General features: G+C 48.6%; 1 protein-coding gene and 1 pseudogene across 1 annotated transcript; one reads left to right on the top strand and one right to left on the bottom strand.

The window, feature by feature from the left end:
- Positions 1-32779: 32779 nt before the first annotated feature.
- LOC141573957 (death-inducer obliterator 1-like) lies at positions 32780-39929 on the top strand (annotated as a pseudogene).
- A 10065-nt stretch (positions 39930-49994) lies between these two features.
- On the bottom strand, positions 49995-67148 carry LOC105064768 (uncharacterized). The gene is made up of 5 exons (XM_074346333.1): positions 67018-67148; positions 52119-52247; positions 51273-52012; positions 50875-51051; positions 49995-50287 (listed from the first exon to the last, which is right to left on the bottom strand). The coding sequence occupies exons 3-5, from the start codon at positions 51817-51819 to the stop codon at positions 50229-50231; spliced, it is 783 nt and encodes a 260-aa protein (XP_074202434.1). The 5' UTR covers positions 51820-52012; positions 52119-52247; positions 67018-67148; the 3' UTR covers positions 49995-50228.
- Positions 67149-71796: the final 4648 nt, after the last annotated feature.

Below are 71796 nucleotides of genomic sequence, written 5' to 3'. Positions count from 1 at the left end.
ATTCAAAGATTTTAAAGTTAAAAAAAGGTACACAAATACAGATTACATTATACCAAGACAGTATTCTACGTGACAAAAATCAAAATAAAAAAACTAAAAAGTAAATACACAGGTACTAAACACGCATAACACCCGATACCCACTTCAGGCTGCATACATGCAAAATGCCCTGACCACATACACGCTCATGCGAGAGAAAGTTTTTCTTAGAACACAATTCCAACCATTCTGTCAACTGTCTTAGTCCCCGGTGAGTAATTTGAGAAAACTTCTATGTAATATAAAAAGAATTGGCAACGGCACATAAAGACTACAAAAAATACAATTAAAAACATATTTGTAATGCAATTCTGTTTAAAATACTGACATAAATTAAAATACATAGTAAATGTTATTAGTTAAAAAAAAAGATTAAAAAACAAAAGGCCACTCTGAATACTGGTTAAAACCTCATCACAGAAAAATGCCCATCATTTGTAACATTATGGACAGAAAATTGATGGGTTTTTTTTTTTTTTTGAGAACATATCTAACTTGAAAATGTCATTCATTCAAAATTTATTTAAAATTGTAGATGAGATAGTAACTCGCTGTCTACCCCTTTGCAAAATGTGTTATCCCGAACACTCTAGTTTCTCAAAATGAGGCCCAGGTTGGTCAGGTCCCGGTGCCCCTGTAAAACCTCCAACAAAGCAAAGGTTATTTTCTATTCTGCAACTTGTTATCTTTATAGGAGTGCAGAATGTCAATATCCTTAAAGGTCAGAGCCCTGAGACTAGGCTCTCTGGTACATTTCAGGCTAAAGGCAACATTGTTTTACACAAAGTGCAGAGCTGGCAAGACTAAGCCCAGAAAACAGGGCACAGGGTTAAAGGAAAAGAAACAGATCTCATGGAGTCAGATTTGTTCTTCTCTGCTACAGTGCCTTTTGGTGAAAGGTAAAAGGATGTTTCTGGGGAGGTCCTTCTTTGCCCCAGGCTGGGGTTCAGGCAGGAGCCCTGCCAGGTTCACCATGACTGTGGACCTGAGCTCCCACAGAGAAAGTACTAATTACTGGTGATTAAAATTACCTGTCAAATCCGTTCAATTGCCTGTAAACTATACCAACGTTGGGGGGGGGGGTACAAAACGTCTCATTGGCTGGTCAATGATCAGTCTCCCCATATGCAAAGGACCAGTGTCATGGCAGGCTCCAAGGTGGCCTGGCCAGCACAGCTGCCTGCTTTGCTCTCCAGACTTGGCTTCCTAATGTGGACACTTTCAAAGCTCCAGTCCCTCTTCCTCTGCCCTGGCGTTAATGGACAGGGACCCCGTACCAACCTGGGCTGAGTCCAGGCCATGCGCACAGCCTACCTGCCTGCTTGTCCATACCCCAAGCTCAGCGGCACCCCACCCCACCCCGCCACCAGTCCACAAGCCCAGCGCCTCCACCCTAGGGGTCCCGATCACCATCAGGGATATCAACAACGGATGGCCCACAGGCCAGTGGCGGGCAGCCCTGAACGACCCTGACCCGCTGGCTCAGACGAGGCACAGAGCAGAGTGCAGGAATTGGAACCGCCTCCAGCCCCACCCGCCGCACCCTGTAGCCTTGGACACTAGCTGTGTGGCCAGACACTAGACCAGGCCAGATCCCCAGCTCCTGGCAGTCGCCATGGAGACCGGAGCACAGACTTCCCCGCCCCACCCAGGGCGTGATGGGTGAGGGGGTCAGCTGGGGGTAGTGGTGCACTTGGAGTGAGGGGGGATCACGCGGTGAGGGGCCGCTCCCAGTGGAACAGACCCGGCTGAGGGGTGAGGGGGACCATTTCGGGATGTTGCGGTGGGGGTCCTGCGGTGAGGCATGAGGGGTGAGCGGTGTGAGGGCGGGAACCTCGGTGTGAGGAGGAGCCCCATTTTGGAGGTCCTGTCAGAGACTGGGCCTGGCTGGGGCTAGAGGGACAGCAACGGGGTGGGAAGGGGAGGCGAGCTGGGGGAGCGGGGCTAGAGGATGTTGCCTGGCCCAGGGCCGGCGGTGGTGCTGGTTGGGTGCCAGGACCAGTCAGTGGCGGGATGCAGACTTTGCGGTGCGTGGGGTGAGCCCGCCCCGCCCCCCACCTCGCCGCTCCGTGCCGCTCCGCCCCGCCCCGCCGCCCCGCCGCCCCGCCGGGCCTCAGTCGACGGGCCGCACACAGCAGGAGCCCCAGCCCGAGCGTCCGCGCTGCGGGCGGGAGGAGGAGAGGCGCGGACGCCGGAACCCGCCCAGAGCGTGTGGAAGCTGGGCCTGAGCCAGGTGCTCCTGGACCAGGTCCCTGAGGAGGAACGCGGCCTGGGGTCTGCGCCGCTGCTTGCCGTCGCCTCTGCTGCTGTCGCCGGGCAGGTAAGGGGGCGCTGGTGGGGCGCGCAGGTCGGGGAGCCGGCGGGTGAGGCCCGGGCCGCGCAGCTCCTTAGGGCCCTGAGGCGGGTGCCGGGTGCCGCCCTGGTTCGCGGTGCCCCTGCCCCACATTGGTAGTCCCTGAACCCCGTGTCTTCGCTGCCGGTTATACCCGGCTTTGAGAAAGCGCGTGCAGCTCCGGGAGGTGGGAGGGCGCTGGACGTCCAGGGAGCAGCTCCGACCGGCCTTCAGGCCATGGACAGCTCTTGGGAGGCAGATGCGTTGCGGTCACGGGGCCGCAGGGGGCGCCGCGGTGGGATGGGGGCTGCCCCGTGCAAGCCCCTGGATTTGTTCCCTATTCACCCGTGGCCTGGACTAGGGCGGCCTCTGCTTCCGCATATTCGCGGGGCGCACGTCTGGCGGTCAGCCTGCCCCTGGGAGGCAGACGCGGTGCTGTCAGGGTGCGGGGCCCGCGGCATCAGAGGCGGCGGTGGGGAGAGGGGTCTGCCTCTGTGATCCTGTGGGTTTGCTCCCATCTCCCCTGCGTCCTGTCCTGGGTGCGGCCTCTGCTTCCCCAGGTTCGCGGGACGCAGGTGACAGGTCAGTCTGCTCCTGGGAGGCGGGCGCGGTGCGGCCAGTGTGCGGGGGCGGGGGCGGCGACAGCGGGAAATGGGAGCAAATCCCCGCGCTCGCTCAGGGCAGCCCCAATCCCGCCAATGCTTCCGCAGCCCCCTGACGGCGCAGCGCCCGCCTTCCAGGAGCAGGATGACCTGTCACCTGAGTCCTGAGAACCTGGGTAGCACAGGACGAGCCCAGGGCAGGCTGCGGAGGAGTTAGAAGCAAATCCACAGGCTCGCATAGGTAGATCCCTAAACCCGCCGCTGCCGCCTCTGACCGCATGGCGTCCGCGTCCTGGGAGCAGGCTGACCTGGGGACCGCCTGGTCCGCCCCCAGGCCCTGCCGCGGGGATGACGGGGAGAAATCGACCAGCTCACCAGGGGCAGCTCCCCTCTTCTCGCCGCTGCCCCAGGTTCGCAGGACACTTGTTTCCAGGTCAGTGGGCTCCCGGGAGGCAGGCGCGGTGTGTTCAGGGGGCGGCTGCGGGGAGGGGTGCTGCCCCAGGAGGAGCAGGTGGCCTTGCTCCCGTCTTCCCCCAGGCCTATCTTGGGAGCGGCCTCGCCTCTGCCTCGCAGGACCCACGTCTTCATGGTAGGCTGCTCCTGGGAGGAGGGCGCAGCGCGGTCAGGGGGCAGCGTCAGCGGCAGACAGGGACTTTAGGAGGACTGGGCTCTGGCCTAGGGTAACAGCTCTCCTTTCTAATCTTGCTTCTGTCAGTTGATGGCTGTAGCCGCTTTTCCTTTAGAGGTTATGACCAGATACTGAACATAGATTTCTATGCTATACAGAAACCACTATATGTAAATTCTGTTGTTACAGTGGCTAGCATTTGTAAATCTCAAACTCCCAAATTTATCCCTTCTCACCCGGTTTCCCTGGTAACCATAAGATTGTTTACTAAGTCTGCAAGTATGTTTCTGTTTTGTAGATGAGTTCATAGTGTCTTTCTTTTAGATTGCACATATGAGTGATATCGTATGGTATTTGTCTTCCTGTTTCTGGCTCACTTCACTTAGAATAACAATCTCTTGGTCAAACCATGTTGCTGCAAATGGCATTATTTTATCCTTTTTTATGGCAGAGTAGTATTCCATTGTATAAATATACCACCTCTTCTTTATCCAGTCATCTGTTGATGGACATTTAGGCTGTTTCCATGTCTTGGCTATTGTAAATAGTGCTGCTATGAACATTGGGATGCAGGTGTGTTTTTGAATTCGGGTTCCTTGTGGATATCTGCCCAGGAGTGGGATTAGTGAGTCATATGGTAAGTCTATTCCTAGTCTTTTGAGGAATCTCCATACTGTTTTCCACAGTGGCTGCACCAAACTGCAACCCCACCAGCAGTGTAGGAGGGTTCCCTTTTCTCCGTAGCCTCTCCAGCATTTGTCATTTGTGGACTCTGAATGATGGCCATTCTGGCTGGTGTGAGGTGATACCTCTGTACTTTTGGTTTGCGTTTCTCTGATAATTAGTGATACTGAGCATTTTTTCATGTGCCTATTGGTCATTTGTATTTCTTCCTTTGAGAATTGCTTGTGAGTCTTCTGCCCGTTTTTGGATTGATTGTTTATTTTTTCTTATTAAGTCATATGAGCTGTTTATATATTCCAGAGATCAAGCCCTTGTCAGTTTCATCTTTCACAAATATTTTCTCCCATTCCATAGGTTGTCATTTTGTTTTGCTTATGGTTTCCTTTGATGTGCTGAAGCTTGTAAGTTTAATTAGGTCCCATTTGTTTATTTTTGCTTTTAGTCCATTGCTTAGATGGACTGCCCAAGGAGAACATTGCTGAGATATATGTGACATGGTTTTGCCTATGTTTTCTTCTAGGAGGTTAATTGTGTCTTGCCTTATGTTTAAGTCCTGAATTCATTTTGAGTTTATTTTTGTGTATGGTGTAAGGGAGTGTTCTAGCTCCATTGATTTACATGCTGCTGTCCAGTTTTCCCAACACCATTTGCTGAAGAGGCCGTCTTTACTGCATTGTATGTTCTTGTCCCCTTTGTCAAAGATTAGTTGACCAAAAGTTTGTGGGTTCATTTCTGGGCTCTCTACTCTGTCCCATTGGTCCATATGTCTGTTTTTGTACCAATGCCGTGCTGTCTTGATTCCTGTAGCTCTGTAGTATTGTATGAAGTCTGGGAGGTTTATTCCTCCAGCCTCATTCTTTTTCTTCAGTAATGCTTTGGCAATTCTAGTTCTTTTGTGATTGCATATAAATTTTATTATGATTTGTTCTAGTTCTGTGAAATATGTGCTGGGTAACTTGATAGGGATTGCATTACATCTGTAGGTTGCCTCGGGCAGTGTGAACATTTCAATAATACTGGTTCTTCCAATCCAGGAGCATGCGTATCTTTCCATTTTTTAAAGTCTTCTTTAATTTTCTTAATGTTTTGTAGTCCTCCATGTGTAAGCCTTTCACGTCCTTGGTTAGATTTATTCCTAGGTATTTTATTACTTTGGGTGCTATTTTAAAAGGGATTGTGTTTTTACTTTCTTTTCCTGTTGATTCATCGTTAGTGTAAAGAAATGCAACTGATTTTTGTGCATTAATCTTGTCAGTACCGTCCTTTTTATATAAACAGCTCTGCAGTGAAAGTACCTCAGAGTAACCCGCAAAAGCCTCTTTAACCTGCGATGTAAGTGTAATGCTAGTGAGGAGAGGGAAACAATTTTTTCCTCCTGCCCTTCTGGCTTCTGGGTAGAGTAAGAAGAAGGAAGCGTGCCAACAACTTTTACATGACACGGGAGCCTTCATAAAGAAGTGAAGACTGGAAGGAGCAGTTAAACCTGAGTGTTTTCTGCTAGGTTTGATGAAGAGGGGGAAGCCATGGGCAGGTGTAATAGGACTGAAGGATACGAGCTAAGGACGAGAAACTGGGGAAACTTAGCAAGACCTGTGTGTTTGGATGCTTCTCTGTGTCCCTCCGTCTTTGGAGATGAGGGTGCCCCTCTCCTCTGGGAATAGAGGGAGCACCTCTCCTAAGGTGGTCTTAGGATCTGCTTCATGGGAAGAGGGAGGGCAGAGTCCTTGCACCTGCTATTTCTCAAATTCCTTTAGCTTAAGGTACTCAGTATGCCAAGATACCATATTTCGGAGCAGCACGTCACTAATCGCGCTGAATTCTGGGTTGCGGGAGAGGAGCAGGCTTAGATGGCTGAGTGCACAGGGAGTTAGGAGGAGTTGCTGCCTGAGCCTGCCTTGGACAAAGCTTCACATTATAGAACGTGTGTCTTTGGTGCCCTTTGAACTCGGCCACCTCCCCCTCTGTCCTCTTCTTTCAAGGAGGACAGGGTGCACACACTCCTCAAGCTCTCCACTTTGCAAGCACACTCAGGTGTATAGTGTTGTTCCTAGGTAGATTTTTAAAATCCAAAATTACCTTCTTCCAGGCTGCAGTGAAAATTCTTTCTACTTGTCAATTTCTGTCACGTGACGCTTTTACAGGTGAGAACATTCAAGTAACGTGAGCACAGGGAAGCACACACGAGGCAGACAAGCCCTTTCCCAGTACCGGCTGGGCAGGAAGAGAGCAGCTGGTGGGGGCTACTTTACATCAGTCTCTGAATGAGTTCCCATGACACCTCATGGATGTGCTTGCTGACTCATCTGAAGAAAAGGATTAGAGTCATTTCAGGACCTGGGAAGACTGAAATGGGAAACAAGGGGAGACCCCCCTTACATGCCAGGGGGATGTTACGGACAGGAGCTCGGAGGTGAGAAAGGGCGGTAGAGGTGGGGAGACCTCCCACTCTTGGACACCGTTTTCCCGACTTCGGGTGTTTCATATAAAGATGCGATGCGCACCCTTGGGAACGTCCACTTCTGTGTGTTTCAGGTTTTTCCTGTCTCTGGGTATCTGGGAATGCAGTTTCTTGGCGAAAGGATAGGAGTGTTTTTAAGGGGCTTGAATTAAGATTCAAATATCATGTTGTTGACTAAACTAAAAATCTAATTTACCAAAAAATGTCATTTGCATGATCTTTAAAAGAGTAATTCCTTATGTATAACACAGCTTTGGAGTAATTTATAGATTACAGCAAATCCATCAGTCTCTGTCTCTCTCGCTTTAAAAACAAAAAAAAGGATCACTTGCAGCTCCAGCACACGGTGACTTAAGCTGTGTCCACTGTCTTGACGTGTGTTTGATGGGTGATGGGGCTTTGGCTGTGCGGAAGCAGAATCATGCTGTGAACTTTTCTCCGTGTGTGTGACTATCTTGTCTTCGTGATAAAATGATGATGATGGTGATGAGGAGCGAGGCTTCCATTTCTTGACTGCTACAATGTCATGAGACGTATGTTTCATCATCTCACTGGAACTTTATACACCTGGGAGGTGGTGAGAATGACCTCTTTTTATAGACTAGGACACAGAACCCCAGAGAGGTCAGGTCGCAAGACCACATGGTGTATCATGGTTACTATTTCTACGTAACAAACTGCTCAAAATTCAGTGACCTAAGACAACAGCTGTTTTGTTACGTCCCCTGGATTCTGTGGGTGAGAAATTTGGGCAAACCTGTCGTTCGTGGCAGCTGCTAGGTCTCCTTTCTAAGCTGATGGGTGAGCTGGTCTGGAGGGTCCAAGATGGTTTTACTTGCATGTTTTGTGTGTGGTGGGGCTGACTGGGAGGCTGGGCTCCCCAGGGACTGTCGATGTGACCTCTCCAGCATGGCAGTCTCAGAGCACGGGGACTCCTTGGGTGGCAGCTGTCTTTTCCAAATCAAGCACCCCAGGGACCAGGTGGGGCACCTGACCTGCTGACCTCCTCAGAGTCTCACATCACCAGTTGTGTGACTTGTGTTCAGTCAAGTCGCAGGCCAGCCCAGGTTGGAGGGGTGTTAGATTCCAACTTTGAATTCGGGAAAGGCCGGGTCACACTGTGGAGAGCAAATGGGATGGGAGACGGTGCTGTGACCCCCTCTGAGGAGCGTGGTCTGCTGCAGACAGCCGGCTGAGCCAAGGTCTGCCCGCGGCTGTGTCTGACCTTGGAGCTGCTGCATCTCCCGTGTCCTCCTGTCCAGTCAGGGGAAGCAGAGGACTTGTCCTCCTGACCATTTCTCTTTTCAGAAATACGAAAGGCATCCTGTACCATTATTTCAAGACAGAGTTTGCGACAGTGTGAATGAAACTTGAAAGCACTGTGCTAAGTGAAGTCAGACAGAGAAAGACGAATACCATACGATCTCCCTTACATGTGGCATCTCAAAAAGCCAAACTCAGAAAAACAAGGGCTAGAATGGTAGTTTCCAGGGGCTGAGAGTAGGGGAAACCGAGAGATGTTGGTCAGAGTATCCAGTTATAAGATGAATAAATTCTGGGGAAACAATGTATGATCTATGCATCATACAATACAATCTATAATGTATAGCATAATCGAAAGCATGGTGACTGTAGTTAGTAACACTGCATTATGTGTTTTATATATATAATTATATAGGTCTGATTATTTTGATAATTTTAATTCAAACAAAAATTTTATTGAAGTGAAGTCAGTCATAATGTGTCAGTTTCTGGTGTTCAGCACAATGTCCCAGTCATGCATATCCACAGTATGTTCATTTTCATATTTTTATTTTGATAATTTTAATTATCAAAAATTACATACTTGATTATATAGTTACTAAGGAAAGTAGATCTTAAAAATTTGCGCCACAAAAAAAGAAATGGTAAGAATCTGATGGAAGGGAAGCGGTAGCTATGGTGGTCATCATTTTGCAACAGTGGAAGTGTGTCAGATCAACACACTGTGTACCTTCAACTTCCCCAGTGGTCTGTGTCAATTACATCTTGATGAAACTGAAAAAAATAAATACGGAAAACGAGATGCGTAAATGTTTCTTTTAGGAGGCAGACAAGATTTCCCGTAGACCTGCCTCCATGTATGTGCACCAGGTGGAAGTTACTAGTACAAATGGTGGTCGGGTTGGGGGTACAGCCTGTCAGTCACCCCTTCCCAGCCCTCCCCCGCTGCATGTGGCAGTGCGATGCCCACATCTGGGATGATGGCCTTGGGTGGGACTGGACTTGCTTTCTTGGCAGCTCCCTGCGGTGGGGGGAAGACTGTAGAAGGCAACAGGTGAGCAGGCTGGTTTTTACTGCTCAGTTTGTCACTAAGGACACGCCGACCTCCCAGATCATCTTATTTGCGCAGCCTCGAGGAAGCAGTTTTACTGGAAACCATCACAGTATGGTGGCCTGGTCCCAGACACGGTCCATGTGTCATCTATCCACTGGGTGACGGGTACTATTCTCTGGGTGAATGTGATGGAAGGGAAGAGAGCCACCCTGCCTTTTGGCAAGAGTGCACATGTGCCTGCCTTGGGCTGGGTGGGCAATGTCTAGGCATTGTCCCTGGGACAGAATGTTGTCCCAATTCAACAGATGGGGAGGCAGGAGCTCAGAGTAGGGGCATGCCAAGTCTCACAGCGAGGGAGGGCTCTCTTCCTGTCTTGTTCTGACCGAGAGGTGGGCCTTAGGATCACCTAAAATCATTGCTGTGAGTCCCAGGCAACGACCTCTCCCTTCCAGGCCCTTCTCTTCTGCCGGTAGGGAGGGGGCTTTGGGCCACATTAGAGGCTCCCCCCAGGCTCCAGGCCTCAGAGTAAGTGTGGGGGTCCCCCTTTCCTCTGCAAAGGTCTGCAAAGCTAAGGGAAAGAGTCTGTCCACCAGGGTGCAGGTCACAGGACAGGCAGGCACCTTGGTTTGGCCACTGTGGATGGGCTCAACCCGCCCCTTCAGATCCTGGTCAATCAGAGGCCCCAGAAGCCAGGATTCACACCTTCAGTTTTAAAAAAAGTAGCTTTATTAAGATATAATTCATATACCATGCGATTCACTCATTTAAAGTGTACAATTCAGTGGGTTTTTTATTTTTGCATATTACTCAATTTTTTTTAAATTGTGGTAAGATATATATAACATGAAATTTACCATTCTAATCATTTCATTTATTTTTCATTCTAGCCATTTTGAAGTGTACAATTCAGTGGCATTAATTGCATTCATAATGTCAAACCATCACCACTAACCAGCTCCAAGATGCTTTTATACTTGGACTGAAGCTCTGTCCCCACTAAACAGTAACGCCCCTCACTCCGCTCCTGGAAACCTCCAACCTGTTCCCTGTCCCTGTGAATGTGCATATTCAGGGACCTCGTCTAAGTGCAATCATACACTATTTGTCCTTTGTGTCTGGCTTGTTTCACTGAGCATAATATCTTCTAGATTCATCCATGTTGTGCAGCTGGAGAGGTTAGATCTTTGAAAGCCTGAGGTTCGCTGGGGAGAAGACGAAACCACAAGGATGACTTGTGCAAGAGGGAGTGGTGGGGAAGAACCCCGCCCTGCGCCTCCTCACACACTGCATGCTCCTGACTGGATGGCTTCCCAAAGGCCCTCCTCTGCCCCACCTGGGAGCGTGGCATGGGCAGATCCACCACCCACTCCTGCCAACCAGGGCATAATGTTTTTTGTGCCTCATCTCACTGAGTTGTGAACAGCCCTAGAGGTGATGATGGTTCACTCCATTTTATAGATGAGGAAACTGAGGGTCCTAGAGGTTAACACCTCCCCTGGCCAGGAGGAGGCAGAGCTGGGGTGCACTGGGGCCTTTCCGATGACTTCTAATTCCCACTCCTTCCCTTCGAGGCTCCTCCCTCCATGCTTTGTCCCTGGTGCTTTACATCTGCAGAGTGGAAGGTCACAGAGAAGGATTGGGTCACCCTGGGGCCAGCCTTCCTCTGCGTCCACTGCCCATGTGCAGTTGACCTGCCGTGGCCCCTCTTGTGCCTCCATACCTTCCGCTGTAGATCAGGGCCAGAGGACTCTTGGGGGTCTCCTCAAAGGTGGGCTGAGGTGACATGTTAGGTGCACCTGAGACTCAGAAAGGTCCCATCCAATGTTCATCTTTCTACTGAGCAGTGGAACCCCAAGTGAAGGGAGCCACACTCAACCCGTCCACACTTGTCAGCATCCCAGGGGAGGAAGCTCCAGGATGGGTGGCTCTGAGGTCCTTGACCTTCAGCTCTGACCCACCCCAATCCCAGCCCTGCCCTTTAACCACCAAGGGCATCCTGTAGTGCAGCCACAAGGAGCTGGAGCCGGGCATGGGCGGCAGCACAGCCAGCTCAGCCCTGCGGTCTCCTGCAGTCCTGAGATGTTCCAAGAGGGTTGTGATCAGCGCTGGGCCAGAGGGTGAACTGCGTCTCCAGGAGACCATCAGGCCAGGACATCTGGCAGGACAGCGGGGCCCCCAGGGTCCATGTGGCCTCATGCCAAGGGCTCGGTTGATGACTTTGCTTCCAGGAAACTCCTGGGCCCCAGGCTTGGGAGCCTTTGTTGGAGCTGGGAGCCCCTGTGATCCACCGTGTGAACCGCAGGCAAACCTTGTTCTGTCACCTTCCCTACCAGTGACCCAATTTTCATCACTCTAAACTGGGGCCCTTTACTGGCTACGTATGTGTGTCCATATGGGGACAGTTGGACAGCAGGTCCAAGATAAATTGGGGCAGTGGCTTAAAGCTCAGGGGTTGGAGTGGCATCGTTGTAAGGGGCTGTGCGTGATGACAGGTGATGGCACTGGGCCTGGAGACGACTGTGCGTGGCCAGGCCTCACGGGTGACTGGCTGTGTGATCCTGGGGAAGCTGCATGGCCTCCCTGGGCCTCAGTTTTCTCATTTGTAGAATGAAGATTCTGCCTTGAGGCACGGACGCCAGTGTGTTCTCTGAAGTGAAGGCATCTGTAGGCAGAGGTGGCCTGTGGGTATGAGGCCCACACCCCCAGAGCCGGGTCCCATGAAGACACAGGGGGACGATCCAGAAGGACTGAGATGGGACGAGAGTGAAACTGGGAAGTGAGGAGAGCCAGCTGTGCCCTGAGAATTAAAGCCCCACGTTCACACGCTGGGGATCTGACTGGAGGACGTGCAAGTCATTCTGAAGGGACAGATGGCCCCCCGGGAGGAGGAGGTGGCTGGATCCATTTATACATGTAAGGGAGGCACAGGTCTGTTTTTTTCAACAATGTTGGACGAGCAGTGGGACCCGGTCCCTCCCATCACGCGTGCAGGTTGCTGGGGGCCCTCGTTCCGGGGGAGGGCTCTTCCTGACCCCCTCTACCCTCACTGTCACAGGCTCCTCCTGGGCGGGGGCTGGGGGCCGGGGGCCCTCTGGTTTGTGGGTCTGGGACACGTTGTGACAAGTACAGGCCTGGGTTGGGTTGGTGCTGCCTGCGCCATGTGTGAGGCCGTTTCTGGGTTCCGGGATAGCGAGTCCCACGCGCGTCAGGGCTTCCATCCTCCCCCGGGAGGGCCTTTCCCTGGATCCAGGGTTCTGCTGAGCTTGACTTTACACGCCTGACTCCTCTCCCCTTCGGGGGAATCTCACACTTGGACAGGATCAGGGGTACCGTTGCTCAGGCCCCTAAAGCAACCCTAATCCCTCGGCAGACTGGGGCCGGGGGGGGCAGGGCGAAGGGCACTTAGTGTATTTGGGGGTGGGGGGACACAAAGGAGACAGCATCCTTCCTCCTCCCTCCGCCTGGCCACCCCAACCTGGTGGCGGGCGTGGGACCGCTGAGGCCCCGGGAGGCGGCTGAGGAGTCTTTATGCTTCGGCTTTGTAACCGGGCAGCTGTAAAAACCTATCAGCTGTGCAGCACCTTCTCCTTAAACCACGCTTGGCTGGATTTACAACCCGAGGCCCCTTCTCCAGGGCTGCTCACAGAAAAGGAACAAAGGGGCCCCCACCCCAGCTGGCCTGCCCATTCCCACCCTCTCAACAGAGGCGATATCCGTGCATTGCAGAGAACACGGAAAACCCAGGAAACGGACGAGAAGCCACCTTCAGTGTTTGCGTTGTAGATGGAATTCGTCACAGTGTGAAGGTGGGTTTAGCTGGGGAGCATGGAGTGTTCAGGAGAGGAAACATCCCGAAGAGGAGAACTTAGGACGGGGAGACCCCGGCGGGTTTGAGAGAATGTACGTTAGATGTGCAGGCATCTTTGTGCATTGGTTCACCCAGACAGCCCGCAGTTTACTGAGGACATACTGTGTGTCACGTGCTTCTCTGGGAGTGGGGAATATGGCCCTGGGTATGACAGACAAGGTCTGTGCCCCAAGGAGTCCCCAGAACAGACAAGATGACAAGGGGTCAGTCCTGGGACGGTGAGAAGCCTAGGGGCTGGACGGGCTGCCCAGTGTGGCTGGGGTGGTGGGAAGTCAGGGAAGGCTTCCTGGAAAAAGTGACATCATTCAGCATGTTATCTGTCAGTGCCTGCTTTGTGCAGAAATTGAGATTAGTGTTGGGGATATGGGAGAGACAGGACCCTGAACAATTCTAAGATCTAAGAGAGGAGCTGGAGTTGAGGGAGATGGAAAGTGGGTTCCAAGGGTCAGCAGGGATGAGTCAACATGAAGGGTAGGCAGGAGCAGGCCCAGTTCAAGGCCTCCTAACACCCTGCCCCGTGGAATGTGGAATTGTTATCTCCAATTGACACACAAGGTAATGGAGGCGGGGGCTTCACAGCTCCTAAGTGAGCAGGCTGGGATTCAAACCCAGGCCTGCAGATGCCCGTTCAGCCCTCGCTCAGGTCTGCCTGGATCTCCTTACACCCGGGGCTCCGGGATGGGTACCGTGTCCAGGATGACAGGTGGGTTTGTTGGCCAGCTCTGCCATCAGCCTTCCGTCTTTATTGGCTGGGATGCCGAAGGGCCAGAATCCCCCAGCCTGACCCACTATGCGAATCATCTGGCATTTTCCTTCAGGCACTTGCCCAGCTTTGAGAGTGCAGCTGAGCCATTGCTTGATCTTTCTCTGACCCAAATGAACTGGGTAGCCATTTGCCCAATAAAGTGAGAGATAAAGCCTTTGTTCAGATTTAAAATGGGAGTGTTGATGCAAGCATGGGAAAGCCATTGTTTCTGGAATAGAGCGGGGTACTAGTCCGAGGCACCTCCATCCTTATCTCGACAGCCTCTGCAGTTAGTGCTGGTACCACCCACTCCATCCTGTAGATAAGAAAGCTGAGGCTCAGAGAGGTCAGGCTTCTTGCCCAGGGTTGCACAGCCAGCAGGGAGGTGGAAACGGTATTCAGCCCCAGCTTTGCGTGATTCTAAAGCAAGTGCCGCGTCCACCACACCCTGCATCTCCTGGAGCTGATTTTGCTGCTGCAGGAAACTCCACCCCCCAGAGCCATCTCGATGAAAGAAAATGAAGGGGGATCCTGCAGAAACTCAGCTCAGAAGCTCTGCTGGCAGCCTGTGTGCAGGTTGGGATCAGCCTCTTTTCATTCCTCACTGGCCCTGGGGGCCCCATTCCCGCTATCAGGACCCGCCGTTTCTCTAGAAATTGTAGCCCCCCAGCATCTGATGTCTGCTGAAAGTGGAAGAGGAGATTCCGGTCTCTCAGAACAGGCCCTGTGGGAGACATCGCCCATTTTCCAGAACTCTCGGGCAGGGGCTCAGGTGACCTGGAGCTCCAGGACTTAGAGATTCGCTTCCCTGCCGAATCTGTCGTCCTCCTGTCTGCGCTGTGCACCTCGCCCTGCCGTGCGCGGGGGCTGGATGTCCTGATGGGGGAGCCCCTCCCCGTGGAGGCCCGGGGTAGGGCAGCGGAGGGGCAGGGGGCCAGCTGGGGGCAGGGGGCCGCAGGGTCGAACGCCCCCTGTCTGTACAGCTCTGTATTTTTGTTCCTCTCCAGTACACACTTAGTGAAATTTCATTAGCAGTGGCTTGTTACATTCAAGATCAAACATCATTTATTATTAAAAATCGAAGCCATATATTCTTATGGTAATTAATATTAGAGCAGGGCAGTGGTGTAATTGTTTCTGAATTGGCACATGGAGCTTGCCCTGTTTTTTTTTCTCTCTCTTTTTTTTAATTATTGAAGTACAGTCAGTTTAGTGTTGTGTTAGTTTCTGGTGTATAACATAGTGATTCAGTCATACACGTGTATGTGTGTGTATATATATATATATATATTCCTTTTCATATTCTTTTCCATTACAGGCTGTTACAAGGTGTTGAACAGAGTTCCCTGTGCTCTGCAGTAGGACCTCGTGGTGCCTTGCCCTGCTGTCTTTCATGGCCGCAGAGACCTCACTGCAGGAATGGGGGACAGTTGATTAAACAGTCACCTATTGAGAGACTTTAAGTTGTGTCTAGTTTTTATTTTTCCTCCATTTCACGTGATCCTACAAGTGAATGCTCGTGCCATGTATCTGAGGATTCATTCCTACAAGTGGGTATTGGAGGGTCAAAGGGTGTGTGTGCTTTTTTTCCGATTAATGTAGCCAAGCATGTGGTGTGGGTCTCTGCAGTCCTCACCGGCATCAGGGTGTAGGGCTCTCTACCCCGCTCAGAGTCTTTGCTTTGGAAGCGTTCTCGGGGCCTACTCTGCGCTCCCGGCTGCCCGTGTGGGAAGACGCTGTGCAGAGGGCTGTGTCCTGTCCCCGCCCTAAGGTGTGCTTGGTCACTAGAGCCTGGTCAGGGTTCTGCAGGGACAACTCTTAGGGATGGAGGTTGGCTGGTTGGTTACTAAGGCCAAGTGCAGGGAGGTCAGCGGGGGCTACAAGGGGCTCTGTGCTGGAGGGGTCATCATCGGGGACATTTCCATCATCTGCTGGGGTCCCCCCTGGCCCATTATCCCGGGCTAACCGAGATTTTCTGGGTTAACCAGTGAATGGCCTTCCCCTGCTTCATGCAGGTGTCTCTTGCTGCAACATGTCCCTTTGGTGTCACAACCATTGCCTTGTGGTCCCTTTGCTTGTATGTGGCTCTGAGGGGCCAGCCAGACACAGAGGAAAGGGGCTTGGAAGTGGCAGTTTCCATCTGTGGCTCTGCTCCAGGAGTCCCAGCTAAAGGCCCTGGGGAGGGTCACTTGGCTTCCATGGCCCCGCCTTGCTGCCCTGTGGGTCACCAGGAGCCAGGTGGTGTGATGGGAGGGCTGAGTAGCCATGGGACTGTGGGAGGGGCAGAGTAATCAGACCCAAAAGGACAGGGACATGGAACAGCAGCCTTGGAGGGCCCCACCCCGAGGTCCTGGTGGGTCCTGAGCCTGAGCTTTCAGCTCTGAAGCTTGGAGCTCAGCAGGGTGGGTCGGCCCAGGCAGGGCTGTGGTGTCCCAGGGTGACTGTTATGAGGACTACCTGCTATCCTTGGGAGACCAGGGCCTGGGTTCTAGCTGGCCACCCCTCTCCAGGTGACCTCTGGGGCCTCAGTGTTCCCATCTGCGAAGCAGGGATAACATGTCTTAAATTGGAGGGTGGCTGTGAGAACTAAGTGGAAAACGGGTGCAGAGGACTGCAAATGGGTCTGGCGCAGTGCCCAGTAAACACTTGTGGGAATGACCCCTCTTGGGAGCTGGTAGCCTTTGGAGACCCCGCTGAGCTGTGCATGCTCTCCTTCTCCATCTGTGTGTGACAGCCACCACGTCCCAGGAGGGCATGCAGGGAGCCAGCCACCCTCCTGCCCCCAGGGGGGCTCAGCGGATATTTGCTTCAGGAACCAGAGAACTTCTTCTGGGCTGTTTTAGGGTGATGACGCAGTGCATCCCCATTGCACTTGGGGTGAGGGAGCCAGTGACGTAGGATGTGCAGGGCTGCTGTATCCTGTTGCTCTCACCGCAGGCACTTGAGAAGAGGAGAAAAGGGGGGCTCTAAGGTCAGGGGCTCATCTGGGTCACGCTGCAGGATTTGACCCCAGGCTGTATCCCTGCACACCCAGCCTTCTTGGCCGGCAGGGAGTCTTCTGCAAGAGAGATGGATGCTGTTTTACGTGCGATTGCCAATTTCCTCCTTGTTCATTTGCCACAGAAACAGTCGTGGTGCCCCCACAGAGGCGGGAGTGAAGGCAAAGCCTGCCCCCGGGCCCTGGTCATCTCTGCTGGTGAGAGGGGGTCATGTGGGGCTGGGTTTTGAAATTTCCATGGCATCCTGGTGTCAGTGAGTGCCCGCCTCCCTCCATCACATTTACCCTGAGCTCTTCCTCCGCAGAGAAGAACAGCCGTTGGAGGGGTATTTCAAGGGGATTCCCGTGGAAATGGAGAGTAGGCGGCTCCTCTGTGCTCTTGTGTAGTGGGAGTTGCCGGGGCTGCATGTCCCCCACTGAAGGGTGAGGGGGGCCTCTGCCAGGACCTTTTCTGCACCTCGTGGGCCTCGGGCTGGGGGTCACGGGCTCCCCGCTCCACGTTCTCCTTGGCCAGCGAGTGTAAGCCTGACAGCACTGCCCACCCAAGCCCCCAAGGCTCCTGCATATGAGACCCAGGCTGGCTCCCGGGGACCTCTGGAACCAGCCCTTGCCTGCAGCTCCATTTCCTCCGGCAGGTCTTGAGCTGCAGCCAGCGCAGTTTTCCAGCATTCTCTTGGCAGGGCCTCGGTGCTTTGAGCCCGTTAATCAGCCATTGCCTGAATAAATCCACGCACCCCTTAGTTTTCTCCTGCAGCCCTGGTGCATCCGTCCACTCACTCCTTTATCCAGCAGGTTTGTTTTCTCACCTGCAGAGCCTTTTGCTCAATGAGAGAGGGCTGACGTGGACTGTATAACCTCTCTGGGCCTCAACTTTCTCATCTGATAAATGGGAACATGAGCGCCTGCTTTGCCTGCCTCACAGACGGCTGGTGAGGGCCAGTGAAAAGGTGGGGGTGCTGTGCAGGTGTCATCAGTATTTCCATGGCCACGGGGCTCATGGCTGGTGGACAAGTTTTCATTGATCCTTACATCAGTTCCACAAGATGGGTGGTGTTAATTTCCATTTTACAAATGAGGAAACTGAGGCTCAGGAAGGTGGCATGATCTTTGTTTACAACTGGGAAGAGGTAGAGCTGGAATTGAAGCCCAGGTCTGACTCCAACTCCAGTGCTCTTTGCAAAGGTCCAGTTGCCTCCCTGTGGGCTGGTTGCCAGGCCTGGCAGTGGGGGTGGGTTAAGACCGCATTGAGGGGAAAATTAGTCTCAACTCGGGGGTGGGGGTGGGGAAGGAATGTCCCCTGCTCTTCCAAGTCAAGTGCTTGGTGGGGGTGGGGGTGGGGTAGGGGAACTCTGTCCTTTTGGCCCGGGGAAGGGGCGGGGTTGGGTTTGGAGATGGGGCAGGGACTCCTCAGGATAGTAACCAACGTTTTCTGGGCAATCCTCTGGGTCAAGTACTGTTCCGAGCAGTTTACCTCAATCTTCAACATGTCCCTGTAAGGTAGGTCCGTTGTCACTGACTTGTCACAGGTGAGGAAGCTGAGGTGCAGAGAGGTCAGGGAATGTGCCCGGAGCTCTGCAGCCAGAGGTGGCAGAACCCACGCCCAGGAAACATTGGCTCTCGGGGTCGGGGTGTGGTCCTCGGGGAGCATCTGGTGCCGTCCCCCCCGCTGGGCTTGAGCCCTCGTGGCCACTCAGGGGTGGCAGGTCTGCTACTCCTGCTTCAGGTTCTGGGACACATGAGGGCTTCCCTGGGAACATCGCGTCAAGGTGAGAATGTCTGGAGCAAGCAGGAGCCTTCGTGCTCAGAAAGGCCCGCTGAGCCGCTTGGGTTGGTGACAGTTGTACATTTAGAACTTTGTTTTTCTAAAACTTTACAATCTCACCAGTCTACTTACAAAGCTGTGCTTTTGTAGGAGATGAGCCGTCACCTCACTTGTTCTTTGAATATTTGGTTAACAGGTGAGCAGGCTGAACTTCCTCTGCCATGCTGTCTTTTTGCAAATTTAATTAAATCCCTCTAAATTGGTTCCAGTCAGATTAAAGTGCATGGTTGCTGGTGCAGACGTGCAAATGATCCCAATGTGTCATATCTCATCTAGGCAACGAACACTGGAATATTCTGGAATTTTCTTAGGTGTTGCAGAGATTACTGGGAGTCACCCTGAAGAGGCCTGAGGAGAGGTTTTTGAAGCTACCAGGCCGTGGATGTGAAGGTACTGCGCAGGAGTGCTCCTTGCAGCCTAGCTGTCAGCCTAGTGGACATTCTCTGGCTTATGCAGGGTCATCAGAATATGTCACAGCAGAAACTGCTGGGTGCAGACATCTGCCCGGCTAGTCCTCGCTCAGAAGCACAGAGACGTTTCTGTCTTTTTGCACCATGATTCTCCTTCCGTATGCAGCTTCCTTGCACTCAAAGAAGTGAAGAAACGAAGCCCTCACCCCACCCCCAGTTAGTAAAACCTCTGAAATGCACAATCCCTGTCTTTTTATGGTCAGGTGTTTGGGTCCCAAACTCGATCATTGGCAAAGGGCTGCAGGCAGCTCACATACGTGACCGGGGACTGTGGCTTGCGCTGCTGTCGTGTTGGGCTGAAGCAACCCCGGCCTCGTCACACTGCCTTCCAGCCTGCGTGGGCCGAGCGAGGCAGCCGGGCGCGATGCAGCCAGGAGCCATCTGTTTGCAGCCCTTGGGCCAGGTGGTCTGCAAGGACTGCTAGGGGTGGAGTGGGGAGGGAATACGCTTGCCCAGCCCCCAGCATCTTCCAGAGTCTCTTTACAGCGCTACGCGCCGGGCGTCGCCGTGGTGTTTATACAGACCAGGAACAAGAGGCCCGGAGTGGCGGAGTCACCGGGGAAGGTCACGCAGCCAGGAAGTGGCAGGGTGGGGTTTGAACTCAGGACTTCCTGACCTTTTAGCTCCTGTTCTTGCCACCAGGCTGCTGAGGGTCACAGTCACTGTTCCAGCTACGCGTTGGGGTGACTTGCGGGAAATATCCACAAACGGGGGATGACTCACGCAGGAGCAAGCTGGCTCCCCTCACCGTGCCTGACGACCCCGGGGCCCCTGGGTGTCCCTGGGCTCTTGCATGCCAGTTTGGACTGCTTACTGCTGCAGTGTCGGACAGCGGGGAGGGACGGTTTGGTCTGGAGGGCAACCTGTGTATGTCAGAGATACCTTTGCCCATAAAAACCTTTGCAATAAAATCAGTAGAAGATGGAGAAGCCAAATTCAGTTTTGAGAGATGGCACTGATCCTGTTAAGGCTGATCAGGCAGGAGCAGGCACAGAATTAGTCCTGCAAGTGGCTGCTGGTGGGGGGGACCTCATATCTCCTGGAAGTTTAGAAAGTTGGGGATGCTGTAGGGCTTTGTTCTCCAGGATACCGGAGGTCACGGTGTGTGGAAATGGTTGAGGGATGGTGGTAACCACGCAGGAAGGCCGACAAGCATAGGGATTCAGGGCGTGGACTTCGGAGCTGAGCAGACTCAAGGCCAAGTCCTCCGAGCACATTGCGGGGAGCGCTGGGCCCAGCCATGCGGCCGGCAGCCGCTGCGCGCTCGGGGCAGCAGTGGGAGCTGGACTCTGGAGTCAGACAGAGCATGTGCATCCACACGCCACTGCTCTCACAGCTTGTGGCCTGGGGTGAGCTGCTTAATCTCTCTGTGTTTCCATTTCTTCATCTGTAAAATGGAGACGATAAAACTGACTCAGGCCCTGGGGTTGTGTGAAGCTTCAATAAGTTAATTCACATAAAACACTTAGTGCTCGGGCCACAGCCAGTGGCGGCTCTGGTCATCGCCGTGGTGATGGTCATAGTCACCGTGTCCTCTCTCCAGCCGACCCGGGAGCTCCCATCATCTCAACGAGCGCGGGTCATCTCCCTGAGCCCGCGTCATCTCCCTGAGCCAACATCTCCCCAAGTCTGAATCATCTCTCCAAGCCCACATCTTTCCAGACCCACATTTTTCCAAGCCCACACCAGCTCTCCAAGTCCACGTCATCTCCCTGAACCTGTGTTGTGTCCCTGAGCAGGCGTCATGTCCCAGAGCCCATGTCATGTCAGTCAGTCCACATCATGTCCACAAGCCCGAAAAATGTCTGCGAGCCCACGTATCTACTGAGCCTGTGTCATGTCCCCAAGCCCACATCTCCCCAAGCCCGCATCATGTCCCCAAGCCCACATCATCTCCCCAAGACCACATCTCCCAAAAGGCACATCGTTTCCCCAAACCTGCATCATTTCCCAAGTACGCATCATCTAGCTGAGCCCGCATCATGTTCCCAAGTCGGTGCAGTATCTGCGAGCCTGCATCATTTAAGCATACCCGTGTCATCTCCCAGAGCTGCATTATCTCCCCAAGCCCACATTATCTCCCCAAGCAAACAACTCCCCAAGCCATATATTCTCCCCAAGCACACATAATCTACCCAACCCGCGTCAACTCCCGAAGCCCAATCATCTCCCCACGCCCACATCATCTCCGCAAGACTGCATCATCTCACCAAGCCTGCATCATCTCCACAAGCCCGAATCATCTCCCCAAGCCCACACTATCTGCAAGCCCACACTATCTGCGCAAGACCGCATCATCTCCCCAAGACTGCATTATCTCCCTAAGCAAACATCTTCCCAAGCCCACATAGTCTCCGAAGCCCACATCATTTCCCCAAGCCCAATCATCTCCCCAAGCATACATCATCTTCCCAAGTCTGCATCATCTCCACAAGCCCAATCATCTCCCCCAAAACACATCATTTCCACTAGCCCGCATCATATCCCCGAGCCCGCATCATCTCCCCAAGCCCGCATCATCTCCCCAAGCGCAATCATCTCCCCAAGCCCACGTCATCTCCCAAAGCCTGCGTCATCTCCCTAAGCCCACAGCATATCTGCAAGACTGCTTCATCACCCCAAGGCCGAGTCATCTCCCACAGTAAAATCATCTCCCCAAGCCCACATATCTCCCACCCACATCTCCCCAAGCCCACATCATCTCCCTAAGTCCGCAACATCTCCCCAAGCCCAATCATCTCCTGAAGACCAATCATATCCCCAAGCCCGCATCATCTCCCTAAGCCTGATCATCTCCCCAAGCCTGATCATCTCCCCAATTCCGCATCATCTCCCCAAAGAAGCATCATTTCAACAAGCCCACATCATCTCCCCAAGCCCGCATCATCTGCCCAAGCCCGCATCATCTCCCTAACTCCAATCATCTCCCCAAGCCACATCATGTCCGTTAGCCCAATCATCTCCCCAAGCCCGCATCAACTCCCCGAGCCCACATCATCTTTCCAGGCCCATATGTCCCCAAGTCGACCTCATCACGCTTAGCCCACATCATGTCCCCAAGCACAAATCATCTCCCACATCCCGCATGATATCCTAAGCCCACGTCGTCTACCACAGCCTGCATCATCTCCCTGAGCCCACAGCATATCTGCTAGACTGCTTCGTCACCCCAAGCCCGAGTCATCTCCCACAGTCCTATCATCTCCCCAAGCCCACAAAATGTCTCCCACCCACATCTCCACAAGCCAGCATCATCACCCCAAGCCCGATGATCTCCCCCAGCCCGCATAGTCTCGCAAAGCACACATCATCTCCCCAAGCACACATCATCTCCCCAAGCCCAGTCATCTCCCCAAGCCCACATCATCTCCCCAGCCCGCATCAACTCCCTAAACCCAATCATCTCCTGAAGCCCACATCATTTCCCAAGCCCGCATCATCTAGCCGAGCCTGTGTCATGTCCCCAAGCCGGCATAATATCTGCAAGCCCGCATCATTTACACAGGCCCACATCATCTCCCCAAGCCAACATGATCTCCCCAAGCCCACATCATCTCCCAAAGCCTGCATCATCTCCCTGAGCCCACAGCATATCTGCAAGACCGCTTCATCACCCCAAGCCCGAGTCATCTCCCACAGTAAAATCATCTCCCCAAGCCCACATCATGTCTCCCACCCACATCTCCCCAAGCCCGCATCATCTCCCCAAGCCCGCATCATGTCCCCAAGCCCACATCATCTCCCCAAGCCTACATCTCCCAAAAGGCACATCATTTCCCCAAGCCTGCATCATTTCCCAAACCCGCATCATCTAGCCGAGCCCACATTATGTTCCCAAGTCGGCGTAGTATCTGCAAGCTTGCATCAGTTACGCATGCCCATGTCATCTCCCATAGTCAAATGATCTCCCCAAGCCCGCATCATCTCCCCAAGCGCAATCATCTCCCCAAGCCCACATCATATTCCCAAGCCCACATTATCTCCCCAAGCAAACTTCTCCCCAAGCCCACATACTCTCCAAAGCCCGCATCATCTCCCCAAGCCCGCATCAACTCCCCACGCCTGCAGCATGTTTCCAGCCCCACATGTCCCCAAGCCGACCTCAACACCCTAAGCCAGCATCATGTCCCCAAGCACAAATCATCTCCCCAAGCCTGCATGATCTCCCACACCCTCGTCATCTCCCAAAGCCTGCATCATCTCCCTGAGTCCACAGCATATCTGCAAGACTGCTTCATGACCCCAAGCCCGAGTCATCTCCCACAGTCCAATCATGTGCCCAAGCCCGCATCATCTCCCCAAGCCCGCATCGACTCCCCGAGCCCGCAATACGTTTCCAGCCCCACATGTCCCCAAGCCGACCTCAACACCGTAAGCCCGCATCATGTCCCCAAGCACAAATCATCTCCCCAAGCCCGCATGATCTCCCACGCCCTCGTCATCTCCCAAAGCCTGCATCATCTCCCTGAGTCCACAGCATATCTGCAAGACCGCTTCATGACCCCAAGCCCGAGTCATCTCCCACAGTCCAATCATCTGCCCAAGCCCACATCATCTCCCCAAGCCCGCATCATCTCCCTAAGCCCAATCATCTCCCCAAACCCGCATCATCTCCCTAAGACCAATCATCTCCCCAAGCCCGCATCATCTCCCCAAGCCCAATCATCTCCCTAAGCCAAATCTCCCGAAAGGCACATTGTTACCTCAAGCCCGCAGAATTTCCCAAGCCCCCATCATCTAGCTGAGCTTGTATCATATCCTCAAGCTGGCGTAATATTTGCAAGCCCGCGTCATTTACACAGGCCCGCGTCTTCTCCCCAAGCCAACATGATCTCCCAAGCTCACATCATCTCCCTGAGCCTGCATTGACTCCCCAAGCCTACATCATGTTACCAGGAACACATGTCTCCAACCCGACCTGACCACCCAGAGCCTGCATCATGTCCCCAAGCACAAAAAATCTCCCCAAGCCCACGTCATCTCCCAAAGCCTGCATCATCTCCCTGAGCCCACAGCATATCTGCAAGACCGCTTCATCACCCCAAGCCCGAGTCATCTCCCACAGTAAAATCATCTCCCCAAGCCCACATCATGTCTCCCATCCACATCTCCCCAAGCCCGCATCATCTCCCCAAGCCCGCATCATGTCCCCAAGCCCACATCATCTCCCCAAGCCTACATCTCCCAAAAGGCACATCATCTCCCCAAGCCCGCATCATCTGCCCAAGCCCGCATCATCTCCCTAAGCCCAATCATCTCCCCAAGCCCGCATCATCTCCCCAACTCCAATTATCTCCCCAAGCCGCATCATCCGTTAGCCCAATCATCTCCCCAAGCCCACATCATCCCTCCAAGCCCACATCTTCCAAAAGGCACATCATTTTCCCAAGCCTGCATCATTTGCCAAGCCCGCATCATCTAGCTGAGCCCGCATCATCTTCCCAAGTTGGCATAGTATCTATGAGCCTGCAGTGTTTACGCACGCCCGTGTCATCTCCCGGAGCCGCATCATCTCCCCACGCAAACTTCTCCCCAAGCCCACATAGTCTCCCGAAGCCCACATAATCTCCCCAAGCACAAATCATCTCCCCCAGCCCGCATGATCTCCCAAGCACACACCGTCTACCAAAGCCTGCATCATCTCGCTGAGCCCACAGCATATCTGCAAGACTGCTTCATCACCCCAAGCCGGAGTCACCTCCCACAGTCCAATCATTTCCCTAAGCCCACATCATGTCTCCAACCGACATCTCCCCAAGCCCGCAAATCTACCCAAGCCCACATCATCTCCCCAAGCCCAATCTTCTCCACAAGGCCACATCATCTCACCAAGCCCGCATCATCTGTCCGAGCCCGCATCACCTCCATTAGCCCAATCATCTCCCCAAGCCCGCATCATCTCCCCAAGCCGCATCATCTCCCTAAGCCCAATCATCTCCCCAAGCCCACATATCTCCCCAAGTCCACATCATATCCCAAAGCCGACATCATCTCCCCATGCCCGCATCATCTCCCTAAGCCCATTCATCTCCCCAAGCCCACATCATGTCCCCAAGCCCAATCATCTCCCCAAGAACAATCATCTCCCCAAGCCTGCATCATCTCCCTAAGCCCAATCATCTCCTGAAGCTCGCATCATCTCCCCCATGCAAAATCTCCCAAAAGGCACATTATCTCCCCAAGCACGGATCATTTCCCAAGCCCGCATCATCTAGCCAAGCCCACGTCATCTCCCTGAACCCGTATTGTGTCCCTGACCCAGTGTCATGTCCTCGAGCCCACGTCATATCAGTGAGCCCAATTCATGTCTGCGAGCATGAAAAATGTCTGCAAGCCCAAGTCATCTCCCTGAGCCGGTGTCATGTACTTGAGTCCGCGGCATGTCCCCGAGCAAACACCATATCAGGGAGCCCACATCATCTCCACGAGTCCAGGTCATCTCCCTGATCCCGTGTCATCTCCCCAAGCCAACATCTCCCCAAGCCAACATCATCTCCCCAAGTCTGACTCATCTCTCCAAGCCCACATCTTTCCAAACCCACATCTTCCCAAGCCCACATCAGCTCTCCAAGTCCATGTCATCTCCCTGAACCTCTGTTGTGTCTCTGAGCCGGCGTCATGTCCCAGAGCCCTTGTCGTGTCAGTCAGCCCACATCATGTCCACAAGCCCGAAAAATGTCTGCGAGCCTGCATCATCTTCCCGAGCCTGTGTCATGTCCCCAAGCCCACATCTCCTCAAGCCCGCATCATCTCCCCAAGCCAACGTGATCTCCCCAACCTCACATCATCTCCCCAAGCCAACATTGTCTCCCCAAGCCTGCAACATCTCCCCAAGCCCACATCGACTTGCCGAGCCCACATCATGTTTCCAGGTCCACATGTCCCTAAGCCAACTTCACCTCCCTAAGCCCGCATCATGTCCCCAAGCATAAATCGTCTCCCTAAGCCCAATCATCTTCCCAAGACCGCATCATCTCCCCAAGGCCAATAATTTCCCCAAGCCCACATCATCTCCCCAAGCCTGCATCGTCTCCCCAAGCCCGCATTTTTTCCCCAAGCCAATCATCTCCCCAAGCCCGCATAATTTCCCAAGCCCCCGTCATCTAGCCGAGCCTGTATCATGTTCCCAAGCCGGCGTAGTATCTGCAAGCCCGCATCATTTGCACAGGCCCGCATCATCTCCCCAAGCCAACATGATCTCCCAAGCTCACATCATCTCCCCGAGCCCACATAGTCTCCCCAAGCCCACATAATGTCTCCCACCCACATCTCCCCAAGCCTGCATCATCTCCCGAAGACCAAAAGAGGACACAGGCTGAAAGAGGACGTGAAAATTGTCCAAACAGACAGAGCTGGTAAAGGGTAGAGATGGTCCTCCTACCTTGGCTCAGAGGTGAAGCATGATATAAGAGCAGAGTTACCCCTGACTCTACTGGCTGTTATGTTATTTCCTCAGCAAGAAAAACATCATTATCTGTCTTTCCTGTTCATCATAAAACTGAATAAAAACAACACCTCGTAGCGTGGCCATGATCACGTGACCAATTTACTGCCTCTCTGATGATTTTGATGACTAGGGAGTAACTGGCTTATAACACATCGTCCCTCCCCAAACCTTTGGCTAACGATAGGAATTTATTGCCATCAAGTCTTTACGGTCAGTGCAAGGTTCTAGTTTACTTACTTGGGCTCTGGCTTACTGTGCTGCAGTGGGCGATGTGCGTTTCCCCTCCTTGGATCGGAGATTAAGTATGAGCTGAGGGAAGGCCACTAAGCGTAAGGAGGCCTCAGGGACAGGGCAGAAGCATCGACATCATCCCTTCCTTCAGGGAACATCCATGGTAGCTGGACCCAGGGGCGCTTGAAAGAAACAAGACAATAAGAAATTAACTGCTGAATTGTGAAGAATAGGCTAGATTTGCAAAGTGTAGGAGTCTGAACAGAAATGAACTGCCTGGTGGAGGGTCACAAGTCCAGGAGACGCCAAAAGTTGGTATTTCCCTTCACGAACTCACCACTGGAAGGTGGCCTTTAGCTGATGATCCCAAATCTGGTGTGAATTAGACATTGAATAGTGAGCAGCTTCTGGATGACAGGTATTAAGTGAGCAGAACTCTCCAAATACCAACCTGTAAACCAGAATGAAATGTGTTAAATTTAAATGAAAAATGTAATTGTCCAAGGTTCTGATCTGACAAAGAGGCAAATAAATAACAATTGGCGGTTTTGTATGTGGTGCATGTGATGTGGGGACCAGTGCGTCATCACAAAGTGGCTGATAAATGAAGGCTAGTCTCACAACGTGTAGAGAAGTGAGGCGTCGCAGGAGGCGGAGAAAGATTGTGGAGTCCCGGTGGCGGCTGGAATCCTCTGGGTTATGTTAATGAGGGCCTGAAATCATGGGGTTTCAGTATGAAGAGAGGAAATAGACTGACATCTTTGGAAATGAACAACAATATTTGCACTCACAACTTATGGGCCAGGCTGGGTGTGATAAGGGAGGACTAGTCAGAGACCACTTCATAACTCATTAATCTCCTGTTTAACAAAGCAGGTGGGGAGAGCTAGAAAGCCTTAGCTACAGTTCTGCTCGTTACTTCCTTGAGAGAGGTAAAATGTTTAGTCAAAGAGAATGATTGATAGTAAAAATAAGGCTGGAGATTTACTGGAGAATATGCGAATACTGCTTTACAGTCCTTTATTCAGTCCAGTGACCACTCCTGAGGCTGAGATATATAAGTATGTCTCCTAACTTGGAGACAGATTTCAAAATGAAATAGTGAGATTCCTTAACCACAGAATTCAAACACAGCGAGTTGCATAACCAGTATTAAGCTAGTGTGCCAAGTGTCTACGGCAGATCAGAGTGCTCACTGTGGTAACGGTTAGCATGTGAGAAAATGAAGGATGATTCACATCATAATGAATTTCTAAAAAAATAGCGTCTAATTTATTACTCTGAAGAATTCAAAGTCCAGTGTCTTCATTTTTTAAAAGCCACTCGCAGTTATTTTTGAGAAAGTCAGTCATGCTTGTAGTAATGTGAATAGCCAGAATCAGAGAAAGAAGAGGAAAAAACTTTCAAGAGTATAAATATTAGTTATATAGGATTATTGCAAGACCACATGTAGAATCATGACTATTTGGTTACTTACTCTGTCTGCATATATTTGTATAGAAATATGTATGTTAGCATATATGTATCTGTAAACTCACTCACCCAGTTATCCACCCACCCACCTACCCATCCATCCATCCATCCACCCACCCATCCGTCCACCCACTTACCCATCCACCCACCCACCCATCATCCATCCACCCGCCCACCCATTCAGCCATCCATCACTCAACAGTCATTTAGTCCTTACTATGCATGAACTAAATGCCATGGGAAATAGTGGGAATAAAAAGATTATTAGATGGAGCCCTGGCCTCCATAAAGCACTGAATAGTAAGGGGGTAGGCATGCAAAAGATATAACTGAAAATTGTAATGGGTGTGGTGCAGACATGCTGGAAAAGCTTGTGCCTTTTTGCCTGTGGGACTCACAGACAGTCTGAGAAGATCCTATTCAGCTGGAATCTGCAGGATACGTGGAGTTGTGCCAAGTGAAGTGGTGGAGCAAATACTTCTGGCAACATGGAGGCAGCATCAATCAACTTTTAAATCACTGAGCGCAGGACCCATTGTTTTAGAGGAGTCATTAGGCAGGTTTTAAGTGTATCCAGTGAAACGTTCCACCACATGTGCTTGGAACCCGTTAGTCATAACTTGGAGATATAAAATGCGTTCTTGGCCTATGACAGGAATATTATTGCTGGATTGCTGCTCTGAAAGAGGTGACCATATTCGCTATCTGGTGAAATGTGCAGTCTCTCCCGGGTTAGGTCCACAGACGACTTAAGCCCTGAGTAGCCCACAATTACTCAGGTGCCCAAAGGCCCACAGGCGGACTGGAAAGTTGTCCGTGTCATGATATCCCTACAGTTTGCAGAGGGTGGGGGCAGGGAGAGGATGCACATAGCCTTCAACTCTCACTTTCTCGTGTAGTTTGAAGGACTTCAGTTCTCATGTCAACCCAATGGAATGAATGGGTCAGTGTTCCTGCCTTAGTGTCACATACCAGAGGCCAGGGACTTGGAGACTGAAAAAAAAAAAAAAAGGAAAAAAGAATAGAAATGCAGCCCCTGCCTACCAAGAGCTTATGTTCTAAGCTCGTGTCTTATGCTAATACAGTATTACAAAGACATTTCATGGGTAATTTCTTTATATTTTAAATTCTAAATAAATGAAAATATCAACAGCTGTCATTGAAACCAGGGAACATAAATTGCTCTAAGTGCCTACTTGTCAGACATCAGTTTTGCCTATATGTGGGGTGATTACCACAGCTTTTCAGATAAGTTTCTGAACTATCTGAAACTATTCTATTTGGTTCTATTAAATTTCCAAAGTCATATGAATAGGAGGTTTTTCACACTAGCACAGGATCTGGTCCTTACCTAATTTATATGATTTTCTTCTTTAAGATGAATACAATTAAGAAGTGAAATGCATGATTGATTCTTGACATTTTCAGAGAGGAAACTGAGGCTTACTGGAATAAGTAGGTAGATAAAAATCTCTGAATATATGCATGGAAGTCGGGGTGAGTGGAGGGATAAATTGGGAGTTTGGGATTTGCAGATACACACTACTGTAAGTAAAATAGGTAAACAAGTTTATACTGTATAGCACAGGGAACTACATTCAATATCTGTAATAACCCATAATGAAAAAGAATATGAAAAGGAATACATGTATATGTATAAATGAATCACTATGCTGTATGCTGGAAATTAATATATCCCTGTAAATCAACTATATTTCAATAAAAAAAGAAAACCAAAGAAATTAAGGGGGAAAAAAGCTATTCTGCCCCTTCTGTCACAGGGTGAGAAATCTAAGAGAAAACATTGGAGCAAAAGAGGAAACGGGTGGGGAGGGTATAGCTCACTGGTAGACTGTGTGCCTAGCATGCACGAGGTCCAGGGCTCAGTCCCCAATACCTCCATTAAATAAATAAGTAAATAAATAAACTAGTGACCTCCCCCTTCAAAAAATAAATAAAATAAAAACAGAATAAATCTATAAAAAACTTTTAAAAAAGCATGCAAACTAACAAAAAATAAAGTTAAAACTAAAACAATTTTTAAAAAGAAATGCAGAACCACAGTGAATGATACATTTGAAACTGCTGAGAAGGGCAGAGTCTTCTGGGAGCCCAGGAACCTCCTAAGGGCTTGGGTAGGAGTCCTGGTCATTGGAGCCCCTGGAGGGGGTCATTTTACCAGGATGAGGAAAGAAATACAGAGCAAGGGGAACATTTTAAAAGTGAGATGAGGAGAAGACAACAAACGGGGGACCTCAGCCGCCCGGCCTCAGGAGTGGTGCCCAGGGCGGTGGGTGCAGCCACATGGGTGAGGAGCCCAGGATTTCTTTCCCTTTTCATGCTGCAAAATATGAAGTCATCAACTTTGCAGGACTTACCAGACTGACCCAACCACCCAGCAATCTGAAATGTTTCCTTGAATCTGAAGATTTCTGTTTAGTTTCCTGAGAAATGACAGTCTTCTCTGGTTTTTTTATTATTATTATTATTACTTTTTTTTTTTTGCCTTTGGCCTCATTCTGTAATCAGGTTGTGAAGAAGGGATCATCCCACAGATCCCATAAATCTTTAGTCACTGGAAATAAAAGTGGTGACACTGGAAAAATTCAAAGATCGATGGTTTCAAAATTGCTAAGTAAACTTAAAAAAAGTTTATCCCATCTTTACGTAATTGAGTTTCTGGAGTTTACATTTTAAAAAGTGTTTTTATGGTATTCCAAGAGATTAATTATGTAGATTGATACCAAACATCCTTAAAGTAAATACACGTGTACTTTTATTTCACTTCAGAAAAAGGAAAGTGGTATAAGCAGAATTTTAACTATCCTACCTATACAGTAAATATTTATACCCTAAATACACACAGGTATATATGTGTATTCACATGTGTGTGGGGGCATATGCACACACATATATGCATGTTTCTATATAGTAATCACTGAGGAAAAGACAGAAAAAGCAAACAAGATCACAGTAAAATTCCATTTCTATGAGTTCAACAACAAAGGTGAGTGAAAAACTAGAAAGTCTAGAAAATGGATAGAATTTTCGTTAAATAAAAAGAAGGATAGAATTTTCATTAGATGATAAAAACTTCCATTAATTAAGCATCTTCTTTATGCCTGATTCCATCCTACTGTCACTTCCTGGAGCCCCTCTGACTGGTGTATCTGATGAGGGATGAGAATATATTTCTTAGCAGAAGAGTCAGGGTGGGGAGCTCAGCGGTAAAGCGTGCGCTCAGCGGGCTCAAGGTCCTGGGCATGATCCCTGGGTTCAACCCCCGGTACCTCCATCAAGTAAATAAAGAGGCAGGTGACATGCATGGCAAATGAGTTCCAGAATGTGCTTTTGTTGTCCAAGGAATGACTTGGCTACACGGCATGTGAGAGAGAGAAAGGGTTTGGTCCTGATGGCCCACACTGCTGTCTGCAGAGCTATGGGTCTGTCTCCACGTTTACCCGTCGGCACTTGGGAGAGCTTTGTGAAAGGAGCACAGTTAGGCGGAGGGGAGGGGGCTTCGCCTCCCCTGGGGGGCTTGCAGCTTCTCCCAGCCTGGGGCAGCCTGGTCAGAGGCGCGTGAGGGGGCTCCATTGGTCCATTTGCTCCCCTCCCATGACTGTGTGTTTTCCCTGGCTTCATGACACACTGGTATTTACTGCTTGGTTTCCGTGGACACCTCCTGTAGAAAATGATGGTATTTGCTGTTAACAGTGCCCCACAAACCTTGGAAAACAATAAAATTTTCTGGAAAATGTGGTAGTAGGTGCGTTCTAGTTATCTGTTCTGCGTTGAAGCTGTTTTTTGTTGTTTGTTTATTTTTTTCTACATGACTGTACACATCATAGGAAATATGATTTGGTTCTTAAACCAGAAAAAAAAAAAGCTAAGATTAAAAAAAAAACCTTCTGGACGATGTAGTTCAGGACTTCATTTTGCCAAAGAAGAACCTGACGTCTCGGGCTGTTTTATATTGAACAGCTTTACCCTTAAAATAAGCAGCGCACCAGTCAGGATTGAAGGGCCCTGCCCACTGTCTGTGTCTGGCAAAGTACCAGCCCACGGGTCTGTTCTTACTGATTCTGAGTAATAACTTTGAATCATGAATGATGCTGGATGAAGTGGGGAGGCTCCTTCTCTGACCCCCAGAACAGAGCAAACCCTTGTTCTCTGTGACAGGGAGGGGGAGTGGGGCTTCAGCCTCTAAGCAGGACTTAGGGAGAGGCCAGAGGTGGACCCCGGAGGAGTTTCCAAGACTCCACCTCTGTATTCACAGTGTCTCCACTTTGCCATCCCCTCCACCCTGGGGAGAAGCTCAGAGTCTGGGCTGGCGTGACCAATGGGCTAGAGGGGACCTGCTCCAAAGACATCTGTGGGTTTCAGAGTGGGCGTTTCCCCAACACCAAATTCACCTCTGTGTACACAGGGCAGCACTCACCAGTGGCAGGGGAGCAACTGCCAGGTGCTAGTAAGAGTAGCCACCCCGAGGGCGGGGCAGGGCCAGCCAGCTCTGGGAGGTAGGCGGGGCTCTAGTCCAAGTGGGACAAAGGGACTGTGTCCCCCTCACTGACCAACCAGTCAAGCTCTGCCTTGAGAGCTGGACGCTGATTGTCCGGGAAGGCCAGAGAGAAGAGGGCCTCCAGGCTCGTGCACAGAGCTGTACACATGACGCTGGCCAGCCCCCTTCTGCAGGACGCCTTCCTCGTAGCAGTGTCAGAGCGAGCGGCCCAGTTTGCCGTAATTCGCGGCGGGCCGGTTCTTCTGGACGCCCCAGAGCCTGGCGACCTCCTCAGGCTCAGTTAGTTTGAGCCCCACCCCCTGCCGGTCCCGGGAATGGAGTGGGCATCCGTCGGGATACGTGATTAACATGCAGAAATCAGTTACATGTCTCTACACTAACGATGAAGTATCAGGAAAGGAAAGGAAGGGAAAGAAACAATAGCTTTTAAAATCGCATCCAACAACTGTCGGCGGTGCCCGGAAAACAAGCCAGTACGCAGGGTACCCGGGGCTGCTGCTGCCTTGCTCTGGCCCTGCCGCCCGGCACCCAACCTCCGGCCCTCAGTGAGTCGGTGCGACAGCCGGGCCCGGGGCGTGCTCGGGACCCCCAAGGCTCCAGCACAGACACCTGGGCCTCAGAAATGGGAGCTTGCGCAAAGCGCTGATGGTCCCACAGGGGAAGCTCATGGATGGGGCTCCCTGCCGCCCCTTGACTACGAAGAAGTGAGTCTCTTATAAGAAGCATATAGATAGATCTCATTTTCTTATCCAGTCAGCCACCCTATATCTTTTGATTGTAGCATTTAGTTAATTGACATTTAAAGTGATTATTGATTCCTGAGGTAAGCTTGCATTGCCATAAACTTCCCACTTAGGACTGATTTGCTGCATTCCATAGGTTTTTGGATCCTTGTGTTTTTGCTCTCATTTGTCTCAAGTATTTTTTAAAATTTCCTCTTTGATTTATTCAGTAATCCATTGGTTGTTTAGTAGTGTATTATTAAACCCCACGTGTTTGTGCTTTTCACATTTTTTTCCCCTTGCAATTGATTTCTAGCCTCATAGCATTGTGGTCAGAGTAGATGCTTGATTTGATTTCAGTTTTCTAAAATTCACCAAGGCTTGATTTGGGGGTCAAGCATGTGATCTATTTTGGAGAATGTGCCACGCGCATTTGAAAAGAATGTGTAATCTGCTGCTTTTGGATGGAATGCCCTACACATGGCAGTTAGGTCCATCTTATAATTTAAATAATTTTAAATACCTTGCATTTGTACTCTCCTCTCCTCACAATTACTATTTTAAATATATTTTACAGCTAATTGTTTTGTGTATTCCTTAACTGCTTATTGTGGATAGAGGTGATTTTACTACTTTTGTCTTTTAACCTCCATACTAGGTCTTTTAACCTTTCTAGTTTTACTACTAGGTCTTTCAGTCTCCCTCCTTTTGGGTCCATCTCCTAGAGTAATGAAAATAAAAATAAATACATGGAACCTAATAAACTGAAAGACTTTTGCACAGTAAAGGAAACCATGAACAAAATGAAAATCGCCCCAAGGGCCATTTGGAATTATGTCGGCAAACTCAGATCTTCTGTGTCTAAGGAGCTGGGCCTGATCTGCTTTCACCCTGCGACGGAGGAGGAGGTGGCCTCTGTCCCTCTCCTCCTGTCTTAGCAGCCGTGGCCACTTCAGCTGGCGTGGTCGCTAACAATAGCAGGCATGTCAAGGACCTCTACCCAATCCTGCTAAGCACCCTTTGACTCCATTCCATCCAAACTCTTGCCCTTTGAGGGACCAGGTCTTGAGTCACCATGTCCAATCAAAATCCTTGGGTTAGTAATCTGTCAACAAAATCAAATGTCCTTCAGATACTGGAGAATCGGACAGGAGACCTCAGACTGAAGAAGAAACAGACACTCCCATCTATCCCAAGGTGCCCAAGGCCCTGTTGCCTGAAAAGAAACTCCCCAAGTATCAGCTGTGCTCTGGGGACACGGCTGTCAGCACACCCTCGGGGTCTCCTCGCTCTTCCAGAAGTATTAGGTCTTCGGTGTTAAAACCACTGTTGTCCTTCAAGCCAGGAGCCACAAACTCCGTGACAGCATCACCTGCCTCAGCAAGAGTCACCTCAGTCACTTCCTCTGTCGCGTCCTCTACTTCAAAAACAGCGTCGCCCTTGGAACATATCCTGCAGACTCTCTGGGAAGAAGCTGTCAGGCCACCCCCACCCCCAGCAAGGAGGATGCAGAGTCCGCCCCGGCCTCCCACCAAGACTCCAGGGCCAAGGCCGACAGTGAGCTGCCACCCATCGTCCAGCAGTTTGGTCAGTTCTCAAAAGACAAGGTCTAGAGGAAGAGGAAGATGACAGACCATATGACCCTGAGGGAGGGTACGGTCCCGTGAGAGCCTTCCACACTCAGCTGGGTGACTGGGGGCAAAGGCAGGACGCGGAAAAGGCCTCTGAGTTGGCAGAGCGGGAGGAGGTGGCCTATGACCCAGAGGACCAGACGATTTTAGCAGAAGCTGAAGTGACCATCCACGGTGTGCCCAACAGAATGTGTGCGGACAAGCACGGCTCGGGCATGGGGAAGCCCACCGGCTTCGCCACCAGCATTTCTGCCCTCTCCATGGCTGAGAAGCAGAAGATGACAGGGGAACTCAACAAGCAGGTCGAGGGGCAGAAGAGACAAGTGCAGGAGCAGGGGGCAGCTCTCAGTTAGCAGAGGGCCACTTCTCCCTGTCGGAGGCCCTCATGTCGTCACCCCCAAAGGCGTCGCTGCACTGGGCCCAGCTGTTTCCCCAGGAGCAGCAGCCTGTGGGCCGGCCGGCCGCGCCCCCTCCACCAGCCAGGGGCCGGCCCGACAACGCCCGGGCGCAGCAGTCAGGGCCCTCGGCAGGCCTGACGGTTGGCCCCGGAGAGCAGCGAGAGCAAGAGCGAAGCCGCCCCAGAGCCCCCCGCCACCCCGCCAGCCGGAGAAGGGCCCAGAGGGGCCGGGCTGGCCCAGGAGGAGCCAGAGTCAGCCCGTCCCCGGTGGGCTCCTGGCGGGGAGGCCCAGCCGCCCACGCGCGAGCGCTCAGACAGCCCGGGCCAGCAGCCCGCCCAGAGCGTGACGCCCGCCGCCGGCCTGCGAGGTGCTGCCGCGCACTCCCCGGAGCGCCTCCCTCCAGCCTCCCCCCCCCACCCCCGCCGGGAAGGGATCAGGAAAGGCCCCTTGGCTCCTCTCAGTACAAGGATCCAAGAAACGCTGCTTGCTGCAAAAAGTGACCTCCCAGCAGCTGACACTGAGGGAGACAGAGAGCCACAACCCAGGCCTGGCGAGCAGGCCGGCGCGTTCCCCCCACCCGCCCAGACAGGAGGGCCGCCTCCGGCCCAGTTCCAGGGCCAACGGGACCCGCACCACGCGCCCTTTCAGGATGGCAGGCCTGTGCGGCTCCGGCTTCCCAGGACCACGAGGTCCAGCCCCTCCGTTTCCGGGAAGAGAATATAATTTCCAGTAAGGACGGGCCAAGAGGAGGGCCCCGCTGGCCACCTTCAGGCCACAAAAGGGGCCCATCCCTTCCTTGTTCTCTGGGTCACACGGGCCGCCTCCCTAAGCTGACACCAGGGGCCCCTCCCTCTCTCATCTTGCGTGCCCAGAGGAGCAGCACCACCAACACTGGAAGAACACAAACAGCCCCCCAGAGCGAGGAAAGGGAATTCCAAGACCCCCGTATAGCGAGGCCGAGGCCGCAGGCCCTCCTGCTCAGTTTGAAGGCCTGAAACAAGCCCAGGTGGTGGGAAACAGGGCTATGGCCTCTTTCCAGTTTGGACTCCAAAGAAGGCCTCTGCTGTCTCAGTTTAAAAGACCCCGGGGGAGGCCCTCCTCCCTCTCAGTTCGGAGGCCAGGGAGGACCATCCCCCTCCACTTTGTGGGCCCAAGAGGGCCACATTCGAGCCAGTTTGAAACTGCCCAGGGTCCCCACCCCAACTGGTTTGAAGGGTCTAGAGGCCAAGCACCAAATTTCATGCCGGTACCCAGGGGAATGCAGCCTCCTCAGTTTGAAAAGCAGAGTCAATTCACTGCTCAGATTTGCAAAACAGAGGGCACCGGCACCCCCTGCAGTTTCGGGGTCCACCCCTTTTCCTGAGAAGAGTGAGCCGGCGCCCCGGCATTTCCACATCCAGGGCCAACCCCCCCCCCCCCGTCCCCGCCCCGCGTGAAGCCGGAGCCTGCTGGCTGCCGGAGCCACCCAGCCAAGCACCCCCGCCCCCTCCGCCCCACCCCCGCCAGCGCAGGAAGAACAGGTGGGACGAGGCCGGGCCGCCCCCCGCCCTGCTCTCTGGAGGCCGAGGGGCAGTGGGCTCCCGCGACTTTCGCGAGGGCAAGGCCCACGAGTACCGGAACCAGGCATTCGAAGGGCGGCCAAGGGAGCGGCTCGAGGCCGGGCCCAAGGAGAAGCCCTTGGAGGAGCCTGAGGCACCGCCGCCAGACAGTCGTCGGGGCCCAGCCCTCGGGGACCGCAGGCAGGAGCGCGAGCTCGGGAATGCTGGGGGCGGGAGCGGGCGGAACCTGGAGCAGGAGCGGGACTGGGACCGCGGCCGCGAGTGGGACCGACACCGCGACAAGAATGCCGGCCGCGAGTGGGACTCGGGTCGCGAGCGGAGCTACAACCGAGACCGCGGCCGCGATTGGGACCGACACCGGGACAAGGATGCCGGCCGCGAGTGGGACTCGGGTCGCGAGCGGAGCTACAACCGAGACCGCGGCCGCGATTGGGACCGACACCGGGACAAGGATGCCGGCCGCGAGTGGGACTCGGGTCGCGAGCGGAGCTACAACCGAGACCGCGGCCGCGATTGGGACCGACACCGGGACAAGGATGCCGGCCGCGAGTGGGACTCGGGTCGCGAGCGGAGCTACAACCGAGACCGCGGCCGCGATTGGGACCGACACCGGGACAAGGATGCCGGCCGCGAGTGGGACTCGGGTCGCGAGCGGAGCTGCAACCGAGACCACGACCGCAGGCGCGACCGGGAGAGGTCCCGCAGCATGGACCGCGACCGCGACCGCGACCAGGCTTGTGAGCGGGAGCGCGGCGGCGAAGAGACCACAGCTGGAGCCAGCAGCGTCCCCCGGGACCTCAAGGCTGAGGCCTGGACGCCCAGACCTAGGGCCGTGGGCTCGAGATCAGGGCTCACAAGCGGGTTCAACAGGGGGTCTTTGAAAGAGCTCTGAACTCAGGCTGAATAGAATGTTCTGAACTCCAGAAATGACTGACTCATTTTGTGTATAATGGCTTCTCACAAAATTTCACACCTTTCCAATTCTGATGCTTTAAAAAAAACACACCAAGAACTCAACATTTCCATTAAAAATTACTGAAATGAGTTATCTACAAAAGCATATTGCTTTCTCAGATTCTAAAGTTATCTTTTCTAGTAACTTGACTCGTAAATTGTTTACATTTTTTTTTAATTGCATTATAGTCAGTTTACAATGAGTGTCAATTTCTGGTGTACAGCAGAATTCCTCAGCCATACATGAATATACATATATTCATTTTCCTACTCTTGACTTGTAAATTTTAAGGGAAGTTGAGCTTTTAGGACTTGAGCTTTAAGGGAACTCCCAGAGCCATACCTTTCCTGACGTCTTGCCCGTGTTTCTGTTTCCGGAGGCTTTGTCAGTCTCCTGGCTGTGAGAGAGCCATGTTGGGTGTTAGCTCATATCTGGGAGGTTGAGAAACGCAGAACTTACAGGTAAGTCTTTCTCTTGTCATAAAGAAATTTGAATTACAAATTCAGCCAGGGAACAAAACACGTTTCCGAGCAAAAGCTCAGTTTTTTTTAATTGAGTTATAGTTGGTTTACAATGCTGTGTCAATTTCTGGTGTGGAGCACAATTTTTCAGTCATACATGAACATACATATATTCATTTTCATATTCTTTTTCCCTGTGAGCTAACACAAGATCTTGTATATCATCTTACACATTTTTTCAAAAACATGATTAAAAGCAACATCTGAGTAGAAGTTGTTAAATTTTAAAAACAGTTTATTTTAAAAAGGTTTAAATTTTACCACCCTAAAGAGAAAATAAACCAATTAAGTGTACTTTAAAGGGGGAGGTGGGTTTCTTTGATCTGAATAATCAGGAAAGTATTGTTTGTTGAACTTTACCATCTGAGCATTTCTTTCTGTATCCCAGGTAAAGTGCACTAGCTCCAAACTGTTATCAGGTTATAAACTTGCCATCAAAATCGAACAATACTTGTATAAAGGACGAAATGGAAAATAGTGATATTGGCTCAAGAACTACAAACTAGAAAGCTTTTCGCTGTGAAATACAGTACACTGTATTTTCCGAGTACTTAAGTGTGAAGTAGAGAAAACCTAATTTATTTGACTGTACAAAGACACTTTGGTAATTTTTTTTTTATATTTTTATAAACTTACTTTTGCAAATGTAAAATTAGAGAATTTCATTTGTTCCTCAGAGTCTATTCCATTGTATATCACTACAGATTTTCACTTTCTGACACAAATGTTTTACGGTATAAGAACAGAGAGAACTTACCCATTTGGGATGATTGGTTATAGACCAGAGTCAGTAGGTTAAATTGCATTAAAGTGGTGTCAGGTCCCAACATGTGACGTGATGTGAAGGTTTTTTTAACATATAAAACAAACTTTTCTAATTTAAATATGACAAATGTAAAAATCATGTGTGTTTCTTTAGGTTTACCTGACAAATTTCTGTAAATTGTATTTTATATTGCAGAGTATTATATCACTGTACATTAAAACATGGACTTCAGAACTTTGTTCCTTGAAGTAGAATAAACATCTACAGAAGGAAAAAAAAAATAGAAAGACAACACAGGTTGGGAGAAAAATATTTGCAAATGATGCAACTGATAAGAGCTTAATCTTGAAAAATATACAACCAGCTCATGCAGCTTAATACCAAAAAACCCCAAACAACCCAATCAAAAAAATGGGCAGAAGACCTAAATAGACCTTCCTCCAAAGAAGGCATTTAGATGGCTAACAGGTACATGAAGAGATACTCAGTGATGCTAATTTTTACAGAAATGCCAGTTGAAACTACAATGAGGTATCACCTCACACCGGTCAGAATGGCCATCATTCAAAAATCTATAAATAAATGCTAGAGAGGGTATGAGGAAAATGGAACCCTCCTTCACTGTTGGTTCAATGTAAATTCGTGCAGCCACTATGAAGAACAGTATGGAGAATTAAAAAAAATAAAGCTAGAGTTATCATATGAGCCTGCAATCCCACTCCTGGGCATGTATCCAGAGAAAACTCTTATTTGAAAAAATAACGTGCACCCCATGGTCATTGCAGCACTATTTACAATAGCCAAGACATGGAAGTAAATGAAATGTTCATTGACAAATGAATGGATAAAGAAGATGTGGTCTATTTATACCATGGAATACTACTCAGCCATAAAGAAGAATGAAATAATGCCATTTGCAGCAACATGGATGGACTTATAGATTATCATATTAAGTGAACTAAGTCAGAGAAAGGTAAATGTCATATGATATCACTTAAATGTAGAATCTTGAAAAATGCTAATGAACTTACTAACAAAATATAAATAGACTCATAGACATAGAAAACAAACTTACAGTTACCAAAGGGGAAAGCAAGGGTGGGGGAAGGATAAATTAGGAGTTTGGGATTAACATATACACACTACTATATATTAAATCAATAAAAAACAAGGTTCTAGTATATGGCACAGGGAACTATATTCAATATTCTGTAATAACCTATAACAGAAAAGAATGTGAAAAAGCAAATGTATATATACCTATATATACGTAAACACATCTGAATCACTTTGCTGTATACCTGAAACTAACACATTATAAATTAACTAGACTTTAATAAGAATAAATTTAAACAAATTTAAAAATAATTATTATAGGTATGTACTTATGCCATTTATTTGTTTTAAGTTTGTTGTTGTATTTCTTTTTTTCCCCCCACTGAAGTGTTTTCCCAGGTATTTTTTTTTTCTGTTTTGTGTCTGAGTTCTTTTTAAAAAAATGTTTATTGAAGTATAATCAGTTACAATGTGTCAGTTTCTGGTGTACAGCACAACGTCCCAGCCATGGATAGACATACATATGTTCATTTACATATTATTTTTCATTGATGGTTATTAGAAGATACCGAATATAGTTCCCTGTGCTATACAAATAATTGTTTTTTTAATCTATTTTTATATATAGTTGTTAACATTTGCAAATGTAAAACTCCTAAATTTATCCCTTCCCACTCCCTTTCTCCCAGTAACGGTAGGACTGTATTCTAGGTCTGCGAGTCTGTTTCTGATTTGTAGGTGAATTTATTAGTGTCCTCTTCTTTTTGTTTAAGATTCCACATATGAGAGATATCATGGTATTTTTCTTTTTCTAGTTTACTTCACTTAGAATGATGATCTCCATGTCCATATATGTTGTTGCAAATGGCATTATTTTGTTCTTTTTTATGGCAGAGTAGTATTCCATTGTATAAATATACTACAACTTCTTTATCCAGTTGTCTGTTGATGGACATTTAGATTGCTTCCATGTCTTGGCTATTGTATATAGTGCTGCTATGAACAGTGGGATACATGTATCTTTTCTAATTAGAATTCCCTTCAAATATATGCCCAAGAGTGGGATTGCTGGATCATATGGTAAGTCTATTTTTAATTTTTTGAGGACTCTCCATACTGTTTTCCATAATGGCTGCACCAAACTACATTCCTACCAGCAGTGTGTGAGGGTTCCCTTTTCTTCATACCCTCTCCAGCATTTATTGTTCATGGGCTTTTGAATAATGCCCATTCTGACTGGTGTGAGGTTATACCTCACTGTAGTTTTGATTTGAATTTCTCTGATAATTAGTGATATTGAGCATTTTTTCATATACCTATTGGCCATTTGTATGTCCTCATTGGAGAATTGCTTGCTTAGGTCTTCTGCCCATTTTTGGATTGGTTTTGTTGTTGTTCTTATTAAGTTATATAAGCTGTTTATATATTCTGGGGATTAAACCTTTATTGTCACATCATTTGCAAGTATTTTCTCCATTCTGCAGGTTGTCGTTTTTCTTTACTTATGGTTTCCTTTGCTGTGCAAAAGCTATTAAGTCTAATTATAGGTTCTATTTGTTAATTTTTGCTTTTATTTCTATTGCCTTCGTAGACTGCCCTAGGAGAACATTGCTAAGATTCACGTCAGAGAATGTTTTGCCTATGTTTTCTTTTAGGAGGTTTACTGTGTCTTGTCTTACATTTAATTCTTTAAGCCATTTTGAGTTTATTTTTGTGTGTAGTGTGAGGGAGTGTTCTAACTTCATTGATTTACATGCTGTTGTCCAGTTTTTCCAACACGACTTGCTGAAGAGACTGTCTTTTCTCCATTTTATAGTCTTGCCTTCTTTGTCGGAGATTAATTTACTGTAGATCTGTGTGTTTATTTCTGGGCTCTGTTGTGTTCCATTGGTCCTTATGTCTGTTTTTATGCCAGTGCCACACAGTTTTGATTACTATATAGCTCTGTAGTATTGTCTGAAGTCTGGGAGGGTTATTCCTTCAGCTTCGTTCTTTTTCTCCAGTATTGCTTTGGCAATTCTAGGTCCTTTATGATTCCATATAAATTTTAGGATTATTTGTTCTAGTTCTGTGAAAAATGTCATGGATAACTTGACAGGGATTGCATTAAATCTGTAGATTGCTTTGGGCAGTATGGCCATTTTAACAATACTGATTCTTCTAGTCCAAGAGCATGGGATATCTTTCCATTTCCTTAAGTCATCTTTATTTTCCTTAATCAATGTTTTATAGTTCTCCATGTGTAAGTTTTTCACCTCCTTGGTCAGATTTACTCCTTGGTCAGTATTTTATTGTTTTGGACATGATTTTAAAAGTGATTGTTTCTTTACTTTCTTTTCCTGCTAATTCACTGTTAGTGTAAAGAAATGCAGCTGATTTGTATACGTTAATGTTGTATCCTGCTACTTTGCCGACTGCTTTTGTAGTTCTTCTCTGTCCTTTTCTTCTTTCAGATTCTTGCCTTACGGTTAATTGATTTTCTTTATTGTTATACTTGTGTTTCTCTTGCTTGTTTTTCCATATCTTAATATAGTTTTTTAAACATTTTTGGTTACTGTGTGGTTCATATATGTTGCTCTGTAACGATATCTAATTGTTTTAAACTGATGGTCATTTAGGGTCATATAAGTTCTAAAAGATCTGCTGTTTTACTCCCTCCCCCGCTTGTTTTGTTTCTTATTTTATTTTTACATATGAAGATGTAAAAAATAAAATATAGCTCTGTAGTATTTACATCTTCATATGCCTCCTTGCTTGGTGCTGAGTGTTTTGCCCACTTGCTTGGTGCTGAGCTAGGAGAAATGGCCCTTGGAAGTGCTTACACACCTATTTAAAACCCCTGCTTTTGTATCTGTGGTTCCCTGGGGTACTCATGAATGCTGAGCCCCCCGAGCTCCCTGGGCTAAGTGATTTAGGGGCCAGTCCCTCAGAAGGCAACTCTGAGTGCTGGCACCATAGATGATTTGTTCTGACCCTGTGCTCCTTAGAGAGAAGGTGAGAGTTGGGGTTGCATCCTGAGTGTAAGGCTCAGTGCTGGGCCCTGGGTTTATGGCACAGGTGTATCTCAGCTTTTCCTAACGTTCAGATATTTGCCCAGCCATCCAGTGTGTAGGAGAATGCACCGTTTTTAGATTTCTCTCACAGGGAATTGACTCTTGTGTGGCTGTTTATTTAATACATCCATGGAAGGGGAGAGGATCAGGAAAACCCAGTTCCACCATTGTGTTGATGCCCCAATTGTACATTTTTAAATGGTTAACATATTGAATTTTATATAATGTGAATTATATCTACATAAAAATAGTTTTAAGAACAAAGAGAAAACAAACTTCAAACCACTGTTGCCATTAATGAGCACCAACTTACAGCTGTAAATGTAGCAAAAACACAGAAACAGTAAATTAGCGTTAAAAAGTGAAATTAAGACAGAAATTCAGCCAAGTGGTATCGGTGCTTTGGACTCACCTTGTAGAGCCAGGAAATAACTCGTCTCTGCTCCATCCATGCATGTGGTGCACTTCTCTGTCATCGAGACTTACCTGGCCCTGGTAGGTGACCCAGTGGCCAACAGTTTTCTTTAGAAAAACAAAAGTAGAACCCCAGTAACATATTGACTTTTATGTTAAGCTAAGTAACAATAACAGCTAGGCCCATTATAACAGCTGACAAAAAATATCAAGTATTGGGAATGACATGGAAAACTTGAGCTCTTAGATTGATGATGAGATGCCATAATGGTACAAACGTTTTGGAAAAAATTAATTTAACCACACTCCTTTTCTGTAAACTAGCAATTCTGCCCCTAGGTTTTTACCCAGGGGAAAAATAGATCCTCTAAAACATGTGTAACTATATGTTTATAGCATCTTTAAAATTTTTTTCTTCAAAACTGGAGACATTAAATATCTTTGGTTAAACATGGTACAGCCATTTGAAGGTTTAAACTGGGACATTCAGGATTAAAATGGGTCACAGTTTTAGAATTACAACAAATGGTTAAATCTGATAAAAAATCATGCTGAGAGCAAAGGTGAGGTAGGGGGATAGACTGTCCTGCTGAAAACAAGAGCCTTATTTGTAAATTGTAAGCTGAACCCCCGCTTCTCCTTTCCTTGTTCAGCTTCCAGGATCCTGGCAGCCACGTTCAGTGTTGCTGGACAGGAGACTGCAGGACACGCGTGAGTTTATGGAAGCTGTCCAAGGCAAAGACTTCCAGATCCATATTCATTCCCCCCGCATTTAATTCAGGAAGGAGCTCTGAGAGATCCAAGCCATCCCCCAGGCACACAGCATTCATTTTCAGCTGATTCCTACCAAGCACACAAATATGAATGGGCAGGGGAGGACTCTGGGGCATGTGAGGACATCTTCTAGTGTGAAAGGTGGAGGGAAAAAATAGTCGAGAGAGGTACCAGAGGAACAGAAAAAAATGAAAAGATCACAGGAAAACATGAACTAAGTTGTCTATTAATGTATTTCAAGTAAATAGAGAAGATAGTGTATCCGATGATCACCATTTACATATAGAACAACTACACATATTTAAATATATTCATATGTAAATATATATATTTATATGTATGTACAGGTATATGAGCATATATAATATGCGTATGTGTGTGGTTGCACAGCCACCCAGAAACTTCCACCAACAGGCTTGTTAGGCTCGTTTGCAGTTCTCCGTACCTGCATGGAATAGGAATACTCCTGACCCATTTGGAGACTTTGAACAGAACCACTTGGATTTATGCTCCCTAGAAAAAGCCCCTCAAATGCACTCCCAGTTTATTTATCACCTTCACGTACCCCCATCACACACCACCACAAATGGTTTTACTACCAACTTGACCATCAAGACAGTTTAGACAATCTGGTCCACTGGCTCCCAAGGATACATGAGGTTAACATTCACATGCAGTGTCTTCGTTGCAGAGCCCTGTGGATACCGGCCGCTTCTCACAGGAGTGGTTAACTAGGGATGAGTGAGCTGCCCTGCATCTCAGGACAAATCACAGCTTCTGGATGTTTTTATATATGAAATTATATTATCTGTTGCAGTGACTATTCTTGTAATGTCGACCATGTGAAGAGCTGGAAATAACATTTAGGCCTGACAGACTTCCTATATTGGCTTGAGATCCCACCCAGACACCTAGATCCTGGGACACAGGTAAATCGCTGTTATTCTTTATTTTCAAGCATATTGGCCTGAGTAAATTTCAAGAAAGTTTACTAAAATAGGATGACACAGGGTATTAGGATGATAACCAAATCAATTAGTGACTACACCGCTTATTTTTTACTGAAAAAGTTTCTTATATAATGTAATTTTCTAGCTATAAAAGTATAATCAGAAATGTCTTGGTCTCGGTTTTAAATCTAAGAATTATTGGTTATTGTTTGATATTGTATAAATTATTTCATGCTTTTATGTGTCAGTATCTAAAACTGAATTAACCATGTCACCTCCTTTCACATGAATGCTCTGAGTATTAAAGGAGATTTTGTAGAAATGCTAATTACAGTTCCAGTGCATTCTAGGGGCTCAGTATAGGAGGGCTAGCTCGTAGCTGTTGTAGGAACAGTGACATTAGTAGCAGCAGCGGTAACGACAGCGCTAATACCACAACAGTATTTCTCACATTGTACTTTGATAATGTGATTACATAGTCAATTGTTTGATTGTCTTGTTTCAAATGTTATTTATCTCCACATGTAATGTGGTTGGCTGAAGTCTGTGAAGTGTTTATGATGTCTGTAACATTCCATGGATAATCTTGAATAATTTAATAAAAACTTGTATTTTCATTCTTCACAAGCAGACATTTTCTTTCTCAGCCGTCTGTGTGTATTCTCTACCCTTTTTCATAAGACGTATTATCAGAGATAACCTTTAAGAGAAGCTGACCATCTGCACAAATAATTCACTCTTGGATAGCACATTATTCTTTTGGGGGCATGGTCAACTACAATTTTAGGAGGATTCAGTATGGTAGGAGGGAATGAGAATGCATGAAGAAAACCCCAAGGCATTTAACAAATCTTTATGATTTGTCTAAGTGTAATAAAGGAGAACAAATCTGACTCTATATTGGATCCGTTAGTTTTGACCACTGTGCCCTGTTTTCTAGGCTCAGTCTTGCCAGCTCTGCACCTTTTGTGAAACAATGTTGCCTTTAGCCTGAAATAGACAGGAGAGTCTGTTCTAGGGGCTCTGAAGTTTCAGGATGTTAGCTCTTCTGCACTTAGGTAGAGCCTAAAATGTTGCCTGAGAGCCTGTTCTCAGGACTCTGACCTTTAAGGATGCACTTCTGCACTTATGTAGAGATGGCAAGTTGCAAATAGAGAATAAGCTTTATTTTGTTGGAGATTTTCAGGGACACCATGGCCTGACCCACATGGATGGCTACAAGAACAAAGAATTTCTACAGCAAGAAGTTTGCAAAAATGAACTACACCCCCCCCCCCGGTTTTTGTTTATTTTTTTTGTATAAAGAGAGCCTGTATTTTGACTAGAGTAGGATGGTTCTCCAAGACAGTAGTCTTCTATTCTCTCTGTCTGCCGGCTTTCCAAATAAAGTCTATTCCTTGCCCCAACACCCTGTCTCCCGATTTATTGGCCTGTCATGCGGTGAGCAGAATGAGTTTGGACTCAGTAACAATCCCCTTCCCCCCAAAAAACACCCAAAAATAAATAAAAATACTTTCTTGCTAAAAACTGCTGACCGTCACCTGACAAGGCAGGGTTGCCAGAAACCTTCAATTTGTAAAGTAACGCAGTATCTTCGTAGTGCAATAAAGCAAAGAACAATAAAACAACATATGCCGGTAAATTATATATTAAATGCAAAAGGCAAAACTACGTGCATGTGCCCTGGGAGACTGTCACAGTCTGAGCTGTGTCCCTCCCCAAAGTTCCTTTGTTGAAGCCCCATCCCCAGTGTGGCGGTACCTGGAGACAGGGCCAAATGGAGGTTAAGTGAAGTCCTCAGGGTGGAGCCCTAATCTGATAGGACTGGTGTCCTTATTAGAAGAGACACCAGAACCTCTCCCTCTCCTGCCCCTCCATCCCTCCTCCTCTGCTCATCCAAGGCCATTTGGACCCAGAGAGAAGGCAGCCATCTGCAGACCGAGGACAGAAGTCACTCCAGAAACCACCCATAGTGGCACCTTTGAACTTGAAATTCTAATCTCCAGAACCATGAGAAAATAAATGTGTTGTTTAACTTCCCTGTCTGTGGTGTTGTCATCGTAGCCTGAGCTGATAAATACAGAAGCATACACAAGACTGTTAGTGTCATATTCGTTACACTAGCCCAAAACTGGAGACAACCCCAAAGCCCATCCGTATCAGGACAGATACATGATTTGTGATATAAATATATATACAAATATAAATACAGTGAAAGACTATACGACAAGGGACACAAGACTGTGAACCAACTATACTTCAATTAAAAATAAAAAAGACTATACAACAAGGAGATGAATGGAACACAACTACAGGTTACAAATGGATAAATCTCATAAGTCATGCTGAATAAATAATGCTGGACACAACGTCATCCAATATGTATTTTTCTACTTTTTCAGAAATAAGTTAAAACTTACACATAATGTCTAGGAGCGGATCCTTAGATGATAAAACTACAAACAAAAACAAGGAAGTGATTACTATTAGCATTTCTCTAATTGGTTTTAATGAAATGGTTACAATCTATTTTGTATTCAGTATAATGATAAAGGGGCACATGGCATGGGACCCTGGACTCCAGTCCCAACTGCCTGTGTGACCATGAGCAAGTTGCTTAGTTTCTCCATGTCTGAATTTCAAGGCCATAATCAGAGGACCTATATCATGGGGCTGTTTTGAATATTGATAATATCACATATCTAAAGCTGAACAGGACCTGGTACTTAAGCTCTGAGATGTTAGCAAATGTTATTTTTAAAATGTTATAGCTACTTTTAGCATTGAAGAGAATCTATCAGATTTGTGATTTCATTAAATTTTACAAGTTCCATTCAATATATACACTCATTTAAAAATTGGAGCAAACACATTTGTAAAAGTGTAAGTTTTGGTTTATTAGTTATGAAAGTAGTATACAGTTTTTAATGTTTCTTTCTTAGAGAAATGTTGATTAATAGCCATAGATTGAGTAATCAGAGGTCAAAGAAGATGTAAATACGAGTATTCTTTGTAGTTTGGTGCAGCCATTATGAAAAGCAGCATGGAGATTCCTCAAAAAACTAATAATAGACTTACCATATGATCAAGCAATCCCACTCCTGGGCATACATCCAGAAGAAACTCTAATTCAAAAAGATACATGCACCCCAATGTTCATAGCAGCACTATTTACAATAGCCAAGACTTTAAAGCAATCTAAATGTCCATCAACAGATGACTGGATAAAGAAATTGTGGTCTATATATACAATGGAATACTATTCAGCCATAAAAAGAATGAAATAATGCCATTTGCAGCAACACGGATAGACCTGGAGATCATCATTCTAAGTGAAGTCAGACAGAGAAAGAAAAACGCCGTATGATATCACTTATATGTATAATCTAAAAAAAAAAAAAAGACATAACGGAACTTATTTACAAAACAGAAAGGCTCATAGACAGAGGAAACAAGCTTATGGTTACTGGGGGGAAAGGGGGTGGGAAGGGATAAATTGGGAGTTTAAGATTTACAGATACCAACTACTCTATATAAAATAAATAAGCAAAGGTCCTACTGCATAGCACAGGGAACCATTTCTAATATCTTGCAGTAACCTATAATGAAAAAGAATATGAAAGGAATGTATGTATACGTATGACTGAAACATTATGCTGTACACCAGAAACTGACACAGCATTGTAAACTGACTATACTTCAATTTAAAAAAAAGATAAGTTTTTCTCCTCAGGCAAAAGGAATCTCTCCACAAGGCTTCCCGTCCTGCCCTGTGAGCCTCCTGTTACATATGCTCCCCCTTCCAGAAGCTGCTCCCTCCTCCAGGGCCCTGGGTTTGCTTTCCTCCTGCTTTCACAGGGCTTGAGGGCCGCTATCATCCCCACCTGCCTCTAGGTTGTTAGCCTCTCCCTCCCCCAGCATCACACCTGGCCCACCATCCCATCCTATTCTACTGAGGGAAATAAAAGCATTGTTGACTCAATGCCCTCTCCATCACCAGCTATTTCTCTGTTCCCCACCTCTACAAAAATACAAAAATTCTGCTTATCAAGCACATTCACCAGATATATTCCACACGTGTTTCCATTTAAGTTCTTCAATTCCCTTCAAACTGGCTTCAAAGAGCTCATAGCTGCAGCTGAATTGTTCCTGAAAAGCTAGCAGAGAGCCGGAGTACCCCAACCGAGGAACAGCTGTTGGCCTTCACCTGCCTGGACTGCTGGGCTGTACCCCGTAACAGGCATCTTGCTCCCTGAAGCTCCCTGCTCTTTCCGGTGGGGACCCAGGCAGGAAAGGTGAGCTTGATTCCAGAGCCAAGGTATTGCGGACTCCTCCAGAGATTCCATCACCCCCTTCCCTAACACTCTGAGGAGCTGAAAACACTTTTTGAAACTTTTTTTTTTTTTTTGGCCTTTTCCCATTATAACCTGGAAAGAACACTGATCAACACAAACCAATGGGTCATTCTCTCTCTTGCCTTCTGAGACCACCTGCACTCTCTATGGAGTGTGTATCTCTCTAAATAAACTTGCTTTCACTTTAAAAGAAACAAAAAAGACAAAACCAATAAAGATAATTTATTATAAAACCACTGAAACTTTCCTTAAAAGCTCAAGCTTGCAATAACTTGAAGGTGACAGAATTAAGGATGGTGGTCTCCACACCCATCGTCATCTGCATCTTTCATAGCGCCTTAGCCTCCTGGCCTCTATCCCCCAGCAATGCCGTCCCTGTGGTGAGGTCCGCCATGAGCCGACTTCTGGATAAGGATAAGGGATTCAGGACCGGTCCCAGCCTTAAACCGAGCGTCCGGAGGCCCGCGCAGAATTTAGCAGCCGTCTGGTCCGAGCTCTGGCTAAAAAGAAAGCAGCTGGTTGGGTGCAGGCTTTGAGGAGACGACCCTAGAGCGATGGTTTTCAAACTCTGGTGTGTAACAGAATTAGCTGCAGGGCGTGTTAAAACACAAATTACTTGGTCCCATCCCCAGTTTCAGATTCCGTGGGTCAGGGTGGGCACCCGAGTTTGCAGTTCTAACAAGCTCCCAGGTGATGCTGATCCTGCTGGTCCTGGGACTACGCTTGGAAATCCGCTGTCCTAGTTATCTAAGTGGTAGGGCAGGCCCACAAGAGACTCTGCGGAGGACATCCCCTAAAAGTGCTGCTCCGACATCCCTCCAGGACCCTCGCCCAGAGTGCACAGATGTGCTAGATTTTCACCTTTGGGTCCTGCCCCTGTCTCCTTCCCAAACTCTTCTCGCTCTCCCGGCTCGGGAGCTGGGACACACACCCAGGGACTTTTAAGACTTGGTGGCTGTTTTCGAAACTGTCCCAGGCCCTGAGACTAAGGAACTGGAATGAGCCGCAAAGATGCGGCAAGCAAGTCCACCTTCCCGGGCTCCTGGGCGGAGGAAGCATTCCCTGCTGGGACCCCTGGAACTCCTACCTCGGTTTTCGCGGATCCGAAGCTGGAAAGACACCGCCACGATGAGGAGCATCGTAAGATGCTGGTAGAAGGGCGGCCCAATAATGAAGATCAGGACTCCGCATCCTGGGACCGCGCTCACCACGAGTAAGACCCCGAACCACCGGTGGAGAGCCGTCATCAGTTCGCCGTCCGGGCCTGGGGAGGGGAGGAGAGGGGTGCTGAGCCTCGGGCCCCAGGGTCACGAAGGGAGGGGGCCATCGGGGTCGGAGTCCGCCCAGACTGGCCCACGGAGCGTCCAGGATTCCAGGAAACTTCGGGGGCACTGACAGAGCCCCACCCGTGAGAAGTAACGTGGGCGGCATCGGACCGGATGCCACCCGCGGACATCCAAGGGCGCTGGCTCCGGGCTCACTCACCGAACAACACGGGAAGCATCCACAGCTCCACGTAAAGGATCTCTGGGTTGTAACTGTCGTCTGGAATCTGCCTCAGACTTAGGGCACGACGAAGCCCCGGGCGCCGGTGGGGCACCGGGAGCAGCATCTGCCAGGGCGCAGGAGGGAGGGAGGGAGCTGGGGAGGGCGGCTGCTCACGGCTCCGGCTCCGGCTCCGGCCCCGCCCCTTCCGCGCGCCCAGACCCGCATCCCACCGCAGCCGCCGCGTCCCTCCGCAGCCGCCGCGTCCCTCCGCCCCGCCGCCCTTCCGAACCAGCGGTTCCGGAACAGGGTTGCTGTCCGTCACCGACTCTGCCGTCTGAGGGCCCTGGAACACCCGTAGGCCCGCTAGGCTGAGTTTGCGAGGGTCTCTGGCCGGCTGCATAGCCATGTGCGCTGGGGCAGATCCGATGGCTCCTCGGGTGCCAAGCGGAGAGAATTTGGGAAGGGGGTCAGGGGAGGAAGCCGGGCGGCTGAAGAATGGAACCCACGCGGCCTCGGAGGACTCCACCGTCCTCGAAGCCTCCATGTCTTCTAGAAGGCCCTTCTCTCCAGGCTGAGGTCTCCCGCAGCCACAGCTGTAGGAACCACACCTGCCCACCTTGGGGGAACCTGCAGCCCGCGGAGCCGGGCAGTGGGACCCTGAGCCGCGCTCACTGAGTGCCTGCACCCACCATTCAAGACCTCTTTCCAGGAAACGGAAGCTCCAACACCTGAAACAACTTGTTTGGAGAGAGGAAATTTGCATGTGATGAAAATGGTCCTTGACCTCTTTGATCTTCCTCCCCAAAACATATAATCCCACTCTAATCTTGGCGAAAACCTTACACGACTTCCAGGAGGGGCAGCCTGTGCGCCTCAAAACTGTCAAGGTGATCAAAACCTATGCAAGTCTGGGAAGACGTGACAACCAAGAGGAGCCTAAGGAGGTGGTGAGATGACAGGCAATGTGGGGTCCTGCAACACAAAAGGGATAATTGGTTAAAAATAATAATAATAATTAAGGAAATGGGAATAAGTAGGGACTGTTTCATAGTAATGTGTCACTATTGTTGATTTTAACGATGATTAACAGTGTGTATAATACACTCTATAGAGGACTGTTAATGATAGGGAAAACTGAAAAGATACAGTGTGGAACTCTACTATTGGCTCCTTTTTTCTATAAATCTAACACTACTGTAAAAAGTTAAGATCTAGTAGTAAAATTAAATACAGCTGACCCTTGAACAACACGGGTTTGGACTGCACAGGTCCCCTTGTGCGTGGATATTTTCAGTAGTAAGTAGGCTTGGGAGTTGGCTGACTCCACAAATGCTGAGTGGCAGGTGGGGAGGAACCCGGTATACGGAGGGGTGACTGTAAGTTATCAGTGGATTTTCCACTGTGTAGTGGGTCGGTTCTCCTAATCCTGGTGATGTTCAAGGGTCAACGGTGAGCAGGAAATATTTACAAATGAAATGGTACATCTTTACCTTTAAAGTTTAGACTTTACCTCTAAACAATCTCAATGTAGGTAATATAATACAAACAAGATTACTGATTATTTTGAAGCTGAACAATAGACTGGGTTCATTACACTATTTCTCTACCTCCTTTTGGTCTGTTTTTCTTAATAGAAAGTTTAATAGAAAGGAATGAGTTAAATCTATATGCCCAGATATGGGAAAGGAAAAAAGAAGTCTGAGAGTATGTTACGAAGATTAGTTAGAAAGGGGAATATTATTTGTCATGTTATCCTTCCATACTGTGTATATTTGTATGTGCATATTTAAAATGCAACATTAATTGAATAACTTCCGACAAAGGAAGTCTATTCAAACGACAATGACATTTTTAGTCAATCCTCCAATCTCAAGGTATCTTTTTTTAATCCCTTAAACAGAGTAACAGGCTTCTGTGTAATAGGCAGACCATAAATCCTGTGAGTCTCCCGCCTTCTGTTTTAGCAGCGCGGTTGGTTTACCCAGCACATGACGGGAACAGTGTGGAACGCACACCCACTGCATTAAAAAGAAAAATCACCTCTTGTTTCAGGAAAAGTTTTGTTTTAAATAAAATACATCCTTTATAGATGCAAAGGGAAAGTAAATCTTCCCACCTGCCAGTCTCCTAAAATGTGATCCATGAAGGTGATAATGAAATGTGGGGAAATATTTAATTTATTTCTATTTTTTAAAATATTTTTAACAGAGGTACTGGGGATTGAACCCAGAACCTCATGCATGCTAAGCACGTGCTCTACCACAGAGCTGTACCTTCTCCCATCTGGGGAGATATTTTAATAAATGAAAAAGTCCACCAAAGAGGGACATTTACACAGACTAAAGCTGCCCAGGAGGATGAAAGTACCAGGGAGGTAGGGGTGTTTTTGTTGTTGTTGGTAGTTGATGTTGTTCTTTTTGCTTTGCTTTTGTCTCGTAGCAGACCACCGTCCACAGTGGCTGTTGCCCTTCTGTGGAGCCAAGGTTTTAAGCAGCTGTTGTACCGGGAAGCCCTTGAACTAGCCGGAGTCCATTCCCCAGGTGACAATTCTTCCTATATACAAGAAAAAGGGTTTGATAAACACAACTAGAAGAGCGGGACATTAAGTGTGGGGCCGTGCGCTCCCTTCTAAAAGAGAATGTACTCAGCTTGCATCCCACAGGGCAGAGGGCAGAGGGATGAGGAAATGACATGTCCTTCAGAATCTTTAACTTGCTCAGGGGGAGGGTATAGCTCAGCGGTAGAGCACATGCTTAACATGTATGACGTCCTGGGTTCGATCCCCTGTACCTCCATTAAATAAATAAATAAGTACACTTAATTACCTCCGCCCCAAAAATTTCTTTTTAATCTTTCACTTGCTCTATTCGTGATCCTGTTGACCACTTTGTAATGTTCTGTTTGTTTTGGTTTGGTTTTTGGTACGGGAAGGTAATTAGGTTACTTATTCATTCATTTATTTATTATGTTTTTTAATGGCAGTACTGGGGATTGAACCCAGGATCTCAGCATGCTAAGCATGCGCTCTACCACTTGAATTATACCCTCCACTTTTCTACTTTGTGATGTTTTTATTAGCACGTAAAGAAAAGCAGCACATCAGTGCCCTGAACAAGAGATAAACTGTTCTTTGAATGTAATCCCTTTCTCAGGAATGAGATGAGAAGCAGTTTCCTCACCCCCCAGGGATCTGTAACCAGGCTATGTCCGTGGGCTTGGCCATCAACCAGCCTCTCTTCTCAATCTACTGCTAGAAAGAAGAGACAGGGCTGCGACTTTCTAAATTCTCAGACAATTCAAGTCAATAAAGAGGGGAGGGTATAGCTCGGTGGTAGAGTGTCTGCTTAGCATGCACAAGGTCCTGGATTCAGTCCCTAGTACTGCCATTAAAAATGAATAAATAATCCCACTCCTGGGCATATATCCAGAGAAAACTCTAATTTGAAAAGACACATGCACCCCAATGTTCACAGCAGCACTATTTACAATAGCCAAAACATATAAACAACCTTAAATATCTATTAACACATAAATGGATAAAGAAGTGGTATACGTATATAGTGGAATACTACTCAGCCATAAAAAAGTAAATAAAATAATGCCATTTACAGCAACATGGAGGGACCTGAAGATCATCATTCTAAGTGAAGTAAGTCAGAAAGAAAAAGAAAATCCCATATGATATCACTTGTATGTGGAATCAAAAAAAAAAAAGACACAAATGAACTTATTTACAAAACAGACAGACTCACAGACATAGAGAACGAACTTTTGGTTACCTAGGAGGAAAAGGGGTGGGAAGGGATAAACTGGGAGTTCGAGATTTATAGATACTGCTACTATATATAAAATAGATAAACAACAAGGTCCTACTGTAGAGCACAGGGAACTATATTCAGTAGCTTGTAATAACCTATAATCAAAAAGAATCTGAAAAAATATATGTATGTATATGTATGACTGAAACATGCTGTACACCAGAAACTGACACATTATAAACTGACTATACTTCAATAAAATAGAATGCAAAATAATAGAAAAGTAAATAAGCAAACAAAATTACTCCCCCCTACCAAATAAAACCTCACTAGCAGGGGACTGTGAAACCAATGTGAGTAATATCTGATTATTACCAAATATTCTGAGTGTCAAATAAAAGGATTTCATCAAATCTGGTTTTGAACAACATGTCAATAAAGTTCTCAATCTTAGACTCACAGCTATTTTAAAAGACAAATCAATCAGTTTAGGACCTGGTAAAGAAAAGGAGTTGTTCTTGACCTCTGGCTACAGAGTCTCCTAAACCATCTTGGACAACTGAGGGAAGGAGCTGCCTGCACCCAGAACCACCCCCACCCCCACCCCAGGCTCTGAGCACAGCTGTGAGATTCCTCTCAAATAATGGTAGTTGTTTATATATATATATATATATGTATATATATATATATTTTATTGAAGTCTACTCAGTTTACAATGTTGTGTAGGTTTCTGGTGTCCAGCACAATAGTTCAGTCATATAGGAACATACATATATTCATTTTCATATTCTTTTTCACTGTAAGTTACTACAAGATATTGAATATAGTTCCCTGTGCTATACAGTATGAACTTGTTATCTATTTTATATATAGTAGTTAGTATCTGCAAATCTCAAACTCCCATTTATCCCTTCCCTCCCTCTTCCTACCCCCACCCCCATAACCAGAAGTTTGTTTTCTGTGTCTGTGAGTCTGTTCCTGTTTTGTAGATAAGTTTCTTTGTCTTTTTTTTAGGTTTCACATATAAGTGATACCATATGGTATTTTTCTTTCTCTGGCTTACTTCACTTAGAATGACATTCTCCAGGTCCATCCATGTTGCTGAAAATGGCATTATTTTGTAATGGTAGTTATGCTGAAACATGATCAGTAGGTGAACTTGGAAGTTCTCTTCTTTCATTTTTCCCGTTTACCTACTTGGTCATCTGTAGGGAATGTTTTTGTTTGTTTGTTTTAACTAAAAAAAATTTTTTTATGTGGGGAATGTTAAGATGAAGACTGCTTTGGAAAAGTGTCCCCAGAATTATAAGACAAAGGCCACTGTACCTCTTAATTGTGACACCAGGAATAGGGTGCACAGGAAGCTGCAGAAATAAGATTCTAGCTCCGTCTAGTAGACAAAAATACGTTTACCTCCTGAAATTAGAAACTTGCCGAACTTTAGAAAGATGTGAACATTCTGAACAGAAGATGGGGAAGGAGGTATCTGTCCATTTGTTGGATTAAAAAGGCACTGGGAGACACATGGTAAGTGCTGGAGAGGGTGTGGAGAACAGGGAACCCTCCTGCACGGCTGGTGGAAATGCAGTGTGGTGCAGCCACTGTGGAAAATAGTATGGAGGTTCCTTAAAAAACTAATAGACTTACCATATGATGCAGCAATTCCATGCCTGTGCATATATCAGGAGGAAACTCTAATTTGAAAAGATACATGCACCCCAGTGTCCATAGAAGCACTATTTACAGTAGCCAAGAGCTGGAAGTAACCTAAATGCTCATTGACAGATGACTGGATAAAGAAGAAGTGGTATATATATACATGATGGAATACTACTCAGCCATAAAAAGTAATAAAATAATGCCATTTGCAGCAATGTGGGTGGACCTAGAGATTATCATAGCAAGTGAAGTCAGTTAGAGAAAGACAAATCCCTTATGATATCACTTATATGTAGAAAAAAATGACACAAATGAGCTTATTTATAAAACAGAAACAGACTCACAGACATAGGAAACAAAATTAAAGTTACCAGGGGAAAGAGGGGGACATAAACTGGGAGTTTGAGATTAGCAGATGTCAACTACTGCATGTAAAATAGATATTATATAAACGACTGTATGTAAAACAACAAGGTCCTACTGTACAGCACAGGGAGCTACATTAAACAGCTTATAAGAGCCTAAAATGAAAAAGGATATGAAAAGGAATGTGTATATTCATATGTGTATGTGTAACTGAATCACTGTGCCGTCCACCAGAAATTAATATGACATTGTAAATCAACTATACTTCATTTTTTTAAAAAGGGGTAGTGAGCAGAATAAGATAATCAAATGTTTAGTCTTGGGGGCTTTGGGAGATGACTCGGGCTTGCAGTGATTAAGCGGTCTTGCAGATATGCTGTGGGCTGAGGGAGATCATGCGGGCTTGGGGAGATGATGTGAGCTTGGGGAGATCATGTTGGCTTGGGGAGATGATGCGGGCTTGGGAAATGATGCAGGCTTGGGGAGATAATGTACATTTTGGGAGATTTGGGCTTGAGAAGATGATTGAGCTTAGGGAGATAATGCGGGCTTAGGGAGATGATGTGGGCTTGAGAAGATGATGCGGACTTGGGGAGGATATGTGGGCTTGGGGAGATGTTTGCTTGGGGAGATAATGCAGGCTTGGGGAGATTATGCGGCTCCGGGAGGTGACATGGGCGTGCGTAAATGGTGCAGGCTCACAGATACTACGCTGACTTGGGAACATGATGCGGGCTCGGCTAGATGATGCGGGCTTGGGGAGATGATGCGGTCTTGCGGAGATGATGTGGGCTTGGGGAGATGATTGGGTTCGGGAGATGACGCGGGCTTGGGGAGATTATGTGGGCTTGGGGAGACTATGTGTCTTGCGGAGTTGGTTGCTTGGGGAGATAATGCGGGCTTGGGGAGATGATGCAGCTCCGGGAGATGACACGGGTGTCCGTAAATGATGCAGGTTCGCAGATACTTCACCGACTTGGGAACGTGATGCGGGCTCGGCTAGATGATGCGGGCTTGGGATATGATGCAGGCTTGGGGAAATGATGTGCCTTTTGGGAGATGTGGGCTTGGGGAGATGATGTGGGCTTGGGGACATGATGCGGGCTTGGGGACATGATGCGGGCTTGGGGAGATGTGGGCTTGGGGACATGACACAGGCTCGGGGAGATGACGCGGGCTCGCAGACAGTTTTCGGGCTTGTGGACATGATGTGGGCTCACTGACATGACACGGGCTCTGGGACGTGATGCCGGCTAGGGGACACAAGACAGGTTCAGGGAAATGACGTGGACTTGGAGAGCTGATGTGGGCTTGGGAAGATGTGGGTTTGGAAAGATGTGGGCTTGGAGAGATGATTCAGACTTGGGGAGATGATGTTGGCTTGGGGATATATTGGCTCGGGGAGATGACGTGGGCTCAGGGAGATGACCCCGGCTCGTGGAGATGATGTGGGCTCCCTGATACGGCATCGGCTCGGGGATATGCCACGGGCTCGAGGACATGATACCAGCTCGGGGAGATGACGTGGGCTCAAGGAGATGATGGGTGCTTAGGGAGTTGATGCTGGCTTGCAGACATTTTTCAGACTCGCAGACATGACTTGGGCTCGCTGACATGACGTGGGCTGGAGGACATGACACCGGCTCAGGTTCACGACACGGGTTCAGGGAGATGACTTCGGCTTGGGGAGTGATGCAGGCTTGGGAGATGATTGGACTGTGGGAAATGACTCGGGCTTGGGGTGATGAAGCGGTCGTGCAGATACGCTGTGGGCTCAGGGAGATGATGCAGGCTTTGGGAGATGACGTGGGCTTAGGAGATCATGTGGGCCTGGGGAGTTGATGCGGGCTTGGGGAGATGATGTTGGCTTGGCGTGATGATGCGGGTCTGTGCAAATGATGCAGGCTTGCAGATACTACTCGGCTTGGGGACATGACACAGGCACGGCTAGATGATGTCGGCTTGGGAAATGATGCGGGCTTGGGGAGATAATGTGCCTTTTGGGAGATTTTGCCTTGGGAAGATGATGCGGGCTTGAGGAGATGATTGGGCTTGGGGAGATGATGTGGACTTGGGGAGATGATGTGGGCTTGGGGAGATGATGCGGGCTTAGGGTGATGAGGTCGGCTTGGGTACATGTGGGCCTGGAAACATGATGCGGGCTTGAGGAGATGATTGGGCTTGGGGAGATGATGTGGACTTGGGGAGTCGATGTGGGCTTGGGGAGATGATGTGGGCTTGGGAGATCATGCGGGCTTGGGGAGATGATTTGTCTTGGGGACATGATGTGGGCTTGGGGAGTCGATGCGGGCTTGGGGAGATGATGTGGGCTTGGGGACATGATGCGGGCTTGGGGAGATGTGGGCTTGGGGACATGACACAGGCTCAGGGAGATGATGCGGGCTCGCAGAAAGTTTTTGGGCTTGTGGACATGATGTGGGCTGACTGAGACGACACGGGCTCTGGGACATGACGCCGGCCGGGGGACACAACACAGGTTTAGGGAGATGACATGGACTTGGAGAGCTGATGTGGGCTTGGAAAGATGTGGGTTTGGAAAGATGTGGGCTTGGAGAGATGATTCAGACTTGAGGAGATGATGTTGGCTTGGGGAGATGTTGGCTTGGGGAGATGACGTGGCTTGGGGAGATGATGCGGGCTTAGTGAGATGATGCGGGCTTGGGGAGATGATGTGGACTTGGGGAGATGATTGGGCTTCGGGAGATGACATGGGCTTGGGGAGACTATGTGGCTTGGGGAGATGTTTGCTTGGGGAGAGAATGCGGGCTTGGGGAGATGATGTGGCTCCGGGAGATGACATGGGCGTGCGTAAATGATGCACGCTCGCAGATACTACGCCGACTTGGGAACATGATGCGGGCTCGGCTAGATGATGCGGGCTTGGGAAATGATGCAGGCTTGGGGAGATGATGTGCCTTTTGGGAGATGTGGGCTTGGGGAGATGATGTGGGCTTGGGGACATGATGCGGGCTTGTGGAGACTATGTGCTCTAGGGGAGTTGATGTGAGCTTGGGGAGATCATGTTGGCTTGGCGAGATGATGCGGGACTGTGTAAATGACGCGGGCTTTCAGATATTACGCTGGCTTGGGGACATGACACAGGCTCGGCTAGATGATGCGGGCTTCGGAAACGTTGCGGGCTTGGGGAGACGATGTGGGCTTGGGGAGACTATGTGGGCTTGGGGAGATGTTTGCTTGGGGCAATAATGCAGGCTTGGGGAGACTATGTGCTCTAGGGGAGTTGATGTGAGCTTAGGGAGATCATGTTGGCTTGGCGAGATGATGAGGGCCTGTGTAAATGATGCGGGCTTGGGGAGATAATGTGCCTTTTGGGAGACATGGGCTTGGGGAGATAATGCGGGCTTGGGGAGATGATGCGGTCTTGCGGAGATGACGTGGGCTTGGGGAGATGATTGGGTTCGGGAGATGACGCGGGCTTGGGGAGATTATGTGGGCTTGGGGAGACTATGTGTCTTGCGGAGTTGGTTGCTTGGGGAGATAATGCGGGCTTGGGGAGATGATGCGGCTCCGGGAGATGACACGGGTGTCCGTAAATGATGCAGGTTCGCAGATACTTCGCCGACTTGGGAACGTGATGCGGGCTCGGCTAGATGATGCGGGCTTGGGATATGATGCAGGCTTGGGGAAATGATGTGCCTTTTGGGAGATGTGGGCTTGGGGACATGATGCGGGCTTGGGGACATGATGCGGGCTTGGGGAGATGTGGGCTTGGGGACATGACACAGGCTCGGGGAGATGACGCGGGCTCGCAGACAGTTTTCGGACTTGTGGACATGATGTGGACTGACTGACACGACACGGGCTCTGGGACGTGATGCCGGCTAGGGGACACAACACAGGTTCAGGGAGATGACGTGGACTTGGAGAGCTGATGTGGGCTTGGAAAAATGTGAGTGTGGAAAGATGTGGGCTTGGAGAGATGATTCAGACTTGGGGAGATGATGTTGGCTTGGGAGATGTTGGCTCAGGGAGATGACGCGGGCTCAGGGAGATGACCCGGGCTCGTTGAGATGATGGGAGCTCCTGGGTGGGCTGCAGAGAGGATACGGTGACTATGATCATGACCACGGCGATGACCAGAGCTGCCACTGGCTGTGGCCCGAGCACTAAGTGTTTTATGTGAATTAACTTATTGAAGCTTCACACAACCCCCGGGCCTGAGTCAGTTTTATCGTCTCCATTTTACAGAAGAAGAAATGGAAACACAGAGATTAAGCAGCTCACCCCACGCCACAAGGTGTGAGAGCAGTGGCGTGTGGATGCACGTGCACTGTCTGACTCCAGAGTCCAGCTCCCACTGCTGCCCCGAGCGCGCAGCGGCTGCCGGCCTCATGGCTGGGCCCAGCGCTCCCCGCAATGTGCTCGGACGACAGAGCTGTACAGACAGGGGGCGTTCGACCCTGCGGCCCCCTGCCCCCAGCCGGCCCCGTGCCCCTCCACTGCCCTACCCCGGGCCTCCACGGGGAGGGGCTCCCCCGTCAGGACATCCAGCCCCCGCGCACGGCAGGGCGAGGTGCACAGCGCAGACAGGAGGACGACAGATTCGGCAGGGAAGCGAATCTCTAAGTCCTGGAGCTCCAGGTCACCTGAGCCCCTGTCCGAGAGTTCTGGAAAATGGGCGATGTCTCCCACAGGGCCTGTTCTGAGAGACCGGAATCTTCTCTTCCACTTTCAGCAGACATCAGATGCTGGGGGGCTACAATTTCTAGAGAAACGGCGGGTCCTGATAGCGGGAATGGGGCCCCCAGGGCCAGTGAGGAATGAAAAGAGGCTGATCCCAACCTGCACACAGAGGCTGCCAGCAGAGCTTCTGAGCTGAGTTTCTGCAGGATCCCCCTTCATTTTCTTTCATCGAGATGGCTCTGGGGGGTGGAGTTTCCTGCAGCAGCAAAATCAGCTCCAGGAGATGCAGGGTGTGGTGGACGCGGCACTTGCTTTAGAATCACGCAAAGCTGGGGCTGAATACCGTTTCCACCTCCCTGCTGGCTGTGCAACCCTGGGCAAGAAGCCTGACCTCTCTGAGCCTCAGCTTTCTTATCTACAGGATGGAGTGGGTGGTACCAGCACTAACTGCAGAGGCTGTCGAGATAAGGATGGAGGTGCCTCGGACTAGTACCCCGCTCTATTCCAGAAACAATGGCTTTCCCATGCCTGCATCAACACTCCCATTTTAAATCTGAACAAAGGCTTTATCTCTCACTTTATTGGGCAAATGGCTACCCAGTTCATTTGGGTCAGAGAAAGATCAAGCAATGGCTCAGCTGCACTCTCAAAGCTGGGCAAGTGCCTGAAGGAAAATGCCAGATGATTCGCATAGTGGGTCAGGCTGGGGGATTCTGGCCCTTCGGCATCCCAGCCAATAAAGACGGAAGGCTGATGGCAGAGCTGGCCAACAAACCCACCTGTCATCCTGGACACGGTACCCATCCCGGAGCCCCGGGTGTAAGGAGATCCAGGCAGACCTGAGCGAGGGCTGAACGGGCATCTGCAGGCCTGGGTTTGAATCCCAGCCTGCTCACTTAGGAGCTGTGAAGCCCCTGCCTCCATTACCTTGTGTGTCAATTGGAGATAACAATTCCACATTCCACGGGGCAGGGTGTTAGGAGGCCTTGAACTGGGCCTGCTCCTGCCTACCCTTCATGTTGACTCATCTCTGCTGACCCTTGGAACCCACTTTCCATCTCCCTCAACTCCAGCTCCTCTCTTAGATCTTAGAATTGTTCAGGGTCCTGTCTCTCCCATATCCCCAACACTAATCTCAATTTCTGCACAAAGCAGGCACTGACAGATAACATGCTGAATGATGTCACTTTTTCCAGGAAGCCTTCCCTGACTTCCCACCACCCCAGCCACACTGGGCAGCCCGTCCAGCCCCTAGGCTTCTCACCGTCCCAGGACTGACCCCTTGTCATCTTGTCTGTTCTGGGGACTCCTTGGGGCACAGACCTTGTCTGTCATACCCAGGGCCATATTCCCCACTCCCAGAGAAGCACGTGACACACAGTATGTCCTCAGTAAACTGCGGGCTGTCTGGGTGAACCAATGCACAAAGATGCCTGCACATCTAACGTACATTCTCTCAAACCCGCCGGGGTCTCCCCGTCCTAAGTTCTCCTCTTCGGGATGTTTCCTCTCCTGAACACTCCATGCTCCCCAGCTAAACCCACCTTCACACTGTGACGAATTCCATCTACAACGCAAACACTGAAGGTGGCTTCTCGTCCGTTTCCTGGGTTTTCCGTGTTCTCTGCAATGCACGGATATCGCCTCTGTTGAGAGGGTGGGAATGGGCAGGCCAGCTGGGGTGGGGGCCCCTTTGTTCCTTTTCTGTGAGCAGCCCTGGAGAAGGGGCCTCGGGTTGTAAATCCAGCCAAGCGTGGTTTAAGGAGAAGGTGCTGCACAGCTGATAGGTTTTTACAGCTGCCCGGTTACAAAGCCGAAGCATAAAGACTCCTCAGCCGCCTCCCGGGGCCTCAGCGGTCCCACGCCCGCCACCAGGTTGGGGTGGCCAGGCGGAGGGAGGAGGAAGGATGCTGTCTCCTTTGTGTCCCCCCACCCCCAAATACACTAAGTGCCCTTCGCCCTGCCCACCCCGGCCCCAGTCTGCCGAGGGATTAGGGTTGCTTTAGGGGCCTGAGCAACGGTACCCCTGATCCTGTCCAAGTGTGAGATTCCCCCGAAGGGGAGAGGAGTCAGGCGTGTAAAGTCAAGCTCAGCAGAACCCTGGATCCAGGAAAGGCCCTCCCGGGGGAGGATGGAAGCCCTGACGCGCGTGGGACTCGCTATCCCGGAACCCAGAAACGGCCTCACACATGGCGCAGGCAGCACCAACCCAACCCAGGCCTGTACTTGTCACAACGTGTCCCAGACCCACAAACCAGAGGGCCCCCGGCCCCCAGCCCCCGCCCAGGAGGAGCCTGTGACAGTGAGGGTAGAGGGGGTCAGGAAGAGCCCTCCCCCGGAACGAGGGCCCCCAGCAACCTGCACGCGTGATGGGAGGGACCGGGTCCCACTGCTCGTCCAATATTGTTGAAAAAAACAGACCTGTGCCTCCCTTACATGTATAAATGGATCCAGCCACCTCCTCCTCCCGGGGGGCCATCTGTCCCTTCAGAATGACTTGCACGTCCTCCAGTCAGATCCCCAGCATGTGAACGTGGGGCTTTAATTCTCAGGGCACAGCTGGCTCTCCTCACTTCCCAGTTTCACTCTCGTCCCATCTCAGTCCTTCTGGATCGTCCCCCTGTGTCTTCATGGGACCCGGCTCTGGGGGTGTGGGCCTCATACCCACAGGCCACCTCTGCCTACAGATGCCTTCACTTCAGAGAACACACTGGCGTCCGTGCCTCAAGGCAGAATCTTCATTCTACAAATGAGAAAACTGAGGCCCAGGGAGGCCATGCAGCTTCCCCAGGATCACACAGCCAGTCACCCGTGAGGCCTGGCCACGCACAGTCGTCTCCAGGCCCAGTGCCATCACCTGTCATCACGCACAGCCCCTTACAACGATGCCACTCCAACCCCTGAGCTTTAAGCCACTGCCCCAATTTATCTTGGACCTGCTGTCCAACTGTCCCCATATGGACACACATACGTAGCCAGTAAAGGGCCCCAGTTTAGAGTGATGAAAATTGGGTCACTGGTAGGGAAGGTGACAGAACAAGGCTTGCCTGCGGTTCACACGGTGGATCACAGGGGCTCCCAGCTCCAACAAAGGCTCCCAAGCCTGGGGCCCAGGAGTTTCCTGGAAGCAAAGTCATCAACCGAGCCCTTGGCATGAGGCCACATGGACCCTGGGGGCCCCGCTGTCCTGCCAGATGTCCTGGCCTGATGGTCTCCTGGAGACGCAGTTCACCCTCTGGCCCAGTGCTGATCACAACCCTCTTGGAACATCTCAGGACTGCAGGAGACCGCAGGGCTGAGCTGGCTGTGCTGCCGCCCATGCCCGGCTCCAGCTCCTTGTGGCTGCACTACAGGATGCCCTTGGTGGTTAAAGGGCAGGGCTGGGATTGGGGTGGGTCAGAGCTGAAGGTCAAGGACCTCAGAGCCACCCATCCTGGAGCTTCCTCCCCTGGGATGCTGACAAGTGTGGACGGGTTGAGTGTGGCTCCCTTCACTTGGGGTTCCACTGCTCAGTAGAAAGATGAACATTGGACGGGACCTTTCTGAGTCTCAGGTGCACCTAACATGTCACCTCAGCCCACCTTTGAGGAGACCCCCAAGAGTCCTCTGGCCCTGATCTACAGCGGAAGGTATGGAGGCACAAGAGGGGCCACGGCAGGTCAACTGCACATGGGCAGTGGACGCAGTGGAAGGCTGGCCCCAGGGTGACCCAATCCTTCTCTGTGACTTTCCACTCTGCAGATGTAAAGCACCAGGGACAAAGCATGGAGGGAGGAGCCTCGAAGGGAAGGAGTGGGAATTAGAAGAACACTCCCTTATACCATACACAAAAATAAACTGAAAATGAATTCAGGACTTAAACATTAGGCAAGACACAATTAACCTCCTAGAAGAAAACATAGGCAAAACCATCTCATATACATCTCAGCAATGTTCTCCTCGGGCAGTCCATCTAAGCAATAGAAATAAAAGCAAAAATAAACAAATGGGACCTAATTAAACTAACAAGCTTTTGCACATCAAAGGAAACCATAAGCAAAACAAAATGACAACCTATGGAATGGGAGAAAATATTTGTGAAAGATGAAACTGACAAGGGCTTGATCTCTGGAATATATAAACAGCTCATATGACTTAATAAGAAAAAAATAAACAACCAAATCCAAAACTTGGCAGAAGACTCACAAGCAATTCTCCAAGGAAGAAATACAAATGACCAATAGGCACATGAAAAAATGCTCAGTATCACTAATTATCAGAGAAATGCAAACCAAAAGTACAAAAAGGTATCACCTCACACCAATCAGTATGGCCATCATTCAGAAGTCCACAAATGAGAAATGCTGGAGAGGCTACGGAGAAAAGGGAACCCTCCTACACTGCTGGTGGGGTTGCAGTTTGATGCAGCCACTGTGGAAAACAGTATGGAGATTCCTCAAAAGACTAGGAATAGACTTACCATATGACTCACTAATCCCACTCCTGGGCAGATATCCACAAGGAACCCGAATTCAAAAACACACCTGCATCCCAATGTTCATAGCAGCACTATTTACAATAGCCAAGACATGGAAACAGCCTAAATGTCCATCAACAGATGACTGGATAAAGAAGAGGTGGTATATTTATACAATGGAATACTACTCTGCCATAAAAAGGATAAAATAATGCCATTTGCAGCAACATGGTTTGATCTAGAGATTGTTATTCGAAGTGAAGTGAGTCAGAAACAGGAAGAAAAATACCATATGATATCACTCATATGCGCAATCTAAAAAAAAGACACTATGAACTCATCTACAAAACAGAAACATACTTGCAGACTTAGTAAACAATCTTATGGTTACCAGGGAAACCGGGTGAGAAGGGATAAATTTGGGAGTTTGAGATTTACAAATGCTAGCCACTGTATGTAACAACAGAATTTACATATAGTGGTTTCTGTATAGCATAGAAATCTACGTTCAGTATCTGGTCATAACCTCTAAAGGAAAAGCGGCTACAGCCACCAACTGACGGAAGCAAGGTTAGAAAGGAGAGCTGTTACCCTAGGCCAGAGCCCAGTCCGCCTAAAGTCCCTGTCTGCCGCTGACGCTGCCCCCTGACCGCGCTGCGCCCTCCTCCCAGGAGCAGCCTACCATGAAGACGTGGGTCCTGCGAGGCAGAGGCGAGGCCGCTCCCAAGATAGGCCTGGGGGAAGACGGGAGCAAGGCCACCTGCTCCTCCTGGGGCAGCACCCCTCCCCGCAGCCGCCCCCTGAACACACCGCGCCTGCCTCCCGGGAGCCCACTGACCTGGAAACAAGTGTCCTGCGAACCTGGGGCAGCGGCGAGAAGAGGGGAGCTGCCCCTGGTGAGCTGGTCGATTTCTCCCCGTCATCCCCGCGGCAGGGCCTGGGGGCGGCCTCTGCTGCCCCAGGCACGTCCCCAGGTCAGCCTGCTCCCAGGACGCGGGCGCCATGCGGTCAGAGGCGGCAGCGGCGGGTTTAGGGATCTGCCTATGCGAGCCTGTGGATTTGCTTCTAACTCCTCCGCAGCCTGCCCTGGGCTCGTCCTGTGCTACCCAGGTTCTCAGGACTCAGGTGACAGGTCATCCTGCTCCTGGAAGGCGGGCGCTGCGCCGTCAGGGGGCTGCGGAAGCATTGGCGGGATTGGGGCTGCTCTGAGCGAGCGCGGGGATTTGCTCCCATTTCCCGCTGTCGTCGCCCCCGTCCCCGCACACTGACCGCACCGCGCCCGCCTCCCAGGAGCAGACTGACCTGTCACCTGCGTCCCGCGAACCTGGGGAAGCAGAGGCCGCACCCAGGACAGGACGCAGGGGAGATGGGAGCAAACCCACAGGATCACAGAGGCAGACCCCTCTCCCCACCGCCGCCTCCGATGCCGCGGGCCCCGCACCCTGACAGCACCGCGTCTGCCTCCCAGGGGCAGGCTGACCGCCAGACGTGCGCCCCGCGAATATGCGGAAGCAGAGGCCGCCCTAGTCCACACCCGACTGTCCTTTTTGACTGGATCACCACATCCTGTTGATTCTTATTTTGTGGCTGGCTTTATTCCTTTGGTAATGATGTAAGTTTAAAACCTAAAGCTCTAATCTGTTCTTCAAAACAATGATCCGTACATATACAGACTTAAAAAATGTGCAGTATTTTGTATATATGTGTCTACATGCACTATAATGTGTATGTGCAGTCAAACTGTAATAATTCTACCTGATAAAACTGGAAAAAATAATTAAGTACATGGATAAAGCTGATAAACCAGAGAATTCTACCTTTGGCTTGAGAAGTATTAAACTGAAGAGAAGAAGAAACCATTCTTTTTGGCATCAATATTACTGTCTTCAGAAAACTCACTTAAATGAACATTGAGGAACGGGGGTTCAGCAGAGAGAGGAATGTCCGGCTTATAAAAATCCCTCAGAGTGATGTCATATGACAAAGAGGCAACTGAAAGGAGGATTCCAAGGACACAAGAAAAGACCTAGTAGAGGCCAGCTGGGTAAGATCACATTTTAAAATATTCCATGGATGTCTTGGAGTTAGACAACATGAAACTAATGAGAGTCACAACCAAGGCCAGTCCAGATACATGAGTGGAGACTGGTTCCATAGAGAGTGGAATTTTGTAAGTGTTAGGATGGTCCAAATAGAATGTATTGCCCTAAAAATGTAAGAATTGGTGAATTTCCTGTCATGGGTTGTGACCAAGGAGAAAGTGAGAATTTCAGAAATATTGCAGAAGAGATTAACTCAGTAGTTAGAATAGATTTTAATTAGTGTTATTTCTTAATTCTAAGGTTTCATTTTATCTTTAAAGTGAGTGTCTGAACCCAATATACTTTTCCAATTTTCTTCAAATTTGCCTCAAATTTTTCCATATGGCTATTTGAATTAAGTGTTGGAAACTTCTAGACACTCAGGCGCATCTTCCTTCTTCACTTTCTGTCTACTGATCAGCATGTCCATTAGGAACATGTTTTCATCGCTCAGCTGTAACTTCACCGCCCAGCCCTCGCAGCAGCTGGCCTTTTGGAGTGAGCCTGAGATGGAATCTTTCACTATTTTGCTTTGCTCCTAAAGCCTCCACTTACAAGAAACTGTGTCCAGAATAATTTATTTTAATTAGTGGCCGGTCAACTCAGGGAGGCCTACTTAAAACAAGTCATTCTAGATGTGCACTTGATAATTTAAAGCCACGTGTGTATCCAATGTCCTGAGACAGGAAGAGAGAATAATTTCTAATAATGAAATCACTGATGGTTAGAATGATTCTAGCAGCGGACGGCCTGTCCTCATAGTGTCTCCTGGGATTCTTTGTTTTCTACTTTTGACAATCAGAAAAAGTCATGTTTCTTCTTCAAAAGAAGCTGTAGAGCTGTTTAACTTCTGCTTATTGAGTCTGCTTGTCTAGTTGGTTACAAATAGGTGTAGGTGTGACATTTGTTTGACTCCTGTGTGCATTGAGAAGTCTGAAATAGTGTAAGAACAAAGTTTCTATTCACTGAGACTAGCTTTTTTAAACTTTTTAATTAGGTAGGTTATTCTTTTTTAAATATTGCCTCTTTGAGTGGTGAAGCAGTTGCTTTGAGCAGCAGTAGGGCACACAAAGTGCCTGGCTGGCCTGTCCTTTTACAGAGTAAGGGGCGGAGAAGAGCAAGCTTAGAACTGTCATCAGACTTCTGAGTAAATATCTTAAGAATGAAGACAGTCTGATGATCAGAATGACGATGATGACAGCAGGGCCACCATGGTAAGTATAGATCTGAGATAAAATAGAACCCCCCATCCCTTTTTTTGGTTTAGTGCTGCATTTGGTTGTAGGACAAAGAAAAATGTAAAATTGAATAAGAAGTAGGATCTAGAAGGTAACAAAATGATGGCACCAATTAAAAATAAAATCCATCCTGTACTTTCTGCTCAATTAGCTGTAACATAACCTTTGTCAAAAAAGGAAGATTTCATCTAATTTCATTCAGGGTATTTGCATATGCCAAGCATTGTTCTAATTTCTTTACAAATATTAGTACAGTTAATCCTCATAGCAATTCTGTGAAGTAAGTTCTAATGTCATTATCCCTGTTTAACAAATCAGAAAGTTAAGGCCCAGAGCAGTTACTGGATTTACCCAAAGTGGCAAAGCTTTTGTACGTAGTAGAAACAGGATCTAATTCAGGCAGTCCAGTTCCATAGTCGATGCTGTCAACTGTGCGGCATCTTTATCTGATTAACTCAGAAACTTTTTAATGCATGCATATTAAAAAAGCATTTATGAATTTGGATTGCACTGAGAGTAATGGAGTATTGGGGACCCACTAAGTAGTAGCTCCCATAGAGTATATTTGTTGGAAAATCATGTATATAAGGATGACTGGATGTTCACACAATTTAGATTCCAGCCTATTCAGATTTAAAATACAAGGACAGTAAAAGGTTCATCAGCTTGAAATTAGTTTTTAAGTGATGTCAGGGCATTTCAAGTCAATTTGAAAGGATTAAGGGATAATATGGATTTGCCAAGTACTTTGAGATACCAAGGAACCATGAGGGCACTTGTAGGATTACACAGGATATTTAACAGCTCTAAATCTAGCTCTGAGTTTTTAATTCTTTGCTTTAACTTTTGAAACTAACTTTACTGAATGAAATGGTGGCTATACTAGTTAGTAAAGCAGAAGTTACAAGTCTGAACGCTTACAAGTATGAAGTGGTGATATTTTGAGCCATATGACGCTGTGGACTGCTTTCAGGTGTCCCTTTAGGATGCCACAGAGAGAACAGGGTTGGGAGCCTGGAAAATTGACAGAGTTCTGCAGCCCCAACCCTCACTTCAAACAGAATGGCCATGCTGTTACCTCTTTTACAAAGTCAGCTTTTATGTAATAGTTTGTTTGAACAAAGGGTTCTACACCTTAAAAGCTCTTAAACAATTCTGAACATAATGTAATTAAATTTTCATTCATTAAAGTTTCATTTAATCAACAGTCACTAAGGTTATACATTCACACCCATTAGGGTGACTATTATTTTTTTTAAAAAGCATGAGGATATGGAGAAATGTGAAAACTTGTGCATTTCTAGTGGGAGTATACAATGGTGCAACCAGTGTGAAAAATATTATGACAATTCCTAAAAAAATTAAACATTAACTTACCATATGGTCAATCAATTTCACCCAAAAGAAGTGCAATCAGGGGCTCGAACAAATAGTTGTATGACCATGTTCATAGCACCATTGTTCACAACAGCCAAAAAGTGGAAGCTACCCAAATGCCCATCAATGGATGAATGAATTTTAAAAAGTGGTATATACATACAATGGAATATTATTCTTCTTTAAAAAAAAAAGGAAATTGACACATGCTCTAACATGAATGAACCTTGAAGGTACTTCGCTTAGTGAGATAAGCCAGTCTCAAAAGCCCAAATAGTGTGTGCTTCCATGTACATGAGATGCCTAGAGTAGTCAAATTCAAAGAGACAGAAAGTAGAGTGGTAGTTGCCAGGGTCTGGAGGAGAGGGGAATGGAGAGTTAGTGTTTAGTGGGTTCAGTTTTGCAAGATGAAAAATTCTAAAGATGGATAGTGGTGATGATCCCACAAAATGTGAATGTATATAATACCACAGAATTATATACTTAAAATAGTTAGAATGATAAATGTTATGTGTATTTTACTTCAATAAAAATCAGTTTAAAATACTTTATAGATACAAAGAACGTATTGATGGTGCTACAGGCAGGAGGTTGTGGTGGGGAGCAAAATGGGAAAAGTGGTTCAAAAGGTACAAACTTCTGATTATAAAATGAATAAGTGATGGGGATGTAATGTATAGCATGGCGACTACAGTTACTAATACTCGACTGCATATTTGAAAGTTGCTAAGAGAGTAGATCTTAAAAGTTCTCATAAAAATTAGTAAATATATATGGTGGCAGACGTTGACTAGACTTATTAGGGTGATCATTTTACAGCATATACTAATATTGTATCATTATGTTGTACATCTGAAACTAATATCATGTTCCATGTCAATTATACCTCAATTAAAAATAAAAGCTAAACATACCCACCTA

This window comes from Camelus bactrianus, chromosome 18 (genome assembly GCF_048773025.1).
Source record: "Camelus bactrianus isolate YW-2024 breed Bactrian camel chromosome 18, ASM4877302v1, whole genome shotgun sequence".
Taxonomy (NCBI): domain Eukaryota; kingdom Metazoa; phylum Chordata; class Mammalia; order Artiodactyla; family Camelidae; genus Camelus; species Camelus bactrianus.
The sequence above is the reverse complement of the archived record's forward strand: the minus strand, read 5'-3'. Positions and strand labels throughout refer to the sequence as shown.

Excerpts from the sequence above, each read along its gene's own strand:
- LOC105064768 (XM_074346333.1), bottom strand. The coding sequence starts at position 51,819 with ATGGAGGCTTCGAGGACGGTGGAGTCCTCCGAGGCCGCGTGGGTTCCA. Across the intron at positions 51,052-51,272 it reads GATGCTTCCCGTGTTGTTCG|GCCCGGACGGCGAACTGATG; the intron begins GTGAGTGAGCCC and ends TCCCCTCCCCAG. Across the intron at positions 50,288-50,874 it reads TCGGATCCGCGAAAACCGAG|CCAGAGCTCGGACCAGACGG; the intron begins GTAGGAGTTCCA and ends CTTTCTTTTTAG.